The sequence below is a fragment of the Notolepis coatsorum genome, assembly GCF_963971535.1.
Source record: "Notolepis coatsorum genome assembly, chromosome: 12".
Classification (NCBI taxonomy): Eukaryota; Metazoa; Chordata; class Actinopteri; order Aulopiformes; family Paralepididae; genus Notolepis; species Notolepis coatsorum.
In genome coordinates this window covers 67,745,491-67,817,579 of record NC_140176.1, presented here as the reverse complement: position 1 = coordinate 67,817,579, position 72,089 = coordinate 67,745,491, and the positions used below count along the sequence as shown (strand labels likewise).

The 72,089-nt window shown below is 43.3% G+C and overlaps 3 protein-coding genes across 4 annotated transcripts; 1 reads left to right on the top strand and 2 right to left on the bottom strand.

Moving 5' to 3' along the window:
- Positions 1–2,183: 2,183 nt before the first annotated feature.
- On the bottom strand, positions 2,184–9,474 carry LOC311237885 (patched domain-containing protein 3-like; the record flags this gene model as incomplete). Its single annotated transcript, XM_084325859.1, has 5 exons — positions 2,184–2,983; positions 4,082–5,593; positions 6,548–6,693; positions 8,525–8,646; positions 8,755–9,474. The coding sequence occupies 5 exons, from the start codon at positions 9,472–9,474 to the stop codon at positions 2,184–2,186; spliced, it is 3,300 nt and encodes a 1,099-aa protein (XP_084181985.1).
- A 14,598-nt stretch (positions 9,475–24,072) lies between these two features.
- Positions 24,073–26,782, bottom strand: thnsl1 (threonine synthase like 1). Its single transcript, XM_084325696.1, has 2 exons — positions 25,520–26,782; positions 24,073–24,884 (listed from the first exon to the last, which is right to left on the bottom strand). The coding sequence occupies exons 1-2, from the start codon at positions 26,765–26,767 to the stop codon at positions 24,078–24,080; spliced, it is 2,055 nt and encodes a 684-aa protein (XP_084181822.1). The 5' UTR covers positions 26,768–26,782; the 3' UTR covers positions 24,073–24,077.
- A 1,186-nt stretch (positions 26,783–27,968) lies between these two features.
- On the top strand, positions 27,969–69,343 carry LOC311238311 (hypoxanthine-guanine phosphoribosyltransferase-like). Of its 2 annotated transcripts, XM_084326337.1 has the most exons (10): positions 31,884–32,461; positions 32,721–32,874; positions 33,297–33,403; positions 34,363–34,546; positions 46,999–47,064; positions 58,151–58,168; positions 63,188–63,270; positions 63,707–63,753; positions 64,341–64,417; positions 68,577–69,343. In XM_084326337.1, exons 1-10 carry the CDS (start codon positions 32,283–32,285, stop codon positions 68,622–68,624), a joined length of 963 nt encoding a protein of 320 aa, XP_084182463.1. In that variant the 5' UTR covers positions 31,884–32,282; the 3' UTR covers positions 68,625–69,343. The 2 variants fall into 2 exon arrangements, 1 of the variants encoding a protein (XP_084182463.1); XR_014620352.1 differs by lacking the exons at positions 33,297–33,403; positions 34,363–34,546; positions 46,999–47,064; ... (3 more) ...; positions 64,341–64,417; positions 68,577–69,343 and adding exons at positions 27,969–28,096; positions 28,307–28,452; positions 28,915–29,153; positions 30,048–30,194 and having other exon boundaries at positions 31,710–32,461; positions 32,721–32,854.
- Positions 69,344–72,089: the final 2,746 nt, after the last annotated feature.

Here is a 72,089-nt window from a genome sequence, read left to right as displayed (position 1 = left end):
ACCAGTCCTGTAGCTTGTTCCGGGATGAAGGAGCAGCATATTTAAAAGCCCTTTTTCCCAATTCAGTTCTCATATAGGGAACATCCTATTTCAGAGCATCTTGGGAACGAAGGGCATACTTGTTTTGCTTAGTGCACAGAAACACGCTTAGGTACGATGGAACCAGCCTAAGCAGAGCTTTGTGCACAAGAGAGAGCGATCGTGAAAATCTGCATGTTTGTAGAGATGGGAAACTTGCAATGGCATATAGGGTATAATGGTGCACTCGATTGCCACATCTCGTAACAAAGCATAAGGCAGAATGGTACACAGTATCCAGCTTTCTGAGGTACTGATCAGGTGCATGCATGTAGAGTAAATCACCATAATCTAGTAGTGGTAAGAAGGTGGTCGAGATCAGGTGACTTCTCACTTTAAGTGAAAAACAGGACCTGTTTCTGAAAAAGAAACCGAGTTTAAGCTTCAGCTTCGATACAAGTTTGTCTATGTGAGACTTAAACGTATATTAGCCTATGCAAGAGGGGAGCTTTCCTTTTTCACTACAGTTACGTTATAAGCAGTAAGGCAATAAGGTGACGGCAAAGCTTGCATTATTCATTCACGTGTAATTGTGGCTATTATCCAAACAAAGTGTCCACGAGCCAAGAAAAACAACAGAAAAAACAAAAGCCTTTCCCTCAGGCGCCTTCCATCCTTGGCCTATACCTTTGCATCTTCCTCCTCATCATCATCACCATCCCTGTCTGGTCTTTTAAGCACTTGGCAACACAATGTGATGTTGTGGAACATGACTAACACAAAAGGAGGCTAATTTGGCTCACAATCAGAAGTTTGAGACCTGCTTTCTCTGGGTGTTAATACCACATCAGTCAGTCAGTTGGTTAAAGTAACACTTTTCGGTTGAATAATTCACAGGGATGGAATTATTCAAATTATCTCCATTTTTGCCCGCCTTATACCATTGTGATGCCACCTGCCCCAAGCTGAATATTGTAAAAACACCCCACCCCCTCCATAAAGGCAACACTTCTCCCCCTGCAGCACATTGAACTTGATCACTGTTAGAGAACTGAAATATTGGGCTATAAGAAATGTAACCCCCCCCCCCCCCTCCCCTCCCCTCTCCGCAAGGGGTTGGGACAATGATCAGCTGCTCCTAAAAGATGGATTTTTAATCTGGGTGCCATCTCCCCCAAGATTTAAAGACAGAATCTGTAATGCCATCAAAAAGTAATGATAATAATAATGTACGTTATATATAGCACCTTTCAGAATTGCAGCCCAAAGTGCTTCACAGCAGTAAAATAGACATAAAATACACAAGCATAAAATAAACAGAATAAAAGCAATGCAGAGAGTAAGAGAGGCAAAGTAAAGTAATGCAGAACAATGATCTCTAGGAAAAAGAGTCCCGCTTTGTATTGAACTGTAGTTTGTTCGTTTTGGGTTGGAGTTGAGCAACTCCCGCCCACACATCAGACCAAAACTAAAAATGTAACCAAAGTACCCAAAGGGGCTATTTTGCCTAGAAGTCACTGTTTGACTGCATTGTGATTGTTGTGACATTTTGCAGGAATTTCCACATGTCAAAGGTTATCGATACAGAATAACAACATGAGTTTTTCCCAAGTCTTCTTCAAGGTCTGGAGGTGGTCTTTTTACATTTGTTTTCAAAATCTTGAGTGGTCAACAAAACTAAAAAAAAAGTGGTGAACCAAAGCTGTGCAACAGAAAACTTGGTGAAGCAACTTATTACACATAATTGAGTTTGGAAATGCCACCATATGAATATAATATAATGTCCCAAATCCTTATTACCTTATTGTGTGTGAGGGGGGGGTGCTCTGGATCCCCTTAATAATAAGAAGTAATCTAAACCTCACAATCTAGTGATGGCCCTGTGTACATACATTTGAAACTCAAACATAATTGTAGATCTCTCGCATCGCAGGAAATCTGTCAAAGAAATGTCGCCCTCTGCTTTTTAACCCTTTCACTACCACACTACAGAAGGTTAACCATAGTGAAAGGGTTAACCTTCTGTAGTGTGGTTGTGAAAGGGTTAACCCTTTGTCATGTGGCAGTGAAAGGGTTAAAAAGCAGAGGGCGACATTTCTTTGAAAGGGTTAACCTTTTGTTAGTGTGGTAGTGAAAGTGTTAACATAAATCTCTTGCGGATGCGGCTACTCCATCTCTCTCAGTGGCTTGCAGAACTGAGGGGCCCATGGTGCAGAACTGAGGGGCCCATGGTGCAGAACTGAGGGGCCCATGGTGTAGAACTGAGGGGCCCATGGTGCAGAACTGAGGGGCCCATGGTGCAGAACTGAGGGGCCCATGGTGTAGAACTGAGGGGCCCATGGTGTAGAACTGAGGGGCCCATGGTGTAGAACTGAGGGGCCCATGGTGTAGAACTGAGGGGCCCATGGTGCAGAACTGAGGGGCCCATGGTGTAGAACTGAGGGGCCCATGGTGTAGAACTGAGGGGCCCATGGTGCAGAACTGAGGGGCCCATGGTGTAGAACTGAGGGGCCCATGGTGTAGAACTGAGGGGCCCATTGTGCAGAACTGAGGGGCCCATGGTGTAGAACTGAGGGGCCCATGGTGTAGAACTGAGGGGCCCATGGTGTAGAACTGAGGGGCCCATGGTGCAGAACTGAGGGGCCCATGGTGTAGAACTGAGGGGCCCATGGTGCAGAACTGAGGGGCCCATGGTGCAGAACTGAGGGGCCCATGGTGCAGAACTGAGGGGCCCATGGTGCAGAACTGAGGGGCCCATGGTGCAGAACTGAGGGGCCCATGGTGTAGAACTGAGGGGCCCATGGTGCAGAACTGAGGGGCCCATGGTGCAGAACTGAGGGGCCCATGGTGTAGAACTGAGGGGCCCATGGTGTAGAACTGAGGGGCCCATGGTGTAGAACTGAGGGGCCCATGGTGTAGAACTGAGGGGCCCATGGTGCAGAACTGAGGGGCCCATGGTGCAGAACTGAGGGGCCCACAATGGATCACCTGCAGTTGTACTACACTGACATTAATTTCATTGCTCCATCCAAGGGCTCAATATAAAAAGGTACGATATTCAAGCTACTGTGTGATACATGCACTGTAATTTCCATGCAGCATTTGATCTCACATACGTATATGTATGGCGATTGTGGGGAAAACATTTTATTCAGTTTATTCATAACAATGCACATAACAATGTTTACACATCATGAGAGTCCAATTGCATATACAACAGCTGGCACTGTAATGAAGAACAAAATGACTGGATCAATTAAACAAGAGAAAAATACAAGAGCATAATGTATATACACTATATAGAAATATATATACATATAAAATATATACATTTCAAAATACATATTTAACACCATAAACTGTGCAAATTACAAACTTCACATTATACCTTTTTCATTGTAAGTATAACTTCACTTTCTTTTCTGACATTTTAAAATGTAACTATGAACCCTGGAGCAGAAAGTATGATATGAAAGACAAGAAAAGAAAAGAAAATGATAAAATATTCAAGAGTAAAAAGACGCTCGCCTGACATATCGTCATGTAACTCGAGAACCAAGGCACGGAATTGGTCGAGTCAGGTGGCGTTCGAAAGGTGAGAAATTCAAGTTTTGAACGGTATATTACATGATTGGCAAAAAATGCAGCCCCGAGCCAGTAGATGCTCGCAAAGTGCCTGACGTGCGTGCAAGTGCAAAACGGGACGTATACGACCCGGTGCACGTTATGAGGTTTTAATGAATGTATAACGTGAACTAATGAACATAACAGCTCACAGCTGACATAACAGCTTCAGTGAGGAAATAACCTATTACTCATTATGGACAGTCTGGATCACCAGACCAGTGTAGGGTTTTGATTTGATTATGCTGTGTATCATAAATACAGGTGGGCTGTGTACTGATGTTTTGTTGCCTCTTACAAAAAGCCACAAAACCTTGGTTATTATAAGATACAAACATATATCTGGGTTTAATCTTATCTTGTGTATAGTCATAAGGCATAACTCTGCCTTCGGTATCTTGTTTCTTATTAACCTTGAGTTTTTCTGAGGTAGGCCTACATGTAAACAAAGTCAGAAATACTGGGATAAACATGATACCATGGACCAGCCCAAAGATCATAACTAAAAACATGATCTTAAAAAATGTCCTGAAGATGTGATTTTTAGAGAAAGCCAACACCACAACGCCTAAGATGGTCGACACGGCCCCTTGCATTATGGGGTAGCCTAACATGGAGAGAGCATGGATGAGTTTTTCATTACCACTCGGTTGCTCTGCTGACACAAAGCTGTAGGATATATGAGCAGAGAAGTCCACAGTGAAGCCGATGCAAACGACCAGAATGATCATGGATATGGAATCCAGGTTGACGTCCCAGAGCGCCATGAAGCCAGTGACGCCCACGATGACGGAGACGATGGAGAAGGTCACCCACAGGGCACAGAGGGGGTTTGGAATCAGCAGGAAAGAGATGACCAGCATAACAGCGGCAGTGACTCCGATGTTCTGGACAGTGCTACTTACGATAATGGCATACTGGTCATAATAGATGAAGACTGGGTGGTAAACCATTAAAGGGACGCTACATTTCTCGACTGTGTCTTTGAGAAGGTTGACCATTTCTATTTGCATGCTGGCGTTGGCGATATGAATAGTCTGAATGAAGAAGCGAGAAGCATGGATGGCACCTCCTGTTAGGTTCACGTCTTGCTTGACATCAGGTGCCACATTAAAAAACGAGGAAAGGCTTGCCATGAAACTGGTTGCATCATTTAGATTGAGATTTGCGGTTTTTCCGTACGTTTCATAAGAGTCCAACCAGGACGTATATAAATCCCCATCTACGACTGGCAGCTTCTTAATGTCTTCCACGCAGGACTTTAGTACCGAGCGCTCGCTCTCATTCCAGTACGGGAATGCCTCGGTCACAACGACCATCACATTGGGACCATAATTAGAAAAGTACTGCCTATCATTGTTATAGTACGGCATGACATAGGAATCATCGGCTGCTAAATCTTTAAGGTCAGTGCCCTGCTGTACATGGAAACATCCGTAGATACCTCCAGCTAAATAACCTGCATAGATTAAAATGACAATAGCTTTGACCCACGGTTTTGTCATTAACGGACCATAATAGTTCTTAAAGAAACCATGGACCGGTTGTTCTTTCTCTGTTCCAGTGTCTCTCTCGTAGTCCCCTCCCACACAGCACATGCCGTAGCCTTTGGAGCTGATGGGGGGGTTTTCAGACGGAATCCTCACGCAGGTCAACCAGTGCTGGTTGCCGGCTTCTCTCCTTCCATTTAAAGCCATGAAGGCTCCGAAGAAGGTGATGTTGTACACGTAGCAGAACAGGACGGAGGTGCTGGTGTACAGACAGAAATACCTCACAGAAGGAAAGTCAGACATGAGACCGATGTAGAACCCGATGACATCGGTCAGGGTGGTGATGGTGATGGACATGGCGGCCTCTTTGTAGGTGCGAGACATCCGCACTGGCACTGGATCGTTGACGTTAGTTTGCTGCCAGTTGGAGACCATGATGAACATGTCGTCAACACCAATCCCTGGGGATAGGTACAGTAATGGTTGAGTAGCTTCATTATAAATGGTAAATGGTGCATTATCCAAAGTGCTTTACAATCTTTCACACACCAACAGCGGAGGCAACCATGCAAGGTGCCAACCTGCTCATTGGGAGCAATTAGGGGTAAAGTGTCTTGCTCAAGGACACTTCGACACCCTGCCCGGGAGGTGCTGGAATCGAACCGGGACCCTTCCAATTACCAGACGACTGCTCTACCTCCTGAGCCACTGTCGCCCACAGTCGAGGACAATCTGCCTTTTGGATATGCTAGTTGAGTAGTCAGTCAAAAAGAAAAAGCCTGGAGTAAACCAAGCCTTTTAGATTAGATTAAAATGTATTGTCATTATAGAGCACAAGTACAGTACAATAAAAATAAGTTTGGCATCCAACCAGAGTGCAAATGTAACAGTAAAGTGCAACAGCAATATACAATGTACAGGAGATTAAACTACAATATATAAATTAGTACTACTGAGTATTAGTGCTAATCAGATGTATATACAGAGTTATAGTATTAATATGTACAGTGATACTGGTATAAAGACACTATGGTAGTAATAATACTGGCCAGCAGTGTAACTAATAAGAGTAGGTAAGGGATATGTACAGATATAGAATCTACAGATATGTAAAAAGGATAGATCTATTTTATAATTTTTAGCCTATTTTAAACTGAATCAAACCGCACTTTTTTACTCTATCTAATCTATTCTATTTTATTATTTGTATTGCTGAAGAACTGTGATTTGCCTTACCTTGCTACCTCTCTATCTCTTTGTATTTAATTTTTTATGCGCGCTTATGCCTGTATTTTTACTGTTGTGAAGCACTTTGAACTGCAACTTCTGTATGAAATGTGCTATACAAATAAAGTTATTATTATTATTATTATAGATATATATACAGTATATACAGCATTATGAGGTCATCTTACCGAGTATCAGGAAGGGGGAGTTTACCACAGTGATTCCAAATGGAGTCCCGATGTAGAACATCAAGCCAAACGAGGACACTACTGCCAAGGCAGCAGAGAGGACACCTATGGCAGCCACCCACACCTTGTTCCTCACATTATCCAACCTAAAACAATAATATAGCAATAAGGACGAGGTCAGATCAGAGGGTGGTATTAAACCCTCCCAAATTCATTTTAGCACTATAGGATCATCTCTGTGCACTAGAATCAGTAAACTGCTAAATCCAGTCTTGATACGGTCAACGTTTGGACGTTCACTGCATACTAAAACAAAACAATCTTAATAAGTCACAGGTTTAAAAAGTAATAAAGTGTCTATAGAAACATTGAATCTAAAATATCCAAAACAAACAACAAAACCTTAGAGCCATATAAGCATGTCCCGATACCTCATGTAGGCCTACATACCTGTACATAGTACATACATATATAGATACTTATTACATACATACATACACATACATACATACATACATACATACATACATACATACATACATACATACATACATACATACATACATACATACATACATACATACAACATACATACATACATACATACATACATACATACATACATACATACATACATACATACATACATACATACATACATACATACATACATACATACAACATACATACATACATACATACATACATACATACATACATACATACATACATACATACATACATACATACATACATACATACATACATACATACATACATATACATATACATACATGATACATTACATTTTAAATTCATTTCAACCTTTATTTAAAATCGTAAGCCTGAGGTTTCCCTCATTTACAGAAACGACGATTGTACAAAATGTAAACAGTACATAATACAAACAATATTCACAGAAATTTAAACACCAGAGTAAACATTAAAAGAAATTCTAATTATTTTAAAAGATCAGCTAAAACAGTGCAGGTAGTCACACAATGGTCTGAAATCATAGGTTTAAACATACCAAGGGAAGGGAGAATCTCCAACTTCAGAGAGAGTTGGAGGACATTCCATGAGTTCGAGGCATCAAAGGAAAAAGCTGACTTCCCTAGATCAGAACAAACTTGAGGGACCCTAAGAACCATCCAGTCATTCGATCGAGTTGAATAGGTTCCAATATTCCAATATAACAGTGAAGAGATGTGATTTATCTAGAAATATCTACAGCAAGAATTTTGGGTCTCAATGAATCCAAATTGACAATGTGGTTAGAAGTGGTGGAGAGAATAAAATCTAGCATTTAATGGTAGTGTCTGGTTAGGAGCGAAGGATAATGGATGGATTATCCATGGGGGGGTCCAGGGCGGGGGGTGCGAGCAAGAGCATATGTGTGTAGGGGAATAGATAGCAGGTATTAGGGGTATATCTTGTATAAGACATTTATCCAAACGATGAGTTAACTGATGTACACTGTTTTACAATGCTTGTATATCTAATCGTGTGTTGTCATGTTTGTTTGTGTTTGTTTAAAAAATAATAAAAAAATAAAATACAAAAAAAAACAGTGAAGCGATATAAACAGGTTGTTGTTTACCAATAAGGGCTTTAAAAATAAATAAATACCAGTGTTTGTTGCGCCTTTCTGTAAGAGAAGGCCAACCCACCCTATCATGATACAGGACACAATGCCATTGTCAATGGTGTACACATACATACATACATACATACATACATACATACATACATACATACATACATACATACATACATACATACATACATACATACATACATACATACATACATACATACAGTACATACATACGCTACAGCGTTTCACAAAATCTAAGCATGCATGGTTTTATCTTTGCATAATGCACACCTAAGTGTGGAATATCTCAACCCTCTCTGGCACCTGGCCGTTATAAAAGCTCAACGTTGACCCGGGTCCGGGATGTGCTTCTCACTCACCTCCAGCAGGATAGGATGGAGAAGGAGATGACCAAAGCATACGTGATAGAAAACAATGGGATTCCATCAGTGGTGTGCTTCTCCATCTCCTCTTGCTTCGACCGTGAGGTATAGTGGGATACCTAATGGACGGTGCATACAACACGTCAGTAAGAATCATAAAAAAAAAAAAAAATTTGGACTCTGTTCAGAATCTTAGATCTTGAAACATTCTAATTTCTGAGACGTACCTTAATATTTCCGTTTCCCTCCTCGCCTAGAAATATTCTGTGGAATTCTCTGAGCCAAACATCTGCCTCGTCACAGTCTTGCAGGAAGTACATGAGCTTTACAGCCCTGGCAAAGTAGATCTGGCCTCTGACATCTTTCTCAACACCACCCACAGAAGCACCCAAAAATATTGTCTTGGATGCCGTCGTATGCAACGGAAATGTGATGTTGATGTGCTCAACGTTGCTCGCGTCGTTGTTGATAATATCCAATAAGTCATTTGACACGCAAACCCCATTGGCCTTTGCGCACAGATTGCTGAATGTAAACTGCTTCTGGTCCACAACAACCGAGATGCCATTTACTTTATCGTTCAGTTTAATGATGCCTTCAAAGGCTGCTTTTGTCAGTATATTTGCATCACCATTAGAGACCGCAATGATCGATGCATAGTTGGCCTCTGTGTGCAGCCTCTGGCTTGAAAACGCAGACTCGTCGTTTGGAAAGTTCTCTTTGACAAAGTCTCTCGCTTTCTTCGAGGGTCCGTTCGTCGGTGTGAATTGCCGTTCGATGTTGTTGTCCTCGCGGTCTTCAATGAAATAAAAGCCTCCTCCCAGAAACGCAGAAACGATCAGGGGGATGACAAAGAAATAAACAGGATAGGAGCCGACCACCCATCCAACTTTCGCAAATAGTTGAGAAAGAGGCTTCTCGATGCAGTCTGTGCGTCTGCAATCCATGTTATTATGGCTTGAAAGAGGTTCTTCTCCTCCTTTCCTCTAGTCTTAAAGCACTCTTGACTCTTGACTTGACATTCCAGACTGTCACTGGTCACACCTGGAAACATGCTTCTACATGTGTGGTTTTGTCACAAGACCTATTGTTCCAGTAAATTGCGTGACTAACAGGAATTTGCATTTGCATTTGCGTATTTAATTAATGATTAGCTAGATAACGTCAATTGGGACAAATGGATAACTATCACTATAAAAACGTTTATGAGTATGTATTCCCAATCCCAACACAAGTTGCAACATAAACTATAAACACACCCGGGGGTGTAGTCTGACGTCACTTTAGTTTCCCGCGCGATCCACCCATAGGGATTTATCATTGGGAAAATAGTCTATCGGCTATTGTAATAATTCTGCCTCTTTGACAAAAAATATTTGTCCTATGTTTACTTCCTGTCAGATACTGTATTATCAAGCATTGCAACAGGAAACAAATGGGGCCAGTTAGAATGTTTATATTGTTGTCAAGTTGAAAAGGTCTATAAGATTTGCATTATAATAATGACCTGTCTCTGTCTCTCTCTGTCTGTCTGTCTCACATTCTTCAACAGTCAGGTACTGCGCCTGATTGAAGAGCCTCAAGCACTACTAAACAAAAGGTTGGTGCAATTAGATATAGCAACATGGAGATACGTTGAGGAATCTATCTGTCTAATCTATCTGACAGTCTAGACAGAGACAGACAGAGACAGGCAGAGAGATTACAGTAATGTAACGAAAACCTTAAATGGAAGTGTATATTTACCTAAAATGTAGACAAGTATTGCAATTAATTACAATTATTAAGACAATAGAATGCCTGAATCATAATAAAAAGTATCCTATACTTACCCTGCTATTACCTGACCCTGACATCTTGTCATACTTACCTGAAACAAAATTGAAGAATGTGAGACAGACAGAGAGAGACAGAGATAGACAGACAAACAGAGAGAGAGAGAGACAGACAGGTAGAAAGGCTGACACAGACAGAGATGGGTAGAAAGACAGACAGAGACAAACAGATAAAGACAGACGGACAGAGACAAATTAAGAAATACACAGTCAGACAGACAGAGACAAACAGAGAGAGAGACACACAAGGCCTCCGCTCCTCCAACTCCAACCTCCTCACCATCCCCCGCACCAGGCGTTCCACACTGGGAGACCGAGCTTTCTCCATAGCTGCCCCCAGGCTGTGGAACTCCCTCTCCCCCTCCATCCGAGGCTCCGACACCATCAACCTCTTCAAAACCCACCTAAAAACCCACATGTTCATGCAACACGGCCTTGCTCCCATGTAGCCCAACCCCTTCCCCCCCTGACTCTTTTCTTTGAAACTACTGATCCCGTTTTTGTTTGTTTGTTTATTTTTTTTACTGTTTCGTCTAAATGGACTGCACTGTACCTTGCTTTCTTTTTCATTTTTATTCGTTTATTTTCCTGTTGTTACTATATATATATCTTTTATATAGCTTCTCTTTCTTTGTAAAGTGTCCTTGAGTCCGAGAAAGGCGCTTCTCTCTCTAAATCCAATTTATTATTATTATTATTATTATTATTAGACACAAAGAGACAGAGGCATAGACAGAGAAAGACAGATAGAAAAGCGGACAGAGATAGGTAGAAAGACAGAGAGAGACAGATAGAAAGGTGGACAGAGACAGACAGAGATATAAGACAGACATAGAGACAGAGACTTGTATGTAAATATGTTGAAAGTTGGCTGTGGATGTCCGAAGGTCATAGACATTGTTGGTAATTCCACCCTGTTAGGGTCATTTCCACCCTGTTGAGTTCCTGTCCACCTGTTTTCTTTTTAAATAACTTAACAACTATGTTAAATGTTTTACATGTTTTTATGTTAATTTGCACAGTTGAAAAGGATCAACAGCATACATGTTTTTTTATTAGGCAAGATTGTTTAATTATTTACCCTTTGGTAACAATTGGGTGCACTGCATACATGTGATTGTTCTGAATAATAAACACATGTTCTACTCCACAATTCTTGTTTCATTATTATTAAAAGAAAACCATATATATGATGGAATAAGGGACACATACGGTGTAAGAAAAGCTAAGTATTGTTGACTATTTACATTATTAACACTTTGCAATAGCTATGTACAGTATATGTCCCTAATAGGGTGGAACTCTCTCACGGTCGATGGCTGAACAATCCACCCAATTAAGTGCTTGAGCTCTACCAATAATAATAATAATAATAATAATAATAATAATAATAATAATAATAATAATAATAATAATAATAATAATAATAATAAATAATAATAATAATAATAATAATAATAATAATAATAAATAATAATAATAATAATAATAATGCAGGACCTCTGTAGAGGTCTTTATTCGGCATGCACCGAACTGGGACATGCAATGGGAGCGGCACACACACACTGGAATACACACACACACACACATGCATTGTCTTTTTTCTCAGTCGCCGATGCGATTGAGCTCTGCGCTTAACCCATCCTGTCGTCCTTCCCCCCAAGGGCAGCCGGGAGCAGACAGGGCGTCTGCAAGGTACCGCGCCCGGGGACCAATCCAAGTGCTCCTGCCCGTCTTCGTCAAGGACGCGACAGCGTCAGCGATCTGTTGTGTGCATGTTTTTCCATTGGGTTTCTCTTATCGGGGGGGAAACCCTTGCGAGCACGGGGAGAACATGCAAACTCCACACAGAAAGGCCTGGGAGATACCCCACCTGTGTACCTGGCAACGCGAAAACCCAAGTGGGAATCGAACCCTGGACCTTCTTGCTGTGAGGCGATAGTGTTAACCACTACACCACCGTGCCGCCAATTCAAGTACCTGAAGGTTAAACATGTTATTTACCTGATATAATTCTAAAAACGCAAACAAATTAAGATTTCCCCCACAACGGTTAGCACATTGAAAAGTCACCAATAGCCAGGAATGACCCACATATTCACTTGGCTCTGGAACAGCCTCCCCTCCCCCCCACATTAGATGAATGAATTAGATGGTGAAGCTATGTTCAAGATTCAAGAGTTTATTTGTCACATACATACCAGGGCATACAGTGAAATGTGGTTCGCCATGCCCGCTACGATTGTGCAAGAATACAATAGTAATAATAGTAAATAGTAATAAAAATAAGTAGAATAGACATGATAAAATAGACATGTTAATAAATCACTTCAAGGCACTGGGTCCTATGTACACTCCTATACAATATACAGTTTTACTTCTATGTCCCTATGCTATACTTGCTGTTACTAGCTATACTATGCAAGAATCACAACAAGTTATTTTCTTAAAGTGTCCCTTTCTCCTTCCTTTAAAGTGTCCTTTTCTTGTGTGTTTAAAGTGACCTATGGTGCGTTTGTGTGTGAGCGAGTGCAGAATGTTGTGTGTGTGTATGTGTGTGTTCATGTGTGCTTGTGTGTGGAGAGATCAGTGTTCAGTGTTCTGATGGCCTGAGGGAAGAAGCTGAACCTTAGTCTCTCTGTTCTTGCTGCATATATACGGAGGCGCTTGCCCGACCGCAGCAGCTTGAACAGGCTGTTGTTGGGGTGGTGAGGGTCCTTCATTATTCTGCAGGCTCTGGATTTGCACCTCCTAGGACCTATTGTATAAATCCTGCAGGGTTGGTAGTGCAATACCCGTAGTACGCTCTGCTGAGTGCACCACTCTCTGTAGGGCATTCCTGTCCTGGGCCGTGCTGTTTCCAAACCAGGCAGTGATGTTCCCAGTCAGAATGCTCTCTACAGCCCCGGAATCTTCCCTGATACTCTGAACTTCCTTAATTGTCTCAGGTGGTAGAGGCGCTGTTTCGCCTTTTTTAGCACAGTGTCTATGTGAGTTGTCCATGTCAGGTCCTCTGTGATGTGGACTCCCAGGTACTTAAAACTGCTCACCCTGTCTACGATAGCCCCATTTATCCACAGTGGCTTGTGTGTCCCCTGCTGTATTCTCCTAAATGCTATGTATCCCCCACCCTGTACCCCCCGGGGATGCTGCTTTGACACCCGAATTCCCCCAAGGGGATTAATAAAGGATAATTTTATCTTATTTTAGATCTGCCCAGAGCCTAGAGGCTTTTAAACCGCTGCTTAAACTCACCTTTTTTCCCTGGCCTTTGGCCAGAGTTAGCCTGCCACCTGTACATTATGTTTGCTGTTACTCTGGACTTTTTATCAATTTCTCGTGTCTCTTTTATATTGCACCTTGCTCTTGTTTTCTTAGTGTATTATACCTTTTTTCTGTAATTTTAGTGTATTTTATTGTCACTGCATTGTATGTGTTTTTTATTGTGTCCTACCTAAAGCACTGGTTGGATTTTAGTCATTGTAAATGCTATATAAATGAAGCTGACTTGGCTTGACTTGACATAAGGTTCAGGACCATTTCATACTAGTGTCACAAGACTACATTGTTTATTGTCAAACACCTGACAAGACTTTATTGGAGGTCGAGATTAAAGACTTCACTTTTTGGATACTGTCAACTTTCTTTCAATCTACATCCATCAAGTTTTTTCTGAAGAAGAAGTCTTTATTTGTAGCACATTGCTACATCGCCATGCAGCATGCAGCAAGATAAGATATTCCTTTATTGATCCCCTTGGGGAAATTCGGGAAACAATAATGGCACAGTCAATACAGAGCAATTTACCACACTATAAATTCAAGGTTCAAATTCATTGTTGTATGCTTAAAAAAAACAATGAATAGGTTATTCACAGGCATCTCTCTCTGTGACACCGCAACACACCACTCAGCAATATACATCTAACAAAAGCAGCCATGCCAAGAATACAATAATAGGTCTATCACACTAGAGAATGTAGATTATATTCAGGTTTAAAGTGCATAAGACTTAAGTGTGTATACACGTGTATGAAATATAAAATGCATACGGGTCTAGGTTTGTTCACAACATTATCTACATCATGCATCTAGCATTCGGATAACGTGTCTTTGGACAAGTTGCGTGGTTTTGGTCCAGAGGCTGTGGTACCGCATACCTTGACGATAGGGGAGATAACAGCCTGTGTTCTGGGTGGGAGGAACCTATAGTCATTTAAAGCATATCCTTTTGTCTTATTTGTCTAAACCACAATAATAAGTTAAGCCAAATGTAATAAATACTCAATTGAATCATGATTATTTACCTACTGTTACAAAAAAAAGACAACATAACTATATAACGATTACAAGTGGCAACTACCTAAAATGTGTTAACTTAACACACTTGTTAAAAGGTGACAGTGGGTTATGTTACCCATTGTAGCCTATGTTATACTGTAGTTTGAACCATTGGTTGTATGTCCAGCCAACTACTAAACATAGACACCTTACCTTTCGTTGCGTCTCAAGCAAGTCACTGTGACGGAAGTTGTAAAAAGTGTCAGAGAGATAAGACAGAAGGAAATTGAACAGATAGCTCAGTCTGATAAATAATAAATAAATTCCAGCGTCAGAGCTACAGTATGTGTTAAATTTCCTTCTTCCTTATAACTGTTCTTATCTCTCTGTTCTTAAGTTTAACAATAGCTCTGGTTCTGGGAAGTAGAATTGCAGACTGCCACAGGGTAAACAATTGACTGTACAACTTGCAGAGGATGGACTGTAAACAAGTCACATACATTATCTATGTAGTAAGTAAGTAAGTAATGTAATGTAAGTAATGTTTATTTATATAGCACAAAAGCACAAAGTGCTTCACATAGTAAAAACATCAGCAAAGTGCAAAGATAGCAGCATGGTAAAAGAAAATAACCAAAAACGTGAAAGGGAAAAACAAAACAGATAAAAAGACATAAAATATTTACACAGAGCATAATTAGCCAAACGCCTGTTTGAACAGTCTTTAGCTGCTTTTTAAAGGTGTTTCCCGAGACCACAGATCTAAGGTCCAAGAGCAGAGCATTCCATAGCCTGGGGGCCACGGTTTTGAAGGCTTGGTCACCTTTTGTCTTTAATCTAGACCTGGGGACAGCCAGCAAGCCCTGGTCAGACGATCTAAACATGTGGTAAACAGCTAAATGTAGTACAGTATTCAAGAACAGTATTCAACATATATTCAAATATACTGTACACACATACACTATGCACTGTATATTCTTTTTAAATGCATGGTGACCAAATTTGTGAGTGCATGGACCAAAGTACAACGAGAAATTTCGGAAAACCTTTTAAAACATTCTACATTTATTATTGTATAGAAATGTCATCTTTTTGACACAGGATCACAACTTTTTTGCCAAGATTTCATGAATCAAGTCCTTAAAGGAACATGCCAACTTTTGGGGAAATTAGCTTATTTACCATCTACCCTGGAGTTAGATAAGCAGATACATACCCTTTTCTTCGCTGTGCATGCATTAGGCTTAGGGAACAGCCGCACCATTAGCCTAGCTTAGCGTCATTTACTGGAAATAGGTGTGCCAGTGTAGCGTAAGCAAAAATAAAATCTGCTTAGAAAACGAAAATGTCAATTTCTTTTCTTTTTTCTCTCTCCACGTGGTAAATAAACAGGTCACAAGATGTTTACAGGAACGTTTTGGAGTTGTATTTGGAGTGTATTTCGTGACTGTTGGGAACTAGGCTACACTGGCACACCTACTTCCAGTGAATGACGCTAAGCTAGGCTAACGGTGCTGCTATTCCCTAAGCCTAATGCATGCACAGAGAAGAAGAGGGTATGTATCTGCTTGTCTAACTCCAGGGTAGATGGCAAATAAGCGAATTTCCCAAAAGGTTGGCGTGTTCCTTTAAGGTCAGGGTCAAATAACCACATTTAAGTAGTATACTGTTGTAGAATTATAATGACAGCTAGTGGTCCGTATCGGCTTCCATTAATTTGTGCTAAACTATAGCTTGCAGCTTGATAGCTTTCTACTGAATGCACAGAGGAAATTGATATCCATCTTCTTGTCTGACTCTGGAGAAGATGGTAAGCGCATTTCCCATAATGTTTGTGTGTTCCTATAAACATTTAAATGATATGGTCAACCTGACCACTTTTTTCAGACATTCTGGGATGCAAAAAAAGGAATTACAGACATAATTCAAATCGGTGGCAGGAATATGCTAACTTCTACATTAAGATAAACTAATGCTAAAGAAATCTAGGCTGATTGATTAACAAAATCTCCTCCATGATCATTCTGTTGTGTGAATATAATGATGGAAACAAATAGATTAGAATGAAACCATCTGTCAAGTGCTATATGGTTGTGGCACTTAATAAGTGCAATAATACCCTGGGAACTCAGCTGTGCCCGTGGCCTCTTGCGTGTCGACCCCAACCGAGGCGCACGCCTATTTCAATCTACCGGTCCTCCCCTGTACACGGTGCAGAGTGAGTCTGAGAGGGTGAGTTTTACACATCTAAACCACTCAGCCCTGCTCCGTGGCAGTTAGCGCCCCTGTCAGTCAGCCGTCAATCCGAGCTCTGCGCGCGTCCTCTCGGAGACAGAGCTCATATCGCATTTCACACAGACCCATCTCAGGGTCATTGATTTCTCAGACACCGAGTGAGAAATGGATTCTCTTTTCCCTCATCAGAGAGGAGAGGAGAGGCGAGGACTTTCCTCCCCCTGGCTGGCAGAGTGCCCTAGAGCCCTGGCTGGCAGACTGCCCTAGAGCCCTGGCTGGCAGACTGCCCTAGAGCCCTGGGGGAGGCCACAGGGAAGACTGTATGCATCTCATGGGAATTAAACACATCGTAGTGTGTGCCAACATGTTATTAGTGTGTGTCTATCCAAGAATGTCTATCCAACAGGTGTGTGTGTGCGCGTGCACCTTGCTTGTTCACCGGACCGTTCTCTTACTAACAGTCTTGTAGTGAACTGTACTGATGTTCTCCAGTCAGAGATCGATGGGTTCTTTCCGGAAGCGAAAAGCTTAAACAATCACACAGCCCATCTAGACCTCGCGTTCACTGGAGGCCTCCTGCTAATTAGCTAGGACATTGATTTTCACCTGAATAGGTGAGAAGAGGGGGGACATGGAGAACTAATGGACGGCCCGACAGGGGCCCTCCGTGAGAAGATGGTTTTAATAATCAAGGGAAGGATCACGAGTACAGGCTGATGTTGACTCGCATTCTCATTCAAAGTTCATCGTTCTTCGACTTCAGCTTATTGTTGGAGCGGAGTGAGAAGCAGCTGGGACACGGTTCGCTGAGCGGTGTTAGTGGGAAGATTACTTTCAAATCACAAACCATTACAGATGGTAGATTACCCGTTTAAGATTGTAATCAATGACATAATCCACTGGAATACTCACACTCCCCGAATCCACAGGGAGGCACGCGGCGGTGGCCTAAAGGTTAAAGGAGCTGGTTTATGACCAGAAGGAGCTCTAGCAGAGCAAACACATGAGCTTCCAATAATGGTGACTGTACTGTTCTGATTTGTGATTTTAATTCTGTATTATACTGTTAATTGTATTCTATCTTTTAGAAAAGCCTCAATGGACTGGTGTTGAAAACTAGCACTCGTGCTATAAACACAAACAAACAACACATCTGGTCTGTCCACTGTGACTGGTCCAATGTAGCTGTGGTGTCCATTTTAAATAAAAGTTTTCATTCATTCATTCAAGGCCGCCCGTTTCAATCCCTGGATCGGCAGAGGGATGTGAATGAATAATACAATTTCACCCTCCCTCGATACCCTCCGTGGAAATGTTGCTTGAGTGGAGCTTGAGTGGAGTGGCCAACAGTCAGGGGTGTGACTAGTGGAACTAGGGCCCTCAGGGGGTCTGGACTAAAAGGTTTTTACTAAATGAGGGGAGGGCCCAGAGACATGTCACGGGAACAGGGTCCAGAATGTCTTGCTTCGCCCCTGCCAACAGTAATAATAATAATAATAAACTTTATTTGTATAGCACTTTTCATACAGAAAGTCAGAAACTGCAGCTCAAACAGAAAAAATACAGGCATAAAATGAGCACATAAAGTGCAGACATATAAAATCACAGTTTTTCACATTAGGATCTAACATCCCAACAGGCCACATTGTTTATGGTTTGATTCAGTTTTAAATAGACAATAATAAAAAGAGTAAGATAAAATAGACAGAGTAAAATAGTGCAATAGTGCATGCAAAAAAATAGTAGAATAGAATGGATTAAATATTTTTATTTAAAGTGCAATAAAATAGTTCAACAGTTCAAAGTCGTCTTTACCTTCTCTGTTTGGTATCCACAGTTTAAAACTTGACAGTCCTCTCTCCTGTTTGATACCCACTTTGACCCTTCGAACCTCCCCCCAGGGCAAACCTCCCTCTCAGGGCGCAGTTCCCTCTCTCAGTAGAAGTAGAAGTAGATCCCGGGTGTGGCATACCTGCTCAGCGAATCTACCCAGGGTAAGAAAAGGAAAAAAAAGAAGAAAAGATCAAAAGGATCAAATGAGATCACATCCCTATCAGCATCAAAAGCCTGGGGAAGTAGTTGGATAGGTTGGTTCCATGTGCACACCTGGCTTATAATGTTGGCCATTAAGCAGCTCCACTGGAGGAATTAGGGGTTCGAGTGCCTTGCTCAAGGGCACTTGAACAGTAGTTGTTGAAAGAAGTGAGGGGGCAATCGGGATGTGTCAAAGTTCAATATGAAAACAATGCATTTCAACACAAATAAACGGACGCTCGGCCGAAACAACCTCGAAAGTAGATCTTCAGAATCAGTCGGGTTTTTACCAGCCCTCCTTGTCTCCTCTCTCTCCAAACTTCACCCCTTTATTTTCTACCTCGCTCTCCCCCCGCCTCCCGCCACGGTGAACGCACAGTTTCCATTAGGCCACAGGTCCACATTAAGGAGATGGAAACAGGCTGGCAACCGCAATTATCCTTGCTCACCCAGCCGTGGGCCACTAGGCACTGAGAAACAGCTGGCTCACTCTCGCCGTCTCCCTCTCTCGCTCTCTCTCTCTCTCCCTCTCCCTCAGCCGCATGCACCTGAACACCAGCCGCCTCCCCCTTCAGCTCCCCCATCCCTCACATTCACCTGCCAAGAATCCTGATTAATAAGACTGCAACTCATACTGAGGGAGAGAACACACAGAGAGAGAGAGATGGAGAGGAGGGGGAGAAAGAAAGAGAGTATGAGGTAGATGGTACATTACAACAAGTAATGTTGAGTTTTAAATTGTTTCGTTTTTTTGCATGACGTCTCTTTGTTTAAATGGTAAATGGCTGCTTTTTTATATAGCGCTTTTATCCAAAGCGCTTTACAATTTGTTCCTCACATTTTACCCGTTCACTCACCGACGGCGGAGGCAACCATGCAAGGTGCCAACCTGCTCATCGGGAGCAATTAGGGGTTAAGTGTCTTGCTCAAGGACACATCGACACCCTGCCCGGGAGGAGCGGGAATCGAACCGGGAACCTCCGGATTGCCAGACGACTGCTTTACCTCCCGAGCCACTGTCGCAACTGGTTAAGAAAGTTCCAAGTCCATGATTTTATCTATCATCTATAGATGACACTCTTTAAGAAATGCACTAAATGTGAATATATCCCACATTGATAGAGGGGAAAAAAAATTATAATAATAATATAAATCACGGATTAGGGTTTTAATATACTACAGTACGACATGAGGTGCAATCGTAAAATATTGCACACGTTCACAATAAGTCCAGGTCATAATTTATCATGATGTTCTTCAGCCGCGTTCTATATCTGCTTACCCCAGACCCAATAACAGGCACAGAGGCCTTTCATTCTGTCAAGAGCAATGGATCACATTAAACCATGCAGGACCAGCCACCTCCATTCTCTTGCTTTCTCTTTCTCCCTTGCACGCGCACACACACATGCATGCACACACAGTGTGTACATGCATGGTACACAATCTAACACACATTTGACATTTTAATGTATTGTCCACAAACTAGATGGAAAACAACCTTTGTGGGCCTGGCTGTCGTCCCCTGGTAACAAAATGCTAACTGCTGCATTCTCCCGTTGGGTGTCGTTAGCCTAAATAAAAGAAAAACACCAACACGTTCTCCTCCCAACTCTGCCACCAACAGAGAGGCAGAGAGAGAGAGACAGAGACAGAGACAGAGAGAGAGAGAGAGAGAGAGAGAGAGAGAGAGAGAGAGAGAGAGAGAGAGAGAGAGAGACACACACACAGTGATCCAGATCAGAGGGCGAGAGTGTTTGGTCAAACCCGGTGTGAGCCTCCATCTATCCTAACAACTGTAGTCATAAGCAATCCTCTGTTCTCCCTTCACCCTCCGGCTGCTGAGGCAGCGCCTGGGTTCAAATAACCGCAGAGGTGGGATTCATTTCTGGACATCTTGTAAATGTGGAATTGTCGAGAGGGTGAGAGAGAGAAGATTTGGATATATGGCCCCATGCTTTTAATCGTGTGGACAGAGGTACCCTGCTTACCCGGTTCAAAAACAACTTGCACGTTAGAAAATCTTTGTTGCTTAGAAGCTTTTTCGCTCATATCAAATGGTGAGAATCGGAGCAACTGGAGGATCAGCTAGGGAAGCATTAATTACAGATGACAAAATGCTATTCCTTTTTTCCCCACTAAAATAAAGGATGAAGGCTTCAAGCTTTTTGGTTTGCGGCCCCTAAAAACAGTTGGTATCTGTTTGCACACATTCATTTAGTTATTGAGAGTAAATGAGTTTGAATTTGGCCACCAGTGATGTCATTATAGGGACTGCTACCTTGCAATTCCATTGAGCTGTAATTAAAACAACACAAGGATTCAATGTCCCCTGATGACATCACCGGTGGCCATATTCAAACTAATTTACTCTCAATAACTGTCAAACTAAATTAATGTGTGCAAGACAGTTTCGTTTTTGCATGTGTGTGAGATTATGTTGACAACGTACAGTACCATAAAGTTCGAATGATTAACTCAAGCCTCAAGTTCATTTCCCTGTTGCTGCACTGCTGATAATGGGATCATCACAGTAGGTATTGTACTTTTATCTCTAATCACAGAGTTGTAGGTGTTTCAGGGAAGCCTGATGCCCTTCCTCATTCTGGGAGTCAGGGTGAAACGTGGGCTGAAAGTGTAAGTTAAGCCACTTCCTTTTCAAAAGGGCAATGATCCTGCATTTGACTTTATCAGACCTCTAGTAATTTGCTTCGGCGGTGACCATGCTGCAGAGCACAGAGTGGCAGTTTTAGTCAACATCTATACCCCATATCAGATATCGCTCAATCAACAAAAAGGCAAAATGCTAATGTCACATATTTTAGTAGCCTAAATGAGGGAAATGCTCATCTTTGACTTCTTTGTTGAGGGGAAACGGGACTTGGATTGACATTGTTCCTTTTTTTAATTGTGTGAAATTAAAGGGGCACGTCACAGAAAAACAATACTGATTAATTTTGCACATAATCTCATGCATATCGCAAAGCTCTAAACAGTTTTGCACACATCCATTTAGTTTGACAATTATTGTCCTCCAGTGATGTCATTAGAAGACACTGAATCCTTGTGTTGATTACATCTCTATTAAATGATAATAAAAAGCAATTCTTCCAGAAAGCAATTTTTCTTTTTCTATTTTAAAATCGTCATCGTTATATTGAGGTGCAATTAACACAACACACGGATTCAGTGTCCTCTGATGACATCACTGGGGGACATATTCAACTCATTAACTCTCAATAATTGTCAAACTAAATCAATATGTGCAAAACTGTTTTGGCATATGTGAGATCATGTCCAAAATAAATGGAGTATTGTTTTTCGGTTAAGTGCCCCTTTAAAACCAATGCCTGGTTAGCAACTCGACAGGTAGCACATTAAGCAGGAAAGGCCAGGAACGATGTGATTAAAAAGGATGTTATGATGGACAAAAAAAAGGAGAGCTGCGTCAGTGAAGCCTGGCTAATGAGTCAGCGGACATTGATAAGAGGGCTCACATCGCGTCCGTCTCAGTGCCTCTCCAACTTCGCCAGGCAATTACTGGACCGTGAACCTCACGGAGATCAATTCATTAGCTGGGTTTTAATGTCACCCTCTTTGGCTATTCGCCTCACTTCGGTAGAAACAGATGAAGATTAGAAGGAGCTACAAAGGCAATCACAAAACAGTTTGTTTCATTTTGGAAAAATATGTTATTTCAATACACAAACAAAACCAGTAATTGTAATTATAATAACAACATTAACAACGCAAAACAAAGATACCTTTTGCCTAATCAAATTGATTGATTGGTTTGCCTAATGTCTTGATTAGACATTATCATTAGAACAGTCCATCATTGGGCGGCTGGGTGGCGCAGCGGACATTGCGCTCGTCATCAACGCAAGAGACACTGGGTTCGACTCTGGCTGTCGGCGTTGCCTCCGGCTTGGGCCGGCCGTCATACTAACGGGGGGAAGTCTATGGGTGGTAATCTGGACGTTGTGGACAGCGACTCCTACAGGTCGGTTGGGGGACGCCTGCACAGCAGGAAGTAGCGGGGGTAGTGTGAGCCTCCCACACGTTACACCTCGCCAAATGAGAGTCCGCGCTGGCAGGTGAAAAGATGCAACAGGCTGCCTCCACATGTATCGGAGGGGACATGTGATGCAAGGCTTCTATCCTCCCTACAACCGGCCAGTGGGGGGAATATGCGAGCAACGTTCAAGACAGGGGAGGGGAGAATTGGCACGGCTAAATTGGGATGGGAGAAAAAACTGAAAAATAAAATAAAAAGAGGAGAAAAAGTGGATCAAAAAAAATAACAGTCTATCATTATCAACAAATCAATTATCTCCCAAACTTAAATGTTGTGATACAAATGTTGATCAACTGAAAGACACATCCATCTCAGGGACAGGGGACTTCCTCCACAGGTCAGTGGCTTTGGACTTTGTAAGGAATCAACTGAATGTCCCCGTCTAGCTGCCTCACAGCTCGTGGCACCAGTAGTCACCAAGGATCTACTTGAGTAGCAACACACTGAGGTGGCCAGGAGGCAGACATCCCCATCTAGTGGACAAATAGATATACAGTAATGTTATACCACGAGTAAGAACTGAGGGACAGGTGGGATATGACTTTTGGCAACTAAATGTTTTAGAACTCTGCATTATCAAACACAATAACATCAATATTTTGTTAAAGGTGCTGCAAGTGGTATTTCTTGGTTAAGATAAATGGTAAATAGCTTTAAATTCCAACAGATATACTCCAATCCAATCAGGAGAGAACCCTAGATATTATATATCTTCTACTAATTTCTAGAAATCTTGCCATGCCACATTTGCTTACTGCACTGGTAGATAATTTTACTTGTTTCAAGGACACATTTAGCTTAAAACTTGTTTTTATTTCTTATTTTTGTCAGACCATTTTTGCAGTAAGTTTATGCAGTGTTCCCTCTCCTGATTGGATGAAGTGGAAACGGGATACCAGAAAATGTAGTTTGTGTTTACTGCAAAGCGGAGGGACTGGGTGACCCAAGTTACTGACCACACACTCTATATCAGTGATGGCTGCCGAAGTGTAGGGCTATTATTTTAACATGTAGACCACTTATTTTAACAAAGAGAAGAAACACCACTTACTGCACCTGTAAATAAAAGTGCTGCCTTTAAATAAAGCCTACAACACTTTCAAGAAAGAGTCGTGTATCATAGTCTCCACCTCTTCAACCAAGACATTATAATCCGCTTGACAGACAGTGTGTGTCTGACTGCTGCCACGTTCCTTCAGACACTTGAACATCTGTCCGTGCATTTCTGGCCTGGACCCCGCTGACCCCAACTCCCTGAGCTGCTCCATAGGAGACGTGGAGCTACTCTGGAACCGTAGCGCTCGGAGGACAGCGGGCGCAAACTTCCCGTAGTGAGCCGTGGAACAGACCACCACTGGGCACGAGCCGTCTTGTCGCCTGTCAGCCACGACCTTAGCCACAGCTGTGTGCGTGTCCATGATGTAACCCGTCTGCGCGTGAACGTCCCGGATGGCGGCCAAGCAGTCTTCTTCGGAGCACCAGCCGGCCAGCACGTCCTCCTGGATCTTTCCCAGGAGAGGCTCCGGAACCTTAAAGTGCCCGTCTTTCTCCAAGCGGGTGAACAGGTCCCCTACGAGACGGCCGTCCCCGTCGGACACGTGGTGGATAAGCCTCTCCACGTTGGAGGACTTCAGGATGTCTATAGCCGGGGAGTGGGAGACGACGAGAGGCCGCCCGCGGAGGTCGTACTCCCCCGTGGCGATGAAGTCCGTGACGATGCGGTTGTGGTTGGAGGCGCAGATGACTTTTCTTATCGGCACGCCCATCTGCTTGGCATACAGCGCCGCCATGGCGTTGCCAAAGTTCCCGGTGGGAATGCAAACGTCGACGGGCTCTCCGAACTTGACCACGCCGTCTTTGAACAGATCCAAATATGCTGAGCTGTGGTAGACTACCTGCCAGAGCAGATATACAGTAGTTAGAGTGATGATGTTATACAGTATGTTGCCACATGATGAATTACTGTCCTACTACTGAACATTCTTTTTACAGATATCGTAGGTACTGCAGTAAAAGTACAAGCTGTGATTGGATTTTACAGTAAAACAATATTCTCATTATTCTGTAACCCATTTAGAATAGGCTCAATTGATAATGTATGAATATAACATGTCAAATATTTAAATAATAAAGGGACACTTCTTGGTGTATCGTGGTCATATGTGTTGATACATTTAAAATGGCTGCCATAGAATTGTGTTGCGTTGTAAATATAAAAAAATTGGGTTGCTCTCATGTTATGTAATGATGAAATGAAATGAACATTGATTTATCTGTCTACACAGTGTTGACCCTTGGGATGTCCAACAATATAACTGCCACTGGAAATGTATCCAAATGAACATCATTTGCCACGGATAGTCAGCTGCCTGTCTGACTCTAATGCACCAACACTGATTTCCATAATATTATCAAACATTCTATAAAACCCATTTTTTTTTTTATGGCACACCAGCAGCCAAATGGCTGTTCGCGGGGATGCAGATTTGAACGCGAGTGCCCGTTCTATCAATTCAAATAACTGACCCACCTGCGGTAACAGTCGTGCCCAGTTGATGGAGTTGGCGGTGCTAAGTACAGTCCCGTATTCCACGGCGAGGTGCCCCGTCATGTCAGCCTCCCCAAACATCCTCTTAATGGCCCTCTGGCAGAAGTCAAAGTCTGACGTGACACTGACAGCCCTGACGTTGCCCTCTTTGTAGCCCGTCATCTGCAGCTTCTGGATCTCACTCACGCCTTCCTCCGGGAAAAACACCAGAACACCGGTCCTGTGTCTGTCGCCGTCACCGAGGGCACTGAAGCCGCTGAGGACCGCGCTGCCGGTGTCTCCGGACGTGGCCACCAGGATCAGGTAGTTGCACATCTGTGGGAGGCAATAGGCAAAGAGCTGGGGCATCAGCTGCAAGGCGAGGTCTTTAAACGAGGCAGTGGGGCCGTGGAAGAGCTCCTGAACATACTGGTTGTGGATGAGGTGTTTTACCGGTGCGACTGCCTCACTGGCAAAGTTCCTCCCATAGGCCTTGAGTACCATTGTTCTGAGATCTGTAGGAGGGACATCCAAGGGGTGTATGCACTTCTCGAGTATAGCTAATGCTCGTTCCGCATACGACATGTCCGCTAGTCTCAGCCATTCGCGGTTATCGATCTTTGGGAAGCCATTTTGGGGTACATAGAGCCCGCCGTCTGGGGCTAGACCCTCGAGCACAACATCACTGAAATATGTGGCATTAGTGGTGGATGCTTCACTATCACTCCTGGTTGAAACATAAATCTCTGCATCAGGGTTTTGATATCTCTCTACAGCCATCAGCACCTTCTCTGCCACCTCCTCCACCGTGTCCCCCACCCCACACAGTACTCTGACGTCAAGCCATTTCTCATAAAACCGTTTCCTGTAAAGTAGAATCTTCTGCATGGCTACCCCAGCCTCCTGGCCCACGATCCTGTTGACCTTCATCCTCGATAGTCTCTGCATGATGGCCTCGGTGTCCACGTCTAGGTAGACCACCACTCCAGTCTGTTTGAGGTGCCGCATAGAGCCGGCATGGAGGGGGTTGGAGCCCGTCAGAGAGACAACACTCCCGGAGGCAGAGAAGTTACACACGGCCTGGCCCTCTTCCTCCAGGAAACGCTCACCTCCGACTGCCGCCAGCTTGGCAGCCACAGGCGTCTTCCATGTCTCCTCCAGCACGTCGTTGTCGATGTCGATGACGGGTAGTCCCAGTTTGTGGGCCACAACTTTCCCCACTGACGTCTTCCCCGCTCCAGGTGGCCCCATGAGGAGGATGTTTCTGTCTCCCAGTGAGAAGCTCTTTGTCGACAGCCATGATTTAGATATAGAGAAGAGACTCCGGTAGCATCTGACAGTTTTTAGTGCAAGCTGGCTTGTAGCGTTCAATAGACCCATGATGGACCAATTCAACAATGTGAGAGTGGAGGACGGTCGCTTAAATATCCATGGGAGGTCAAATACGGTTATGGTATAGACTAGTACTAGTCTATTTGCTTGATTGATTAAAAACGTTTTTAAACAGATTGCAGAATGGGTATAGTACAGTTCAATAGCCTTAGACTGTAAAAATGCACCTTCTGTATAATTATGATATCCTTCTGGTTTCCATTATCTTATCAGTTTTAAAACAATTCAAATTAATTGTAAACCTTGTATTATAGTGCACTGTTCAGTGTTCAGTGACAATCCTATCCTACTTTTGCAGAGTAATTTAGCCTGCACGTGTTACTTAGGAGTGGACAGTAGAAATTCCAACAGGCGTACCTGCCAAATGCTGAGTAACGTAATTGTTGGACAAATTGTATTTGTCTCTTCCACCCACAAGAAATATCAGCGTTTCGAATACGCGTGCAGCAATGTTTTGTTTAGCTAAATGTGCAGAAGCGCAGATATTTACATGCTGGTAATGTGTCTGTGGCAAACTACGGGTCCGCTAAAAGGACAAACTTAGTCCTACTCGCATTGTGCAATAAACGCCACTTCTTCTTCTTCTTCTTCTTCTTCTTCTTCTTCTTCTTCTTCTTCTTCTTCTTCTTCTTCTTCTTCTTCTTCTTCTTCAATGGGTTTAATGGCGGGTCGCGACCACAAAAGGTGCATACCGCCATCTACTGTACATCCCAGCAACTGGGCAGATAAGCAAGACGCGACCCGGCAAATAAAAGAAAACAATAAAGAAAAACCATAAACGCCACTTATCTTCGTGTAAGCCTTTGTAACTTTACTAATCCCAAACCAAATATATATTACAAAAAAAATTAAAAACGGTGACCACGGAATATAAAAACAATTCTGTAACTTGATACAACCTGAACATTTCGGACATTCTATCATGTGACGTAAATGTCCTACTCCTTACGCCCTGTTGCTTAGCAACTGTTTCACATAGGGATTGTTGTCAAACAAAGCATCGGATGCAATACCGACAAGCTAGACTTGCTAGCTATCATTGGTTTTGTGTCGTCGTCGTCGTCCCGTCCCCCCCGCATATGTTATATTATATTTTACCGCAGTCAGGATGTCGACTACTATGTATCCACCAGAGAGCATCTACAACCTCATTCCAAAGGAGGAGGTTAAAATACAGAAACCACCAAGGTAACTTTAGTCAGAGCACAACTAACGTTAAGTAACGTTAGCCTATCATAATTATGTTATAACTTGGTTAACCCCTCCCGCCATAGCATCAATATCTTGTTTATACTACTGCTATGTTTAGCTGTGTGCAAATAGCCATCTGGACTTGATATTCAGTTGCATTGTGTTACTGTTAGATCCATTCATTTACTCCAATCTTTGTTTTTCAAGGCATACATCCAGGTTTAGACCAACAGTTGTGCATGAGAGTAAGGTAAATAAGGATGCAATGCGGACAATGGGACCAGCGAAGGTAGACGTGCCATCCCCAGAGAAATACCTGGTCAAGCATTCCAAGGATCCAGATCTTCCTGAGAGTGAGCAACGTTTTCTTGTCTAGAATTGTTTGGGGGCCATATAATTTGAAGTGATAGAACGGGCACTTGCATTCAAATCTACATCATTGAATGGTAATTTGGCTGCTGGTGCAACTTAAAAATGAATGCCATAGAATGTTTGATAATATTGTGGAAATCAGTGTTGGTGCATTAGACTCAGACCATGGCAAAGGAATAATTTTGATGAACAGTCCAGTGGCAGTTGTATTGGACATCCCAAGGGTCAACACTACACAGATAAAGCAAATGTGCATTCCATCATAACACAACATCAGAACAACCAGTTTAAACAAAAAATTCTGCGATATAACAACACTACACAATTCTATGGAAGCCATCTTATATTACTGTGATACACCAAGAAGTGTCCCTTAACATTCAGATAAAATGTTGTGCTTGAGACATTCTCTCAACAAATGTTCTTATATATTCTTCCCTCAGAGAAACCATGTTCAAAACGGAATAATAACAGCGGCACCATGAGGAAACCTGATGTTCCTTTGAGAACAGACCACCCACTTATGGGCATTCGCACAAAAAAGGATTTCATAAAGACAAACGTCATTGAAAATGTAATGGCGGTGGCAAGGAGGCCGCAGCCGGCCTACGCCGACACCAAAATGGGACACAAGCAGCCACTTGAAAATTCAGGCCTCGTCCCGAAGTACATAAAGAGAAAGGTGAGGCTCTATTAGGACCCTGATTAAGAGTGGTAGGGCTGTCTGTCTGCCTATAAACCTTGGATCACACAAGATCACAAAGACATTGTCTCATGTCAGTCTAGATAGCATTTTCTTCTCCTTAGTGGTGAAAATAAACTATGTCAAATCGTTCCATGGATCTGAGTCTGTATAAGCTATGCCTGTTACAATAGAGTCCATGTTATTGAACTTATTCCCAAGATGGTGACCAGAAACATTTCCAATTTAGGGACACTAGGTGGGGATGTGAACTAGATATTTCGAATGAGCGTCCTCTGTCTCCTTAGTGTTCTCCTAGATATTCATGATGGGAGCAGACATACAGCATTCTTTGGATGATGCCACAGAGTTGTATAATATGTGTGACGTGCTGGTTTCTTCTGTCCAGACCACAGCATGACGATCATAAATATGCATCAGGGTGGTTGTGGGTTAAGGGGATTGTCCACATTTGCACCAGGGTTTTAGCTTTTGAGATAAGCCTTCTTTTTTTTTTGCAATGTTAGTGAAAGACAATGGGGGGGGGGGGGTCGGGTACTTTCTAATTAAAGGACTTCCTGTTTGTTTCAAATTATAATTCTTAAAAAAGAAAGAAAAGTGGAGTATGGCTTTAAACTTTTTAAGTATTAAAGGCGTTTATATTATCCTCGACTTTGGGACATGTGCACTGTGCAGTCACACACTTCTGGACTACAAAATGAACTGTCTCTCTTTGGTTATTCTCTATTGATGTGTCAATTGACCATATTCACCTGGCGGCCATTTTTCTCTTATGTCATGCTGAGTGGGAACAGGATGGAAAGGAATCCCAATCTGAGCATGACATAAGAGCAAAATGGCCGCTGTGTGAATATGGTAAATTCCGGTCCACAGGACTATGGAGAGACACCTGAGTACCTCCTGCAGCGCAAAGAGGAGACGATGAGGGCTCAGGAGGAGTATGATGACTACGTCAAAGAGTGCAAGAAGCAGGGGGCCATGAAACGGTTTTCTCAGGAGGAGCGGCAGACGACTATTGAGGTACTCAAAGCAGCATGCAGGTCCACAATAGACACTCTTGTATCCTGTTTGTTGATCAAGTATTTTTTTTTATGTTGTTTCATTGTCCTTAGTGGAACAGAGCTTATTTTTTTTTATCCGTCACAAACCTGGGAGCCCCTTCAGTCCACTCCAAAAGCACTAGCAAACTGTTTTTTTATGCATCCGATAGACCCATCAGATGTATCAAATGTTAGCCCTGGTTAGCTTCATGCTAAACATGCCTGTGGAAGTCAATAAGGGGCACATTCTAAATGTTACTGCTGAGCAATATTCACGTTTCATGCCCCCCACTGACTTCCACCATCATGCGATACAATCTTCTTTATTATACCATCAACCAAAACACTGGTGCAAATGCTTTTGGGATGAACAACAAAAGGTCCCAGTTTGTGACAAATCAGATAGTCCAGCTGTTTAAAAGTGTGGACTCTCCCTTTAAGATAATTCTCTTGGTGGGGAAAAACTGGCCAACCTTTTGGGCATTGTGGATGTCTCAAGGTGTTTATACTGATTGCGTGGCAAACTATTGCCCAGATTAATTCTATTGTATATTTTTCTGTCTCACTTTGCCAATTTCCTGTTGGCAAGCACATTGCTCTATTATGTTGCCCAAAATGTTGCCCAGTTACAAGGCATTTTTTGGGCAATGTACGGGTAATGCTCTCAGTGAGAGGCAACAAAGAGAGCCTGGTAACAAGATGTTCCTGTGTGATTAAAGCAACAATGCGTGAGGCAACCCCTCGCGTCCAGTAGATTTGTCCAAAAAGTTGCCCTGTGTATCACTGCAGGCAGGAACGTTGCACAGACGAAACCAGAGGATGTTTCTATACCACATACTGTAAGACAAGGGTTTTAATTCTTTAGATAAGATAAGATTTGTGTCAGAACTCGGAACACACAATACTGCATTACAAAAAAGAAAAACCCAAGACAACCCTACATACAGCATAGACAGACATACAGACAAGACATCAGAGAAACAATGTAATTAACCCCTTCTTTCCCTCCCAACCAATGTTATTCATTTGATGTGGCACAGTCCCAAGGTTATTTTGTATTGCACAGCCTTTTTATATTGCACTATACTTTTCAGTTTCCACTTGGGGGATCTGAAGCTCCTATGTGAGGGTATGCAGCTGGTATTCTGTGTGTAATACATGTGAACTGAAGCTCCTATGTGAGGGTATCAGCTGGTATTCTGTGTGTAATACATGTGATCTGAAGCTCCTATATGTGAGGGTAGCAGCTGGTATTCTGTGTGTAATATGTGAGGGATCTTCTATGATTTTATGGGCCATATTTGTAGTGTAACCTTCCAGAAATGTTTGGTTGATGGATTTGCCAATTATCCTTGAGGCAAATGTATGGAGGCTTGCCACCTTTTTGGCTGTACTGTGATGCTGACATACCAGACGATGATACATTACCGACGTACTATACAGTTAATCTCATTGTAATATTGATGGTTTTCCCCTGGTTGATTCCACTCCTCAGGGCCTGAAGACCTCATGGCAAGAGCTGCATCACCAGTTCCAGGGCCTCTCTGTTGTCACAGACACCATACCCAAACAACACCACAAGGAGTACCTGGAACAAGCAATGAAGCAGCTGGAGAACGACATTGGTCTCTTTGAGAGACACAAGACCATCTACATTCGCAACAACTAAGACATTTCAAACAAACAAAACGTTGTAAAATAGTAACGAGAGAAGAAACTGCCTCTTGGGTTGACTTGATTGTTTAAGATCAAGATTAAGATGTCATGTATTATATATGTGGTGTGCATGTCATAAATGTCACTATGAATTGAAAATGGGGGACCCTGATGTAAACAAGACAAAGGTCTTTCTCTGGTCTGCATCCCCTTAACAATTGTGTGTATTGAGCCGTACTGTATATTGTACCCATTCTGTAATCTGTTAAATAAAGTTTTCATTCATTCATTCAGGTTATTGTGAGATTTCTGTTTCATTTGGTCATTCTGAGCTTCCATTTCCAAGCTGCCTGTGGATTACACTCTTGGTTAGGCCTCTATGGTACGCCGCCCATAAGCCAACAAAAATCACATGCATCTGATTATCCCTAATTCAAACGCAGTAATTGTGCCAGGCCAGCCGTTATCCACTCACAAGGCCAATAACGGTGTATTTTCCTATAATGACTTCAGCGTGATCTGGGGAGCTGTGTGTCCAAAAGGCTCCTCTGTTGGGTGTTTTTTTGTTTTGCATCTTCACTCGATGACGTGGTAAGGAATGTAGACTATTATTAATGATAATAATTAATAACAACGGTGAAAGGTAAACATAAATTAATGTTATTGTAATAATAGTGTAGTAAATGTTTGGCATTGTCTGAATTCTCTTTTCTTTCTTTCTTTTCAAAGAGTCAACTTTTTCTCGTAGATTGTCGATCTATAACATGTAGCCTATACTGTATGCCTACTTCAGCCGTCTCGTCCCGTTGTTTTCTCCGAAGGTTTCACAGTCAATATTTTTGTTGCGAAGTCAACAGCGGGTTTACAGCACGTCTCGTGTATCTTTCCCGTTGCCGCCTGCGTTCTGTCGTCTGGAGAGCAGTGAGGAAGACTGTCACCGTCACCGCAGCAGAAGGAACACCGGCATGATGGAATACGAAGCAGGGAAGAATGGAGGAATTGTGGTAGGCTATATGCTGAATAGCTTTGCTCAAAATGATGACGATGGATTTCCCAATTCACTTGGCTATCATAACAATATCTTGTCACTGGAAGTCATTACTCAATATTGGCCAAATACAGGTGATGGATATATATATAAAAAAAAAAAAAACTTTTTTTCTTAGCCATTGAGTTCAGTTCCGCATTATTTTCATGCCAGAGCAGTGTGGGGAGAGTATATTCCACTTTTAATCAGATAGGGGATATCTAATTTTGGAACCGTTCAAACGTGTTGTTTCATGCTGTTGTTAAGCTGTTGTGTTTATTATGTCCTTCTTTTGACATGCTGTATATATAGTGCATTGCATGTCACATGCTGGCCAGTTGTTTGGATGTCTCTGGTACTTTCCAGTCCTCATGGTGTGTAATATCCACCCTCTCCCAGATCAGGGATGACTGGCCGGGGTACAGTCTGGATCTCTTCACGTACCCAGAGCACTACCACGAAGACATCGAGAGCGTCTACATCCCACACGGCGTAATCATGGACAGGTACACAAGTCACAGCAATGACAATACAATGTAGACCTATGATGTGTATAGCCTACCTGCAGGAGCTGATGATAATAAAGTTGAGTGACTCAAATGATAATGAAAAGCTTATTTCCCAAGGAAACTAATTTATTAGAATAGTTTGACAAAAGCAAAAACAAATGTCCCAAACAGTTTATCTGAAGTGATCAGTATTGGATGTAAAAGTAATACTTTCTGTGACCCTTGACCCACTTTACCTCTCTCTGTTGACCTCATATTTGGGGTCACAGCTCTCTGCCTCCTGTGGAAAGGAATGCTAGAGCGTGCCACTGTCTGCGTGTTCAATTAGCCCCATTCACAGTCTTTACCCGAGCCGGAAGAATTTCATACAAGGGCTCTGTGATATGAGCGTAAAATAAGCGTTAAATAGCTCTACATTTTGACAGCCATATAACTGATATAGAGTGTTTGGTCAGTAACATGGGTCTCCCAGTCCCTCCACTCTACAGTAAACATAAAATACATTTCTGGTATCCCTTACCCACTTTATCCAATCAGGATATATATATTTCTATTATGTCTTCTACTATTACCATGCCCATACCTGTACCCCCCATGCTTCTATGATGCCTGCATTTCCCCAAGGGGATCAATAAAGGAATATATGACTGTGTATGAACGAATAATGGACTCTGTGAAGCGCTCTGGGTGTCATGAAGAGCGCTATATAAATCCAAGTCATTATTATTATTATATTATCTTATCTTAACATAACGATAACACATCACACATTTATATACATGATAAAATATTGCCCAGCCCTGTTTCATACACATTAAGAACTGGGACACATTGCATCTCCCCTCTCGACAACATTGACTGATTTCTCATGAACACAGTCGGGACGCCTCTCTCTGTGAGACACTCACAATAGTCCCAGTCTCCTTTTTAACGCTCGATGCGATGTGGACCCGTAGGACGGAGCGCCTGGCCGGCCACATCATGGACGACATCGGGGACCATGACATCGTGGTCCTGTGTGTCCTGAAGGGAGGGTACAAGTTCTGCTCGGACCTGGTGGAGTTCATTAAGGTTCTGAGCCGTAACTCCAACAAGCACCTGGAGACCAGGGTGGAGTTCATACGCCTGAAGAGCTACCTGGTACGTGAACGGCACCTACAGTTACAAGTTATGCCTCACATTGAACGAAGAGTTTGACATCAAACCCTTCCTGTAAATACACACATTCTGTCCTGATTCTGTGTTTTTTTAATTAATTTTTCTGTTTTTTAAGTTTTCTTATTATATAATTTTTCTCAATTTTGGCATGTGAAGGTGTGTCACATTTAACTACTAAACTACCGTACTACTGTTATTGTTACTATGTACCGTATGTTCTAGGCACTTGAGCTGCAATATGGTCTGTAAATGTGTAGCCTATAGGCTAATTGATTTGAACTTTGACCTAGCTCAACCTTGACCTTTAATTTGTATATGTATATATACCCCACCCCTTTTCACATGTCGTTGACACTTGAAAAAGGCCACAGGCCGAAACGTTGTGTTCAAGTACATTAAAACTTGGGAACACTATAGTAAGTAAGTAAGTAAGTAAGTAAGTATTTATAAAGCACCTTTCATACATGTCATGTAGCTCAAAGTGCTGTACACAATTATAGGCATATATAACGATAAAAGCAATAAAGTCATAGTGATCAGTTAAGATAAAAAAAAAAAAAAAAAAAATAATAGTAACGTAAAAATGAAAATAACGTAAAAACAGTCATTTGCTTACCAGTTTGGGAGAACAGGTCCGCACAAACATTTCCGCTCAGTGGCAACCGGAAGTGCACTAAACCAATGCACTTGTATGGTAGCAATGTTTAGCTCTTATAACGCTAGTGTAGTTACGTTTTTATCAGTGGTCATAGTTGGGTCCATAGTGCTTTACCAAGTCCCATGGATCCATCAGTGGCCGTGTATTGTGGTAGAAAGAAAGAAAAAGAAAAACGTATAAAGAAAACAGTCTAAAGTTTGAAAGTTTGGGAGGTCCGCAAAAACACGCCTTCAGCTCAGAAGCTGAGGCGTGTCAAAAACTTTTGAAAAAACTGGAGGCGTGTCTCCTATTGTACCCATTCCTTCATCTAAAAAGTTTGAAAGTTTGGGAGGTCCGCAAAAACACGCCTTCAGCTCAGAAGCTGAGGCGTGTCAAAAACTTTTGAAAAACTGGAGGCGTGTCTCCTATGTACCCGTTCCTTCATCTAAAAAGTTGGGTCCACAAGGCTTATCCTAGCCTCATGGATCCATCAGGTTTTTCCAAGCCATAACTATTTGTAAGCTAGACTGTATAGGTACGTTTTTAATTTTCCTTTAAAAATGTGTATAGAGCTGGCGTTTCTGATGTGTGTTGGTAGTGTGTTCCATAGTTTTGGGGCATAGTTGGCAAATGCCATACTTCCTATCCTTTTTTGGTTTCTGGGCGTGTCTAGTAAACCTGTAGTGGATGACCGTAGCGTTCTTGAGGGCAGATAACTAACTAGGGAATTTGCTATGTATTTTGGGCCTTGCTCATTAAGAGCTTTATATGTTAGGAAAAGGACCTTAAAATCAATTCTATGAGTTATTGGAAGCCAGTGCAGAGTGGCCAGGACTGGAGTGATATGTTCTCTTCTCCTTGTATGAGTTAGTAATCGAGCTGCAGAGTTTTGGATAAGCTGAAGCTTCCCAATGGTTGCTTTGGGAAGACCAGTGAACAGTGCATTACAATAGTCAAGCCGACTTGATACAAAAGCATGAATAAGTTTCTCTGCATCCTTTTTATTTACGAAAGGTCTTACTTTCGCTATGTTTCTTAGGTGGAAGAATGACGTTTTCATGGCCTTATTTATATGAGATTTAAAGGTCAGGTCTGAGTCCAAGATGACACCTAGGCTTGTAACCTCAGTCTTTACATAGGATGACAGACTCCCCAGGTTTTTACAAAGCACTTCCCTTTTCGCTTTTGGGCCGATCAATAGGATTTCGGTCAATTTTCGGTCTATAGACGGTGTGCAGACTTTTTTTCCACAAACATTACATGCCTCACATTCACCCATTCAACCTGCTCATCAGGAGCAGTTAGCTCCTGTGTGTCTTGCTCAAGGACACTTTGACATGCTGCCGGGAGGAGCAGGAATCGAACCGGGAAATGTTTTTATTCTCTTAATTGATTGACTGAGCTCTCACTGCAAGGGCTAACACTAGACAACAGGTACATATAAATTATTTTGTGGCTGTAAAAGTTTTGTTTTACGTTTGTAATGTTTGTATACATTGGAGTGCAACATACCTATATTGATCTATATGGGTTCTATGGATCAAACTCTTAAATAATGTATGTGAATATACCCCAAATAGCTCACAGTTTGGGGCTTTAAAGTTAATAGCTTAGGCTGGGAAGCAGTACAGCTGTGTTTATTGTCTGAAGCCGGAAACGAGTGATTAGACCGATTAATTAGGCTGATCTGGTATTTCTAAATAATCGCCATCGGTCGATAACCGTGCACACATGGCCAAGTAACAAAGATGTTGTTGCATCAGTCCTGCAAATGTCATTTGATTCCCAAAAAATATATATATATATACTTTTCAATCTCTTTATTTAGTTTGTTGTGTGTTTGCTGATTTAAAATAATAAGTAGAGTGCAGATCTACTAAAGAAAAGTACAGATAGACTAAACAGACAATGTTGTGTCTAATTTGTTATTATTAAATAGTTGTATTTTATCAGATGCAACAAAAATGATATCTGCTGCCCTGCTCTCTAAATATTGGTCACTGAACAACTTGTTGAGTTGTTGTCATATAATCATACAGTGTATATTACCATAGAGTCTCTACTGCCTAACAGCTTCGATCATACAGAGTTTATTACCATGGAGTCTCTACCTCCTCTGGTCATACAGTGTTCATTACCATAGATAGAGTATCTAGATCTCTAGTCATACAGTGTTTATTACCATAGAGTCTCTCAGGCTGCAAACAGGCTGGATAAGCTGGTCAGGAAGGCCAGTAACGTGGTAGGGGTAGGACTCTCTATCGGTGGTGGCGGAGAGGAGGAGCCTTGCTAAGCTACATGCCATCAGGGACAAACCCTCCCACCCACTATACACAGACTTAATTGGCTGACAGGAGGAGCATGTTCATTGGTAGACTAACACTCCCAAAATGTAGCACTGAACGGCACAGGAAGTCCTTCATTCCGACAGCCATCAGACTTTACAATGCATCACTGTGCCTCACTGCATCACTGAGCACAGGGTGACAGTTACCATCTTCCTGGACTTTTACTTTTAAAACAACATTGTTCAATATTACACTTACTGTAGACTTCTGTATATTTTTACTGTATATTTTATACTAGAATGTATATACATAACATACGAAATGTGAATCCCAGACCGTACTTTATACATTTTTTTACATCTTATTCTTAGGCTTATTTGACTCTTTATGTTATGGTTTGTAACCGACCCCAATCGCACAACACAAGACAGGTATGATGGTTTGCCAAGAAACAGATATTTATTTAGAACAGGGAAAAAGGGCACTGTCCCTTTAAGGGAGAAAACACAAGACACTGGAAATAACACAAGAGGGGAAGGTAAAGTGCCTTTAAGAGGCGGGCAGGAAAAGGGTACACTATGGGAAGGTAAAGGGAACGCCTAAGGGAAGGTTAAGGGAACGCCTTGGGAAGGTTAAGGGAACGCCTTGGGAAGGTTAAGGGAACGCCTTGGGACGGTTAAGGGAACGCCTTGGGACAGAGGACTAGGGACTAGGAGAGCTAGGGATAGAGGACTAGGGACTAGGAGAACTAGGGATAGAGGACTAGGGACTAGGAGAACTAGGGAACAGGTTCTGGGGAACAGAGGGCCAGGTTCTGGAGACAGAGGGAACAGAGGCCCGCGGAGGCGGGCTGGGGACAGGGAGGAACTGGGGACTGGTGGGAAAACATCTGGGCCGCTCTGCAGAACAGAGGAGAGGGTTAATATCCAAAGGGAAAAAACAGAGCAGATGCAGAACAGTCCAAACAACAAAGTAACAAAGTAAATACTATCTTCGTGTGAACAAACACACAGTGGGAGATGGAATGTCCAAAATAATATCCACGAGAGAACTAAACAGAGTGGGGAACTAGGTGGAACTAGAAGGGGAGAACTTGGGACCAGGAACTAGGTGGAACTAGAAGGGGGAGAACTAAAGGAGGCAATACGCTGGGGAACAGCAGCGGGACGAGGGCAAGGGGCATTACGCTGAGTGAGTGACATCACAATCAAAACTCACCCAGGCGTATGCGTAAAGCTACAGGGACAGCAGCGGGAAACGGGGGCAAGGGCACTACGCTGAGTGAGTGACATCACAATCAAAACTCACCCAGGCGTATGCGTAAAGGTACAGGGGCAGCAGCGGGAACGGGGGCAAGGGCACTACGCTGAGTGAGTGACATCACAATCAAAACTCACCCAGGCGTATGCGTAAAGGTACAGGGGCAGCAGCGGGAACGGGGGCAAGGGCACTACGCTGAGTGAGTGACATCACAATCAAAACTCACCCAGGCGTATGCGTAAAGGTACAGGGGCAGCAGCGGGAACGGGGGCAAGAGCACTACGCTGAGTGAGTGACATCACAATCAAAACTCACCCAGGCGTATGCGTAAAGGTACAGGGACAGCAACGGGAACGGGGGCAAGAGCACTACGCTGAGTGAGTGACATCACAATCAAAACTCACCCAGGCGTATGCGTAAAGGTACAGGGACAGCAACGGGGCGAGGGCATCGCCACCGGGTGGCTGGCTGTCCGAGCCGAGGAACAGAGCGCTGGAACAGCGGCGGTGGCGAGGGCATCGTCCACCGGGTAGCCGCTGTCGGAGCCGAGGAACTGAGTGCTGGAACAGTGGCGGTGACGAGGGCATCGTCCACCGGGTAGCCGCTGTCGGAGCCGAGGAACAGAGTGCGCGCCACACCTTGGTGTGCGCGTCGGAACAGGGAGCTGGAACAGTGGCGGTGGCGAGGATGTCGTCCACCGGGTAGCCACTGTCGGAGCCGAGGAACAGAGTGCGCGCCACACCTTGGTGTGCGCGTCGGAACAGTGGCGGTGGCGAGAGCGTCGTCCACCGGGTAGCCGCTGTCGGAGCCGAGGAACAGAGTGCGCGCCACACCTTGGTGTGCGCGTCGGAACAGTGGCGGTGGCGAGAGCGTCGTCCACCGGGTAGCCGCTGTCGGAGCCGAGGAACAGAGTGCGCGCCACACCTTGGTGTGCGCGTCGGAACAGTGGCGGTGGCGAGGGCGTCGTCCACCGGGTAGCCGCTGTCGGAGCCGAGGAACAGAGTGCGCGCCACACCTTGGTGTGCGCGTCGGAACCGAGAGACGCCTCGGGGTGCGTCTGCGAGGAGGAGTGTGCCAAGCACGAAGGTCTGGAAGATGCGCGTCGGCGCGCTGAGGTCTGGAGAGCGTGCCAAGCTCGAAGGTCTGGAAGATGCGCGTCAGTGCGCTGGTACGGAGGAGCGTGCCAAGCTCGAAGGTCTGGAAGATGCGCGTCAGTGCGCTGGTACGGAGGAGCGTGCCAAGCTCGAAGGTCTGGAAGATGCGCGTCTGTGCGCTGGGACGGAGGAGCGTGCCAAGCTCGAAGGTCTGGAAGATGCGCGTCTGTGCGCTGGGACGGAGGAGCGTGCCAAGCTCGAAGGTCCGGGAGATGCGCGTTGGTCTAGATGTGCGTCAGGACGAACAGCTGCGCTGGGGTCTGCAGTGGAGCGCTGGGGTGCCTCCCGTGGAAGTTACAGGGAGCGCAGAACAGTCTCCTCCACAGGCTACGGCGACAGCAGACGAAGGCTGGAGCAAACATCTCAAGGCTGGAGAGATCCATCTTACAGCATTGGTAGACCAGAGGATCTCCCGAAAGAGTCTAGATGTTAGAGAATATGACTCAGCATGAATACAACACGACCCCACGCCGAAACGAGGGGAAGAGCCCTGGTATTTAAAGCCCACAGGGGAACTAATTAGCCTGCCACCACAGGTGCGAGAGATAATAGAATATCAAACAGGTGTGGCCACTAAGGGTAAGGAACGAGAGGGTGGGGGCTAGAGAGAGTGAGTAGGGAATTCCTAACAGTAGGCTTAAAGAAGACAGAGAAAAGGTAGTGAGCAGCGGGCAAAACCTCACACTTTATTCTCTTTATTCTCTTAATGTGAATCCCTACCAACCTTCAAAACCGCCCTCAAAGAGCACCTACGGGAGGCTGCAATTCGAAACTGGCCCCCGTAAATGTCCAATGTATTCACAGTGTCAGAAATATTGTGTCTATTACTAGGCTTGCTTAAATTGTGATGAAACAAAGGAGAATATGAATTATGATTTTTCTTTGCATCTTTGACAGTGAATAACACCATGCTAAAAATGACCAGACATGAAAAACTGCCACTGAGCTCATTCAGTACCTTCTTGAGATCACATGTACAAAAAGTCTAAGGAAATTAATAAAGGGAAGATGATTAAACAGAAGGTTTTGTAGATACAGTACTGAATTCTGCCATCCGGACCCATGCAATTTGAAATATTATTATAGAATATAGAATATGAGGCCTATAAATGACCTTATTATAGCCAACTCGCACATCTATGGATCGGGCCAAATCTCTTCTTTCAAATGGCAGAGTTCAATTTGGATTTAGTATCACCAGGCGTGCATCGAGAATGAAGAATGAAACCTACTGTATGTACGGTTTGATTCTTAGAATGGATATGCCTCTGCCATTTTGGATTGGATTTCAACACAGATGGTTGCTAAATGGTAGACACACTAACTGCACTCCAATCTATGCCAATAACGTTCAGTTTTGTGATATAGTATCCCGAGTAATAAGAGAAATAAAAACAATTCATACACAAGTAATTTGCTTGAAGTAGGCTAGAATTCCCTGGGTACTGTAGTTTTTCGAAATTTCAACGCTCATTGAGAGCTCTGGATGCCCTGTGCTCATATGACTACAAATCATCATCATTCGGCAACGGCCATTAATTCAAAATGGCGGATCTCCGCAGAAATATGATCACATTTCAAAAGCTAAAATCTTACTAATAACACTTTAACCTATTGGTAAACAAACGTATTGCTGAAAATATACACTATGACTGCTGTTGTGACATGGTTAGGATGTTTACTCTTGGATACATTTGAAAGAAAAAAAAACGCAACATTATGTCATACAGTCTAGAGAGATTGATTTTTTGATTGACATTTGGGACCGGTACCGGACCCGTCGGGAGGTTAGGCAAAGTTCTGTCTACCTAAATGTTTACTGTGAGCGATTTGTAGTGCCAAATTTCCCTCGGGATGATTAAAGTATTTTTATTCCATCTATTATATTCTATATCTCTAGTCATACAGTGTTTATTACCATAGAGTCTCTATATCTCTAGTCATACAGTGTTAATTACCATAGAGTCTATATCTCTAGTCATACAGTGTTCATTACCATAGAGTCTATATCTCTAGTCATACAGTGTTTATTACCATAGAGTCTATATCTCTAGTTGTTGTGAAGGGCCAGATTAAACCGAATATATATATTTATTTATATATATATATTTAATTGTATTTGTATATTCTCTAATATTCCCTGATATCCCTTGTATATTCCTTGTACAATATGCATTGAATATCCATTCTAGCCTACTGAACATCCCATAATAGTCTCCATTCTACTATTGGTCGAGACCTTGGTGCCAGGCTGCCATACCCCTCAGACCCAGTTCAAACGTACCGCTCCACATGTACGAACAAGTCCTAGTTCCGCGTAGGAATCTGGCTACCGCACCACTAATGGGACTATTTGTTCATAGTGCGTATATATACTGCGCTACTAAAGTAGGACTTTCTTTTCAGTCCAGTTTCTTACCCTCCAATAGAGTCACAGACGTAAAGCCTCCCCGCGACGCCACGTGTGGGAGTAAGGCCAAGTTCGCCTACCATCGGTATTGAGACATCGTGTATATTAATATTTGAATAGTCATATTTGGCACTATATCGTCGAGTTGGACGTAGTCTATTAAGCTAATAATAGTCTGTTAATATATAGTGCTTCGCGCGGTGAGAATACTACCGTAGTCAGTACCCCATCGTTTCGGGCAGAGAACTGGCTGCTTATCCAGGGTGGTTGACCCCACGTGAAGCTGCACCCGAGGAGCCCCAGAGCCGACGAGCGAGTGGACCTGTATACCGGATTATTCTACCGACGACAGCCCGCCTTCCCAGGCACGGATTATGCTTTGTATACATTTATTATTCCATGGATAAAGACCCCCGACACTGCCGTGTGTTGGAACCCCCCCCCCCTGGAGAGGACGCAAGGTGAGGAGACGCTCTGCAAGACGAGGTCGCTTCACGTCTCTCCCCCGTGGACCGGAGAGAGCCGGCCCACAAAGAGTCCATCTGCTTTCATCTGTGGTCCAAGGATCGCCGGCGCATTGAACGGCACTACAGTGGGTTCACCTGGGATACCCTTGGCCGGATGAGGCAGCCGGATTCTACCCCCCCCCCCTTCCTACTCCTGTCGGCTTACAAGCGACCGGATTAACCCCCCCTAGTGTGTCCAGTATATAATCATTAAAGTATCATTGCTGTTATTCCTTAAACTATTCCAGGTCGTATATGTACCACCTGCGCCTTCAGAGATTGGACATTCTCTATTGATATACCGACGAGTACTCTTGCCATAAAAGTGCATACTAATTCCATTCATAAATGTGATTGATTTGATTAAGTGCTTGCTCTACACACCATCGCTGTGTAGAAATAAAGACCTATTTCTAATTCGTACATTTGTGTTGGATCCGTTTCATCTACGTGACAGTGTTCATCATAATATATTTATGCCGTGTACTGGGTGGCCGAATATTAAGTACAAAGGTAGTGGTAGTAAGTATCATATCTAGTAATACAGTCAGGGAATTGTACCCCTCAGTTACACTAGTCATACAGTGTTCATTACCATAGAGTCTATATCTCTAGTCATACAGTGTTTATTACCATAGAGTCTATATCTCTAGTCATACAGTGTTCATTACCATAGAGTCTATATCTCTAGTCATACAGTGTTCATTACCATAGAGTCTATATCTCTAGTCATACAGTGTTCATTACCATAGAGTCTATATCTCTAGTCATACAGTGTTCATTACCATAGAGTCTATATCTCTAGTCATACAGTGTTCATTACCATAGAGTCTCTATATCTCTAGTCATACAGTGTTCATTACCATAGAGTCTATATCTCTAGTCATACAGTGTTCATTACCATAGAGTCTCTATATCTCTAGTCATACAGTGTTTATTACCATAGAGTCTATATCTCTAGTCATACAGTGTTCATTATAGTCTATATCTCTAGTCATACAGTGTTTATTACCATAGAGTCTATATCTCTAGTCATACAGTGTTCATTACCATAGAGTCTATATCTCTAGTCATACAGTGTTCATTACCATAGAGTCTATATCTCTAGTCATACAGTGTTTATTACCATAGAGTCTATATCTCTAGTCATACAGTGTTCATTACCATAGAGTCTATATCTCTAGTCATACAGTGTTCATTACCATAGAGTCTATATCTCTAGTCATACAGTGTTCATTACCATAGAGTCTATATCTCTAGTCATACAGTGTTTATTACCATAGAGTCTATATCTCTAGTCATACAGTGTTTATTACCATAGAGTCTATATCTCAAGTCATACAGTGTTTATTACCATAGAGTCTATATATCTAGTCATACAGTGTTCATTACCATAGAGTCTATATCTCTAGTCATACAGTGTTCATTACCATAGAGTCTATATCTCTAGTCATACAGTGTTCATTACCATAGAGTCTCTATATCTCTAGTCATACAGTGTTCATTACCATAGAGTCTCTATATCTCTAGTCATACAGTGTTCATTACCATAGAGTCTCAGACTATATCTCTAGTCATACAGTGTTCATTACCATAGTGTTTATTACCAGACCTCGACACTGTGGTGACCAGTGAACTGTCGTGGCTCAGAGCGATGAGTGACCGGGCTTTGTGTAGAAGACCTGGGATCGAATCCCACTGAACATGATCTTCATCTTGTCTCTTTTTGTTGACTCATGCACGTTCTGAGATACAGTCCAGGGTGGAGTTGACGCACCTGAAAAGCCACCTGGTTACTGCACTGAACAGTATGGTAATTTACAAAGTAGGCCAAATCAATAGGGCTGTGCTGTTTGCGGGTCTCTCTAGCCTACTGTAACTGTAGCAGGAAATAACCTGTTGGCTCCTCCCAGCGGAGTCACATACTGTATGACGTTATCTCTACTACTGTGTTTATGGCAGTAGCGGTGGCACGATGAGATAACTTAAAAAAAGAAATTTGTCATCAGGTTTTTAGAGTTTTGTTGCTTAATTCATAATATATATATTTGTATCACGTTGTCCAGTTTGTGTGTTAAGATGTCAGATGTAACATTATTCATACATTTATAGGTTTAACATTTTCTTTTTCATTGAAGCATCTTGATTGCATGAGAATTTCTTTTTATTAAATCTTTTCTCATTTATTTTACTGGGAATGTGTACTGGTTTACACGGTTCTCTATCCTGTGAGCCAGTTTCATGACGCTATAGGACCCAGTAAACATATTGAAAACCCAACATATGACTTTAGAAATACATGATGATTTTTCTGAATTCCCGAAAAAGTTAACCTTTTGGAGATAAGTGGTTTTCATCCGACGATATGAAGACACATCTGACACATACTTCAGTTTTTGTGTTGTGGTTTTTGACTAAATACATGCATTGAAGAGTGGTGAGAGGATGCAGCTAAATCTCTCAGTACTAAAGTGATCTGTGAGATTATGGTCTGTACAACATCATGCCAAGAATATTTCCCTTGACAAACACATTGGCTAAGCTCCACCTCGCTATTCAGTTTTGGTTTTGTTATGATGCGGTTATTGACTTTTTCACCACAACGTAAACACCTGTCAGTTTCCAACACTGCAACAGGAAATAAACTGCAGTCCCAGTAACACAATTCCACTGAACCCGCCTATAATGGCCACCAGATGTCAACGTTGTTCACGTTTGGCGGTGGACTGGTTCACTTGGTCAGGGCATCTCAAGGGCAATTGATTAAGTCTATCACACAGCAGTGCTTATGAAAGCTGTTCACTAGCTACTAAACAGGACCTGCCTGTGCCACTGACCGCTGCTGTAGCGTGGCCATAACTGTGAAGAGGGAAGATATCTGTGCCACTGACCGCTGCTGTAGCGTGGCCATAACTGTGAAGAGGGAAGATATCTGTGCCACTGACCGCTGCTGTAGCGTGGCCATAACTGTGAAGAGGGAAGATATCTGTGCCACTGACCGCTGCTGTAGCGTGGCCATAACTGTGAAGAGGGAAGATATCTGTGCCACTGACAGCTGCTGTAGCGTGGCCATAACTGTGAAGAGGGAAGATATCTGTGCTACTGACCGCTGCTGTAGCGTGGCCATAACTGTGAAGAGGGAAGAAATCTAGCGTCTAGGACGGATGCTCTCAGATTCAGATTCAGATTCCTTTATTGAGCCATTTGTGTAAAACACATTGGTAATTGTTGCAGCAATACAGTGTATGCATTTTCTTTTCTTTTTTCACAGTAAACGACAACACCAACACAGACACAGGACAAGAAACAGTGCAGTGGAGGATTAATCAATAAAATACATATATATATATATAAAGTGAAGAGTGCAGAGTTCCAGTAGGGACTAGTGCAGTACAGTCAGTGTCATTGTGCCAGTGTCACTTGGGGGCAGAGGGGGGGGGGGGGGACCTGAGGCATTGATCAGCCTGGCGGCTGAGGGGAAGAAGCTCAGTCTGTGACACTCTGGAGTCTCTGAAGTCCATGTTGCATATCTGCACACCATAATGTTACACACTTGATTTGTCTTTGTTACATTCTTTTCAGGCACTTGTTCACCTTTGTAAAAAAAAATGGTTTACCAGTGGAAGATCACTCGGCAGTGCATGACTGACGGTAGTTATTGTGGACGCTCTCGCATTGTATGAAACGCCGGCTGTCGCACCACATCACTCCACCTCTTTCTGAGTGGTCTTCTTCGGGACACAGCTGCAGGGTGGTCTCAGGCTGCCCACTGGCCAAGACTTCAAGGAGAGACTCTCACACACGCACGTGCGCGCGCCGAGGACAGTGTCTGAGTGATGATGTAGTACTTCAATCTCACTGGTCATAATGGGGTCATGTGACCTGCTACCGCCCAGGGCCATTGTTTGGTCCATGTCGCCGCTTCTCTTATCCCAGTAATGCATCTTCAGCGGCCAACACATTCTGACCTCGGAGCCACCGCTCTGTATGGATGGGGGGGTACTTTGATTACCAGTGACATGAGTGGACACAATAGCGTCTCATCATTCACCTCTATCCACTTTGTGTTTATTTCTCTCTCTCTCTCTCTCTCTCTCTCTCTCTCTCTCTCTCTCTCTCTCTCTCTCTCTCTCTCTCTCTCTCTTCTCTCTCTCTCTGTCTCTCTCTTTTTCTCTGCAGAACGACCAGTCGACAGAGGATCTGCACATAATTGGAAGCCAAGATCTATCCGTTCTACGTGGAAAGGTGTGTGTGTGTGATTTTAGTCCCTCATTTCACACCCTGAGTTTAGGAGATTTGCTGAAAGAGGGATGAAAGACTTTGTTATACCTATGCAGATGTGTTTTCCTGTGTTTAATTGGAACCCTGTAGTGTCTACCTGATGGGAGCAGCTCATAATCTGAATGTAGGACATGGGAGGCGATCATTTCCGTAGCCTCTAGTCTTCTCAAAGAGCATTTGGAGACAGGGATGCTCCCTCGCCCCCATCACTTTCATTGCTGTGTGGGCAAGTCTGTTTATTTTTATTACAGAAAGGGTTTTGCAGAGACAAGTCTGAAATACACTCTTCACAACATTGACAAGAGAAAAATATACATTACAAATAAAATCTAAGACACACACACACACACATATAGTATAATAAAAAAAGAAATAACATTTAATTCTTTATCTTTATAAAGTGTGACTGCAGTGTGCAGGACGGACTGCTGGAGGCGCTGTGTCCTGGCAGGGGGTACGGAGAGAGAGATAGGCTGTTTCTCATTTGATCCGCCAGTACAGTGTGGTCTGGTTGGAGGGAGAAGGTCATGTAGTGGGTGGGATGGGCTCATGGTCTCTTTTAGCGAGGCGATTGCAGCTCCCTCCCTGCGGTCCTTTAGAGATAGAAGGTGGGGGCCCGGGTGCCCCGCCTGAAGATGATCTTAAGCGCCCTGCGCTGCACTTGCTCTAACTCCTCCTCCTGCCCTTTGCTGCATCCGACCAGAAGGACATCCTCCAGCACTGATCTGATGAGTGCAACGTAAATCAGCAGGTCATCGACTGACATACTTGTTCAGCCCAGAACCATCAACAGATAGAGATGCTTTGATGCCTTTAAGCACCATGTCCTGGACTTTGTAGTGATAGAGAGAGAGGAGTCTACGTGCCACAGCCCAAGTAGCACGCAGTTGGAACCACAACTACCTCTCCACCCACATGTAATGGTGTCATCTCTACCTCTCCACCCGCATGTAATGGTGTCCTCTCTACCTCTCCACCCAGATGTAATGGTGTCATCTCTACCTCTCCACCCGCATGTAATGGTGTCCTCTCTACCTCTCCACCCAGATGTAATGGTGTCATCACTACCTCTCTCCATCCAGATGTAATGATGTCATCTCTACCTCTCTCCATCCAGATGTAATGGTGTCATCACTACCTCTCCACCCAGATGTAATGGTGTCATCTCTACCTCTCCACCCAGATGTAATGGTGTCATCTCTACCTCTCCACCCAGATGTAATGGTGTCATCTCTACCTCTCTCTCCACCCAGATGTAATGGTGTCATCTCTACCTCTCTCTCCACCCAGATGTAATGGTGTCATCTCTACCTCTCTCTCCACCCAGATGTAATGGTGTCATCACTACCTCTCTCTCCACCCAGATGTAATGGTGTCATCTCTACCTCTCCACCCAGATGTAATGGTGTCATCTCTACCTCTCTCCACCCAGATGTAATGGTGTCTCTCCACCCAGATGTAATGGTGTCATCACTACCTCTCTCTCCACCCAGATGTAATGGTGTCATCACTACCTCTCCACCCAGATGTAATGGTGTCATCACTACCTCTCCACCCAGATGTAATGGTGTCTCTCCACCCAGATGTAATGGTGTCATCACTACCTCTCTCTCCACCCAGATGTAATGGTGTCATCTCTACCTCTCTCTCCACCCAGATGTAATGGTGTCATCTCTACCTCTCTCTCCACCCAGATGTAATGGTGTCATCTCTACCTCTCTCTCCACCCAGATGTAATGGTGTCATCTCTACCTCTCTCTCCACCCAGATGTAATGGTGTCATCACTACCTCTCTCCACCCAGATGTAATGGTGTCATCTCTACCTCTCTCTCCACCCAGATGTAATGGTGTCATCTCTACCTCTCTCTCCACCCAGATGTAATGGTGTCATCTCTACCTCTCTCCACCCAGATGTAATGGTGTCATCTCTACCTCTCCACCCAGATGTAATGATGTCATCACTACCTCTCTCTCCACCCAGATGTAATGGTGTCATCTCTACCTCTCCACCCAGATGTAATGGTGTCATCACTACCTCTCCACCCAGATGTAATGGTGTCATCTCTACCTCTCCACCCAGATGTAATGGTGTCTCTCCACCCAGATGTAATGGTGTCATCTCTACCTCTCCACCCAGATGTAATGGTGTCTCTCCACCCAGATGTAATGGTGTCATCTCTACCTCTCTCTCCACCCAGATGTAATGGTGTCATCTCTACCTCTCTCTCCACCCAGATGTAATGGTGTCATCTCTACCTCTCTCCACCCAGATGAAATGGTGTCATCTCTACCTCTCTCTCCACCCAGATGTAATGGTGTCATCTCTACCTCTCTCTCCACCCAGATGAAATGGTGTCATCTCTACCTCTCTCTCCACCCAGATGTAATGGTGTCATCTCTACCTCTCTCCACCCAGATGAAATGGTGTCATCTCTACCTCTCTCTTCACCCAGATGTAATGGTGTCATCTCTACCTCTCTCCACCCAGATGAAATGGTGTCATCTCTACCTCTCTCTCCACCCAGATGTAATGGTGTCATCTCTACCTCTCTCCACCCAGATGTAATGGTGTCATCTCTACCTCTCTCTCCACCCAGATGTAATGATGTCATCTCTACCTCTCTCTCCACCCAGATGTAATGGTGTCATCTCTACCTCTCCACCCAGATGTAATGGTGTCATCTCTACCTCTCCACCCAGATGTAATGGTGTCATCAGAGTGTGTTTCTAGAGCTCATATAGAGCAGCAATAATAATGGAGACAACACACCTCCTTGATGGACTCCAGATGTTATGTGAGTCCAGAGGCTACATTTATTGTTAACAAGTGGAGGTAGTCGAGGGTCCAACGCTATGTCCCGGGGATCTGAGATGACGTCACAAAGACTTTGCATCAGTGTTGCATGGTTGACTCTATCAAAGGCCTTGGCTCATATCAGCCAATAAAACCCGAATCACTGTGCTGTCACACGAGTCCAACACAGTAAGCCAGGACTGACCAGGGCAATTGTAGTTGAAGACTTCTTTTGGTATGTCTTGATATGTTACCAATCCAAGCTGAGGTTTTGTAACGTAATATACTGTCTATAACAGCATGATAAAATAAATAACATCATTATCTTCCATCCAACCCCAAGCACCATGAGCCTGTGCAGAAAGTAGAGTTGCCGTTGTATCCTAGTGCATGCAGAATTCACGTGAACATTCCAAGACATTACTTGGGTTACTTGGGTACAAAATGTACAATACTGTATGTACACCACAAATATCTTTGAGAATGAACCTGGGTAATGCAAGGGTTATGGACCAGTAGTGGAGAATGATACCCCAGATATCCTGGATAAAAAAAATCACTGTAGCTGCTCCAAAAAACTGTACTTTTTAAATATATAGTTTTAAGAGGAAGATCTTAATCTTTGAAATGTAAAAAATGGACATTAGCACATAATTTATAAGGGCTTCTCAGAGGAAAACTGGAACACTGTTTGAAGCTGGAAAGTACAGTGTTTGTTTGTTTGTTTGTATCAGTTATACCCTCCACACACATTTACAACCCCAAAAACATCTTTAGGTTTACAATTGGTTCACTTTGTCTAAACATGTTTTTTCTTTGTTTATTTGATAGGGTCTAAGTATTTTCAAATGACAATTGAGTCGTGACAAATATATCTTTGTTTTATTTTTTTTACTTAAAAGAACATGCCAACATTTTGGGAAATTAGCTTATCGTCTTCTCCAGAGAGAGACAATAAGATAGATACCAGTTTTCTCTCTGTGCGTTCAGTAGAAAGCTATCTGGCTGCACGTTAGCCTAGCTTAGCACAATGAATGGAAGACGGTAAGCTAATTTCTCAAAATGTTGGCGTGTTCCTTTAAACCCGGTGCAGCCTTTAGCCTTGGGAAACCAGCCCGTCTATGAGAGGGAGCCGTTAGTTAGTTAAGAGAGCTTTTCAAATCGTCCACGTCTCATTTAGATAACACACTCTCTCACACACACACACACACACACACACACACACACACACACACACACACACACAGACCGAGAACAGTCTCTCTGGGATGATGTAGATCAGGGGTGCCCAACCGTTTTTGAACCAAGATCTACGTTTTAATTTACCACCTAGCCGAGAGCTACCAGCCAAAATTGTATATTGTAAGCCATCATTTGAGGCTTTAAAAAAGCAGCATAATGAACACAAATCTGTCAGTGCCGAGTCCGACCTCATCTTAAATAACAAACAGCATTGCATGTTGTAGTTAACAAGGAGAGGCAGAGTTGATTTTCAAAAAAAATAAAAAATTGTTAATAATTAAAAATTAATAATACAATTTTATTAATCGAGATCTACTTGAAATCAGCCCGCAATCTACCTGTCGATCGCGATCGACTGGTTGGGCACCACTGATGTAGATCATCCCACAGGTCATAATGGACACACACGCACAAGCCACATGGTGTGACTCTGAGAGGTGAGTAGCATCTTGGGACCACGCTCCTTATACTTGTCATACATGTGAGCCGCCTTCTCACAGCCGTCCTCTTTGTGTTCACCTTATGAGTGTGACTTTGTTAGCATGCTCCAGCCCTTCACCAGCACACGGCTGTGAATCACATTTTTCAGGGCAGAGGAATGTTCCCACAAGGGAGATTTTCAGAGCGTTTTCATCTCGTGTTATGTTCCCTGTAGGGAGGAATGAGGAGCCGGGTAGAGGAGCCGGATAATGTCACGAGAAATCATTTCTCGCAGTGAAATGATTCTCTGAGACAGCTGTAACACACACACACACACACACACACACACACGTGCATAAATCATGATTCTGGATTTCTGCACTGTCAAGTTTCCCCATATAGAAACATAACTGAAGAGACACCTTGTAATTCCTGCACATGGTAAAGATGTCAGTCTGTGCCTTCAATCAATATCTGAAATGAAGAAGAAGAAAAACTACTATTGTGCACTAAGCTACTATCTACCTTGCCTATATTACTACCTACTATGCTAAGATGTCTATACTACTATGCAGTCAAGTCTGTAGCACTCAAGTTCGACATTGTTTGACGAACAACGTCACTTACCCTAACTTCCAGAGTTGTACCCTTCTTGCTGACTTGTTGTACAGAACTTGTAAGTCGCTTTGGATAAAAGTGTCAGCTAAATGTAAAATGTAAATGTAATGTCTGTCTGGGTTTTTAATTAATTTATATATTATCTATTTATTTTTACTGCAATTGTCGACAAGATCAGTAGTTCAGCAGTGTTGTGAAACATGTCCTGCAAGTTTTGTAATGTTTGGACAAAAACCTTTGATTTATAGTCCGTTTTGTGTTATGCCATGTACATTTTGTACATTTGTAGTGCCACCTAGTGGTCAATTTGAATTCGATTTTCATGTTCCCGGTAGTTATGTGGACATATCCTGCACATTTCGTGATGATTGGCCTAACGGTTGTTGACTTACATCTATTTATGTACTTAGCCACGCCTTTTTGAAGTTAATTGGTTAATATTGTAACAAACCCTTTTTGTCATTCGCTATTGACGACTCTCGAGGCAGATGTTAGTTCTCACTTTACTTCTTTATTCCAACACTGGTACATAGGTTGCAGTATACAAGGGACTCATTGCTACCACTTCCCATGCCTCAAAAGGCCTTATAGCCGTCCCAGGTCAGCCCCTGCCCCCTCCCCTCTACCAACCCCAGGCCCGCGCGACCAACAGCGTCGCCTGCCAGCCCCAGGTTGGTAGAGTGCAGAGTGACAGCTCGGCTGACCAATCACCCAAATCCCAGGGTTGCTTCAATATCTTCAAAACTAAAGAATATATCAACAATCCTTATACTAACTTTAATAAGCTTCATCCAATAAGGATCCACAGCAAATGTGGTAGTAATCGGACCTACGGTTTAGGAGGAGATGTCAAAAATGTGTTTTACATAAAATCCAAGATGGCGGAGAATCCAATATGGCGGACTTTATGGGTCTTTGAGGCAAATTTGTAGAAGGCATAGAGATGGATGTCTGTATCAAGTTTCGCGTAAATCGGACTTACAGTCTTTAAAAGTTGACCTTTAACTCATTGGCCGCCAAACCCTTTTCTCGGGTTTCATCGCCAACCGTTGAGCGCCATACCCGAGTTTTCGGGTTTTGATCCTTTGATCTTTTTCCTTTGATGCCCGTTCTAAACACTCACTCGGAGCTGCCTGTGTCTCCCTGGCACAGCTGCCTACGTTGGAATTGCAATGATGATCGAATCCCGCCAGGTGCCAGTATCGCCTACCTTTTGAACTGGGGATATCAGTTGTCTTCCAGTACTGAGTTACCTCCGGCTGCTTCTGCCTCGGAGTGGATCAGGACATAGCAATCGGTCGGAGATTTGGTGCCTCAGACCTTTTCTTACCCATATGATCGCCATGCCCAATATACACGAGTAATTGCGATCGCCATGGGACGACTGGGATTTATAAATTTTGGAGTACCTTCTGACTGAGGTAAGGTCTATTTTAGGTAACCTGCTGGTATTTTTTTAACCTAAAACATGCTTTTGTACCGATCACAGTGTTGCATTTTACCGGACCTAAAACATGATTTTGGTCGATCGCAGTTTCGGGGCATGATGATTTTGTGAAGACACATATCTATATGGTATATCCATTGGAAGTATTTGGGGTTTCAGGCGAGCAACCCGAACGATTTGGGCATAATGCATATAATGCATCATATCTCGCAATCTATGAAAAAAGACTGGATTATTTTGGAAAGGGGTAATGTTTAGCATGGAATAGCGCACAAACTAATGTATGTAGAGATGAACTGGTTAGTCAGTGTTGGACTATGAACAATGCCTGTCAAATGAGCCATACTATTGTCTCCATAGCTATAATACAGAACACACGATGGGTCCGCAAACATCGCTAAAATGATCAATACCGCTGGCGCCATTGAGTAGAGATGGGAAAACAGCGTGGCGGTCAATGGCTTAATTATAGCGCCCCCTTTTGACCAATTGGGGTCATATTTGTTGTAGACCATTTGCACACAACTTCCAATCAATGGGTTAAATTTCATGTTGCTACCATTTACCATCTCACAGGAATTTGCAAAACCAATGCTGAAAAAAATTTATGATAAGAAATTCACACAAGCACTTCGTGCTTGAAAACCTAATAACGGCAAGCAACAACACAGTGCACATGAATCGTTTTGACTTTAGATTGTTCTGTATTCGTAAAAGCTCTTTCTTATTACAGTCCATCAGCTCGATGGAAATGTAATGATCCATTAATGTCAAGCCACCCACACATATCAATCAAAACTATTTCTAACTTATTCTTCATACGCTCATGGTTTTTCAGCTTCAATTGAAATGCCATGATGATCCTGTAGCGTTTTCCATGTTATGCATAGAGCTATTTACAGTAGATTTAGCACTTTCTTAGCTGTAGCTGTCGTTTAAAAGCAGTGGTGGAATGTAAATATTTTTACTTAGTTAACTTTACTTACTAAGTACTGTACTTAAGTACAATTTCAAGCTACCTGTGCTTTACGTTAGTATTTTCATTTTAGGGAACTTTGTACCTTTACTCCACTACATTTCAATGGAAATATTGTACTTTTTACTACATTACATTTATCTGAACCCATCAGTTACTAGTTACTTTGAAGAAAAGGATTTAGCAAAGAAAACATGGCAAAATGTATGAAGATTATATACTTTCACATTTGAAGCCTGTAAACTTCAAGAGGACATAATCAGAGCAGCATAACTGGACCACACACCACTTTAACATCATCTTTCATCAGCAGCATATCTGGACCACACACCACTTTAACATCACCTTTAATCAGAGCAGCATAACTGGACCACATACCACTTTAACATCACCTTTAATCAGAGCAGCATAACTGGACCACACACCACTTTAACATCACCTTTAATCAGAGCAGCATAACTGGACCACACACCACTTTAACATCACCTTTAATCAGAGCAGCATAACTGGACCACACACCACTTTAACATCACCTTTAATCAGAGCAGCATAACTGGACCACACACCACTTTAACATCACCTTTAATCAGAGCAGCATAACTGGACCACACACCACTTCGGCTTGAATGCTCCCAAGCACTGGAATACACAAACATCATGTAGAATGTGTACTTTTACTTTAGATACTTAAGTACATTCAATAGCAAATACTTCTCTACTTTTACTTAAGTAGAATTTGAATGGAGGACTTTTTCTTTTACCCAGTACTCATTTATCTGGGTATTTCTACTTTTACTTAAGTGAAGGAACTGTGTACTTCCAACATTGTTATTCATAGGCTCATGGCTTTTCAGCTTCAGTGCGTAAAGCTATTTACAGTAGATTTAGCACTTTCTTAGCTGTAGGCTACTAACTAAACAGTTGTATAAAGTCAACATAGTAGATGTTTTTGTATTGGGTACAAGGGGCCATTGAGGAACCTCTCGAGGCCAGGATCATTCGCCAACATTATTGGGATTTCATATTTTTATTGTGCAGCCTTTTCACAGAGTCTCTCACTGGATGCACAGTGCTCAGCTTCCCTGATCCCACATGACGCTGTGGAAATCCAAGGAGTTAGAGGTGAATTTAGCACTGCCATAAATATGAAGCCAGAGTACCGGTGCTGAGAGGCTGAATTCTGTCGAGACCAGAGTCTGACAGATCATTTGATGGGGTAGAAATCTCTGAATGGGGTCAGGTCAAAGGTAACATGACCATAGTAGAATGATTCACAAACCATGGGGGGGGGGGGGGGGGGGGGGGGGGGGGTCCCTCGCGGAATAGTTTTATGATGCTGGGATCATTACAAATGCATGTTTTATGATGGGGTTTGGTAAAATAGACGTTACCTTTGTCAGCAGGTCCACCAAAACCCTGTGCTCCGAAGTGTCCGAGTCGGAACAGGAACAATAAATAACGTTAGTTGGACCTGGCAGCGCCCAACAGATAACGTTAAATCCAAACAGCCTGTTTGAAAATACTAGAATCCAACATAGTCTGGTGAAAATGCACCCTATGTTATGGATGGATCGTCACTGTTTGTCCTCTTCATAATGATCTCCAATAGTTCGCTCTCTAGGGCGATCGCCATTGCCGAACGTTATAGTTGGCTCTAGTCTGGAGTGCTCTCAACTCTGGTGTCCCGCGACTACCGCGGAGCGGTGAACAGATAATGTTACCTCCTCGGCCGGTTTGACTATAGTATTTTTATGATTTACCAGAAGTGCTGAGTCCAATGTAGTCTGGTGAAAACGCACCTTATCATCCATAAGTGTGATAGTTTTGTCCTCTTCATAATAATCTCCAATCGTTCGTGATCGCCATTCCCGGTACCAGTTGCCTCTGTCTGGAGTGCTCTCACCTCTGGCGGCGACTAATCTGGCCAGCAGTGAGTGAGCAAACCCTCCCCACAGTAAACTAGCCCCGTTCAAAAGGTAGGCGATACTGCCACCTATCGGGATTCGATTGTCATTTCAATTCAAATTCACTCAGAGCCACCAGGATCACACAAGAAGGTCCGGCTGACTGTTTAGTATAATAATAAAAAATAAAAATAATTTTTTTTTACGTTTTTGCCGGCGAAGGCATGGGAGGCAAAAACAAGTATACTCGTTTTTTGGCGTCCAATGAGTTAATATGGGATGTTTAAAACAAGTCACAGAGCTGTATTTGCTCGGTCAGCATTACTTAAATGTTACGATGATGATCAGGAAGCGACGGGGGCGGCGTGCCCTCCAAACGCAGACCCCTGACGCTGAGAGATCGCGCTGTGCAGGTGAAAAAAGATGCGACGGCTGCTTCCTCGAGTACCGGAGGGGACACGTGATGTAAGGCTTAGTCCACATTGCAGCCGGCTTGTGGGAGGCATGTCCTAACAACGTTCGAGACAGGGGAGGGTAGAATTGGACGTTACGAAATTGGGATGGGAGAAAAATAGAAAATGGGAGAAAAAGTAGATAAAAAAAAGAGAAGCATTGTAGGTTTTGGTCTTTTCTTGGGTATGTTGACAATAAGAAAATAAAATGTATTACGCTGGCCTTATCCTAACCAGGCGGCTCCGCTGGTAGCATACAAATAAAACGCCTTTGTTGGCTAGTTCACTAGTAGAACATTTAAAAAAAAAATATATATATATGCTTCCACACGTGACATTCATGTTGTCTTACCTCAAGTGTTCTTGAGTTCCTACTTCTTGTTTACTCACAGTGACTGTATGCTGATGTACAGTGGTTGTCTTTGGCCTGCTGTACATTCGTAAGGCATGCAGCTAAGCAGGTTAGTTGATGCCAGGTTTTTTCTTCTTCTTCCTCTGTCGTTTTCCGTTTTCAGCCTCCTCTCTGATCTCGGAGCGTTACACAACAGTGTTTCAGGTGTAGGCCGAGGACACTGGCCGAGTGCCCGCATTCTCTCCGATCGCTCTCCTCCAACCATAGATACTCTCCGTGCCCGGTCTCACAAAGAGCCCATACACCCCGGCCAAGGGAACAAGCAAGTCATTTGAGCCACGGAATCGGGGAAAGTGTGCAACCTTTAGACACTTGGGAAGTGACTTTTGCCCACTGTAGACACAATCGGTCCTTATGAGGATATAATGAAAAGGTCTGTGTTTCCGTCGAGAGACTGAAGATGAGAGCGAGATAGTTGCTATAGTCACAGGCTGTAACAAATGTAAATTCAAGCTAGTTGCAGTGTCTCTTTTACTGGCCTTGTTACAGTATTCTGTAAAGATGGTGAAACTGAATTACTTGAAAGTGTACCTGTCCCACCAAAGATATTGTTAGTACAAAAGCACATTGAATATTTGTAGTGTATAATGCACCAACTGCTTTAAAGAAAAAACAAAACAAAAAAATTATACTAACAATAGCCAACCTTTTACAAGGAGATCAACTTTTTCTTTGCATACTTGTGCAGTTATTGTCACCTTTTATGCTGTGAAGGCTGAAAACTTAACAAGTGTGTTTCTCTCTCTCTCTTTCTCTCTCTCTCTCTCTCTTTCATGTTACGTAGAACGTGCTGATTGTTGAGGTAAGTGTTTAATCCTGTCCAGCAATATGCTCCCTGCTATCAGTCTTGAATCTACATTCATTATGTTAAAACTGGTCAATTTGAATCATTTCCTTCATTAGCGTGATTGTCACCTTGACATTGTTTACCTTAACCCTCGATGAGCCTGGTCAACGTGAAACCCTTGCTCTGCTTACGAGGACCACCACATCCCTCTTGTTCTTGCTATCAATAACAAAGGCAGCAGAAGAAGAAGAAAGAGCCTCTTTCCCTTTGAGATCATGTTTCACATTTGAATGTTTCCACACTGAAGTCATGCATACATCACAAGGGCCACCCGCCGCACCCTGGATGAAAAACTGTGTTTGAGATCAAATAGACATTGCAGACAAGCATGGTGCCCTGGGGCCTCCTTTCTTAAAGATCCTTGTATACAAGTGTTGTCTATTTATGAAGGAACCCAAGCCACAGTAGTGATTCATTAAATATGTATCACAATGGAGCGTCTGGGTAGTGTATAGGTTTAAGCAATGGTGCAGCTGGGTAGTGTGTAGAGGTCTAATCACTGGTGATGCTGGGTAGTGTAGAGGTCTAAGCACTGGTGATGCTGGGTAGTGTAGAGGTCTAAGCACTGGTGATGCTGGGTAGTGTGTAGAGGTCTAATCACTGGTGATGCTGGGTAGTGTAGAGGTCTAATCACTGGTGATGCTGGGTAGTGTAGAGGTCTAAGCACTGGTGATGCTGGGTAGTGTAGAGGTCTAAGCACTGGTGATGCTGGGTAGTGTAGAGGTCTAAGCACTAAGGCAGCTGGGTAGTGTAGAGGTCTAAGCATTAAGGTGGATGGGTGGTGTAGAGGTCTAAGCATTAAGGTGGATGGGTGGTGTAGAGGTCTAAGCACGAAGGCAGCTGGGTAGTGTAGAGGTCTAAGCACTAATATAAGGTGGATGGGTGGTGTAGAGGTCTAAGCACTAAGGCAGCTGGGTAGTGTAGAGGTCTAAGCACTAAGACAGCTGGGTAGTGTAGAGGTCTAAGCACTAAGGCAGCTGGGTGGTGTAGAGGTCTAAGCACTAAGGTGGATGGGTGGTGTAGAGGTCTAAGCACTAAGGTGGATGGGTGGTGTAGAGGTCTAAGCTAAGCACTAAGGTGGATGGGTGGTGTAGAGGTCTAAGCACTAAGGCAGCTGGGTAGTGTAGAAGTCTAAGCACTAAGGTGGATGGGTGGTGTAGAGGTCTAAGCACTAAGGTGGATGGGTGGTGTAGAGGTCTAAGCACTAAGGCAGCTGGGTGGTGTAGAGGTCTAAGCACTAAGGCAGCTGGGTAGTGTAGAGGTCTAAGCACTAAGGCAGCTGGGTGGTGTAGAGGTCTAAGCACTAAGGTGGATGGGTGGTGTAGAGGTCTAAGCACTAAGGTGGATGGGTGGTGTAGAGGTCTAAGCTAAGCACTAAGGTGGATGGGTGGTGTAGAGGTCTAAGCACTAAGGCAGCTGGGTAGTGTAGAAGTCTAAGCACTAAGGTGGATGGGTGGTGTAGAGGTCTAAGCACTAAGGTGGATGGGTGGTGTAGAGGTCTAAGCTAAGCACTAAGGTGGATGGGTGGTGTAGAGGTCTAAGCACTAAGGCAGCTGGGTAGTGTAGAGGTCTAAGCACTAAGGCAGCTGGGTGGTGTAGAGGTCTAAGCACTAAGGCAGCTGGGTGGTGTAGAGGTCTAAGCACTAAGGTGGATGGGTGGTGTAGAGGTCTAAGCACTAAGGTGGATGGGTGGTGTAGAGGTCTAAGCTAAGCACTAAGGTGGATGGGTGGTGTAGAGGTCTAAGCACTAAGGCAGCTGGGTAGTGTAGAGGTCTAAGCACTAAGGCAGCTGGGTGGTGTAGAGGTCTAAGCACTAAGGTGGATGGGTGGTGTAGAGGTCTAAGCACTAAGGTGGATGGGTGGTGTAGAGGTCTAAGCTAAGCACTAAGGTGGATGGGTGGTGTAGAGGTCTAAGCACTAAGGCAGCTGGGTAGTGTAGAAGTCTAAGCAATGGTGTGACTGGATGGCTTAGAGTAGATGACAGAGTACAGCAACTTGCAATGGGCCTGGTCTACAAGATACACTACACCACTAAGGTACCCATGTACATGTCAAAATACTTCCCAAAGGTCAGTGAATACCACGACCACAACACCAGAGGGAGCTCCACAAATCATGTTAAACCCAGATTCGGCTCAAACAAGGGACTAAACACGTTTCTCAATTATGCCACATCAATGTGCAACGCCCTACAGCTGTAAAGGAATGTGAATCACTACCCACTTTCAAAACCACTCTCAAAGAGCACCTACAGGAGACTGCAATTTGAAACTGCCCCGTGTAAATGTCCTAACCCAACCCCCTCCAATGTACAGTAAATGTCCTAACCCAATAATACACAAGACCCTCTTCTTGGGACCAAGTAAGGTTTTGTCGATAATCCAATGTACAGTTACACACCCCCCCACCCCACCCACCCAACCACCTCCAATGTACAGTTTCCCCCCCCCCCCCACCCCACCTACCCAACCTCCTCCAATGTACAGTTTATTCGTCAAATGTATATACTCTTTTTTAGACTATTTTTGTATCACAAACAGTAATGTATTTGTAAATCTGGTATGTCATAAATGTATAGATATAGCAGTACTGTCTATCTGTATGTCATGTATGTCATATATGTTATGATGAATTGAAAATGGGGGACCCTTATGTAAACAAGACAAAAGTCTTTATCTGGTCTGCATCACCTTAACAATTGTGTGTATTGAGCTGTACTGTATTGTACCCATTCTGCAATCTGTTAATAACATTTTCAATCAATCAATCAATCAAACTGGGTAGTGTAGAGGTCTAAGCACTAAGGCAGCTGGGTAGTGTAGAGGTCTAAGCACTCACCTACCACTGGAGAGACCTGGGTTCAATTCCCGGCTGTGGTACCTTCGGTTTGGTCAGATGTTCCTACAAACACAATTTGGCAATGTTCACAAACCGGTGGGGTATGAGTCCTGCTTGTTGCAATAGCGACTCCTACTGGTCGGAGTTGCTACTGCTGGCCTGTTCACATGTATGTACTGCTAGCGACGGCGACTCCACATGTATTGGCAGAGGCATGTGGTCGTCTACACCCTTGACAAAATTGGAGGATGGGAGAAACATTTGAAAAACGTTTTTACTTGATGTCCAAATCAGAGGTTTACATAGTTTTTGTATTTAATTTGATTTAATTATTGATTGATTGAACGAATTACCCAAAGCATGAATGCTATATTTATCATTTCTATCTGTATTTCTATGATCATATTCTTGATAAATGATCTTATGATAAAAAATCTAATTACTTTATAACAAATTCCATTGTGAATAATGCACTCACTCAGATGTACTGCACTGCACACACACAACATACAGTTTGATATATTGCACATAGTAATGATCACAAACCAACCATACACCTTTCCAACCTTACCATAGCATTGCTAGACAACCCATTATTCATAATTATAACTTGGGCTGCACGTTAGGCTATATTTCTTCGCTCAGCTCAAGTTTATAATTGATTTTCTTTTTATTGCATTCCTTAGTATCTGCACACTGTGTTCACATGCCTCCCATCCCCTCCCTATTCTCCCCTCTCTCTCCATTCTGTTCCCCCCCTCTTCTCTCCTCTCTATTCTGCCCCCCTTCTCTCCTCTCTCTCTCTATTCTACTCCCCCTCTTCTCTCCTTTCTCTCTATTATACTCCCCCCTCTTCTCTCCTCTCTCTATTCTGCCCCCCTTCTCTCCTCTCTCTCTATTCTACTCCCCCTCTTCTCTCCGTTCTCTCTATTTTGCTCCCCCCTCTTCTCTATCCTCTATTATACTCCCCCCTCTTCTCTCTCCTCTCTCTATTCTACTCCCCCCTCTTCTCTCCTCTCTCTATTCTACTCCCCCCTCTTCTCTCTCCTCTCTATTCTACTCCCCCCTATTCTCTCCTCTCTCTCTATTCTACTCCCCCCTCTTCTCTCCTCTCTCTATTCTACTCCCCCCTCTTCTCTCTCCTCTCTATTCTACTCCCCCCTCTTCTCTCCTCTCTCTCTATTCTACTCCCCCCTCTTCTCTCCTCTCTCTCTATTCTACTCCCCCCTTCTCATCTCTCTCTATTCTACTCCCCCTCTTCTCTCCTCTCTCTATTCTACTCCCCCCTTCTCATCTCTCTATATTCTACTCCCCCTCTTCTCTCCTCTCTCTCTATTCCACTCCCCCCTTCTCATCTCTCTATTCTACTCCCCCTCTTCTCTCCTCTCTCTCTATTCCACTCCCCCCTTCTCATCTCTCTCTATTCTACTCCCCCTTCTCATCTCTATATTCTACTCCCCCCTCTTCTCTCCTCTCTCTCTATTCTACTCCCCCCCTTCTCATCTCTCTCTATTCTACTCCCCCCCCTTCTCTCCTCTCTCTCTATTCTACTCCCCCACTTCTCATCTCTCTCTATTCTACTCCACCCCTTCTCTCCTCTCTCTATTCTACTCCCCCCTTCTCATCTCTCTCTATTCTACTCCCCCCCTTCTCTCCTCTCTCTCTATTCTACTCCCCCCCTTCTCATCTCTCTCTATTCTACTCCCCCCCTTCTCTCCTCTCTCTCTATTCTACTCCCCCCCTTCTCATCTCTCTCTATTCTACTCCCCCCTTCTCTCCTCTCTCTATTCTACTCCCCCACTTCTCATCTCTCTCTATTCTACTCCCCCCCTTCTCATCGCTCTCTATTCTACTCCCCCCTCTTCTCTCCTCTCTCTCTATTCAACTCCCCCCTCTTCTCTCCTCTCTCTCTATTCTACTTTCCCCTCATCTCTCTCCTCTCGCTCTCCATTATACTCCCCCCTCTTCTCATCTCTCTATTCTACTCTCCCCTCTTCTCTCCTCTCTCTCTATTCTACTTCCCCCTCGTCTCTCTCCTCTCGCTCTCTATTCTACTCCCCCTCTTCTCATCTCTCTCTATTCTACTTCCCCTCTCTTCTCTCCTCTCTCTCTGCTCCATTCCTCCCCTCCCCTAAGGCCATAGTCGACACAGGAAAGACCATGAAGGCCCTTCTGAAGCATGTGGAGACCTTTCAGCCCAAGATGGTCAAGGTCGCGGGGTGAGTCAGTCTGTCCATCAGTCAGTCAGTCAGTCATCTCTCTAGCCACATCAGGGGGGAAATGCCAGGCATCTGACAGTCTTGCAGGAAGCAGATAGCCCTCTTCCACGGCCCCTATCTAGTGTCCACGAGCTGTTCCTGGATCAGATAAGCGCCCGTCCTTGTGCTCGGTTCATGTCAAAATGTGTTTCCTTCCTTCAGTGTACCACATTTCAAGGGTTAGTTGGTATACTGTAGACGTTTTGCAGAGGGCAATTCATTCCCAATCGATACAAGTCACAGTACGTTGTTTGTTTGCCAGTGTTCCCATGCAGTAATAATACATGTTGGATGATGTTGTGAGTCATTATCAGACTTCGTCTGCTGTAATGTCTCGGTTGAGAGAGCGAGGCTCGTCTCACCGCTTGGAACACTGTGTGGTGTGTGTATGTTTCAGCTTGCTGGTGAAGAGGGTTCCTAATGTGGTGGAAAGCCTTACTGACTGTAAGTGCCTCTTGTTATAATGTCATCCATTCCACTGTTTCTAGGGATGCACCAATATTGATACTGGTATTGGATATTGGTACGATACCAGCCGGAAATAGGTATCAGAAAATGTCCCCAATACTAAAATCCGACACCAAGAAAGGTTTTTTACATGTAAAAGTATCATGGATCTTTCTAGTATACATTTTAAGTCTGTACTGGTCAGTAAAAGTGATGGATCAGATCGGTACTTGGTATCAGCCAATAGTGAACGTTTAGTACTCCGAATTGGTATCGGTAGTGAAAAAATGGTATCGGCGCATCCCTAACTGTTTCACTTATATTTATTGATAATTTTTCACATCGACTTTGTCACTGTAAACGTCACATGTTTCATTTCTCAAAGCCACAGCAGTTTTTGAAACGTTCAGAAGGTGGCACGTGTTTTTTCCACATTCTACATTGGAGGCCAAGATATATTTAGCATGTTTATCGGCCAAACATAACCTCTTCCTACGGGCTTGAATTAAAATGGAGCTGGTATCAAACAATATCAAACTCTGTGTCTATTGTACTCTTGACGTGTCCTATGTTTGCCTCCGCAGATGTCGGATTTGAGATCCCCAACCGCTACGTTGTCGGTTACGCCTTGGACTACAACGAACATTTCCGTGACCTGAATGTAAGTCCTGAGCTCTACTTTCATCGCCGCTCTGCACATGACCCTTGGAGAGAGCTGTCTGAGAGGGATGAGAGGGATGAGAGTAGGCGGGAGTAGAACGTAAACACAGTAAATCAAAAGAGACGCTTCTCTCCCTGAAACCTAAACTCACCCAACAGGTATCCTCCCCGCTGAGAAGATTTCACATGCAAGCAAATCAACCTCAAATCACTACCGTGATATGTGTGAGTGTGTGTGCGTGTGTGTGTCGATCTGTGTGTGTGTGTGTGTACACAAATGTGCGTTTCTAGGCCCATCACACTGTGCCTCACGCCAGCACTCTATAGCATGTTATGTTTAATTGAGTTAATGCATACATACCTATGTGAACTTAGCTGCCCTTATGTCTGTAACACACTCTCTGTCACGAGTCATGTGAAGCACTTACAAAAAAAGTGGTGTAGAAAGTACAGATTGTTGTGTTCACATAAATGTAGTGGCGAAAGGTGTTTACGTTGAAATACCGTAAAGTATAAAATGGAAATATTCAAGTAAAATAGCACGGCGCACATACATATTCCCACAGTTCCTCTCTCTCTTGTTATCTCTCTCCCATCTCTTTGTCTCTCTCTCTTTCTATCTCTCTGTCTCTCCTCTCTTTCTTATCTCCCTCTCTCTTTCTTTCTCTCCTCTCTCTTTGTCTCTCTCCTCTCTCTCTCTCTCTCTTTCTACCTATCTCTCTCTTTCTCTCTCTCTGTCTCTCTCCTCTCTCTGTCTCTCTCTGTCTTTCCTCTTTCTCTCTTTCTCTCTCTGTCTCTCCCCTCGCTCTGTCTTTCTCTCTCCTCTCTCCCTTTCTCACACTCTGCCTGCCTCTCTCCTCTCTCTTTCTCTCTCTGTATCTCTCTGAAGTTAAGCATACCGTATGCATGTGTGTGTGTGTGTGTGTGTGTGTGTGTGTGTGTGACGTGTGTGTGTGCAGCCTCTAACGGTCTGTCTGAACACTGTGTATCTATGTGGTATTCATTACAGGAGATGGGAGGAAGATTGACAGTGGAATGTTGGGTTAGAATCTGTCAAAGCTTCCTCTCTTATCTGGGAGATCTTGATCCTATGTAGATCAGTTGTGTAGCTCCTCTCAGGGATGGTTCCTGTAGCTCCTCTCAGGGATGGTTCCTGTAGCTCCTCTCAGAGATGGTTCCTGTAGCTCCTCTCAGAGATGGTTCCTGTAGCTCCTCTCAGAGATGGTTCCTGTAGCTCCTCAGGGATGGTTCCTGTAGCTCCTCTCAGTGATAGTTCCTGTAGCTCCTCTCAGAGATGGTTCCTGTAGCTCCTCTCAGGGATAGTTCCTGTAGCTCCTCTCAGGGATGGTTCCTGTAGCTACTCTCAGTGATAGTTCCTGTAGCTCCTCTCAGAGATGGTTCCTGTAGCTCCTCTCAGAGATGGTTCCTGTAGCTCCTCTCAGAGATGGTTCCTGTAGCTCCTCTCAGAGATGGTTCCTGTAGCTCCTCTCAGAGATGGTTCCTGTAGCTCCTCTCAGAGATGTTTCCTGTAGCTCCTCTCAGAGATGGTTCCTGTAGCTCCTCTCAGAGATGGTTCCTGTAGCTCCTCTCAGAGATGGTTCCTGTAGCTCCTCTCAGAGATGGTTCCTGTAGCTCCTCTCAGAGATGGTTCCTGTAGCTCCTCTCAGAGATGGTTCCTGTAGCTCCTCTCAGGGATGGTTCCTGTAGCTCCTCTCAGGGATGGTTCCTGTAGCTCCTCTCAGAGATGGTTCCTGTAGCTCCTCTCAGAGATGGTTCCTGTAGCTCCTCTCAGAGATGGTTCCTGTAGCTCCTCTCAGAGATGGTTCCTGTAGCTCCTCTCAGAGATGGTTCCTGTAGCTTCTCTCAGAGATGGTTCCTGTAGCTCCTCTCAGGGATAGTTCCTGTAGCTCCTCTCAGAGATAGTTCCTGTAGCTCCTCTCAGGGATGGTTCCTGTAGCTCCTCTCAGAGATGGTTCCTGTAGCTCCTCTCAGGGATAGTTCCTGTAGCTCCTCCCTCGTCGGCCGACCTTTTTCTTCTTGATAGTTTCCTCACATTCCCCTCTAATTTGTGTTTTTCTTTTCTACAGCTGTATCAGAATGTGAATACATCACATCGACAGACAAAGGCCCTCTGCCCCTGAGCTACATTGCTCAAAACGTGAAAGACAGCCCATATATCACCTCTTGTTACTGTATAACGTGGGGAAATAGCATCACATTCAATGTTGCATAGAAAAGGTGATGTTCATTTAGCAATATTTAATCTGAAATATTTTATTGTATTTATAGAGATCTTTGTGTTGCGATTCTGCGATGCATCTTAGCGTTTGTATCTATTTATTATTTTGAAACGTCCTCCCTGCAGTGCTCCCACGTACCACTAGTAGGGATGCCCCGATCGATCGGCCAGCGATCGGTATCGGCCGATATTCAGTATAAATATGAGATCGGTGAATTCCGATAATGCTTTATTTTCGCCGATCGTGAAAACCGATCGAAAAACATGATCCAATTCTTAGCGGAGTTCTCACTCGCTGACTTCTCTCTCAGGCACACAGAGCTGCAGCAGCGCACTGCCCCTCCCCCTCCTCCTCCCCCTGCCCCTCCCAGACCCATGTCAACAGAGGCTCCGGCAATAGTCTGCTCTAGTCTAGTGCATGCAACCTCTGTGAGCTAACGTTAGCTACCTAGCTAACGTTACTGTTTAAACAAAATGACCCAGTCAACTATTCACTTTTAGTTTAATACATGAGGCATTGTCTAATGTTATCTAGCTGGCTAGCTACTGATAGCTCCTGATATCAACAAATGCTCCAGCAATAGTCGAGTGCATGATACCTCCGTTAGCTCGGTAGCCAACATTAGCTCACGTTAGCTCACTGTTTATATGAAATATCCCAGTAAACTAAATAGTTCACTGAGGCGTTGTCTTAACGTTATCTAGCCGGCTAGCAGTAGCTACAGATAGCTCCTGATATCAATGTCTTATAACATTGATTCGATGCGTATTCAAGCCCCTGGCTTGCATCGCAGTCATGAAAGGGGCTAGCTGAGGGCATGCTGAATGTGATTTGACCAAAGCAGAGTATACCAATAAGGTCCAGCTGCAGCGCCGGAGAATCCTGGCTGCAGCTGGAGGCTACTCGAGTATACACACAGACAGTGGAGCTGTTTGCAGATAGCGAGCATTTTGACTTGTTGCGTGGTGGCGATGTCTCGCAGATAATATAACTACAAGTATGATTATATAATATATATATTTTATAAAAAAATATATATATATTATATTTATTTTTTATTTTTTATAAAACCAAAAACGATCGGTATCGGTATCGGCCGATATGGCTCATAGACGATTGGTGATCGGTATCGGTGGCAAAAAACGTGATCGGGGCATCCCTAACTCCTAGGGGTAGACGGACCCCCATTTGAGTCCAACATTTACCTGCATATCTATTCTGTTCCATCAAATGGAAAGACAGCGGTATTAGTGCAATAATATACTGCTGTACTCTGACCATATGACTGGTGTAATATGATATATGACTATACTCAATTTATACAAAATCTATACCTACCAACTGCGTTCACTGTCTACCCATATACTCTGTATGATAGGATGTACAACTGTGCTGTATATACTGCATATTTACATTTATATACATGTATTTAGATTACCTCATTACACCCATATTTGTCTGCATATAACCCCTCATATACTTGCTTGTACACCTGCACATAACCCTTAGCTCTGTATGATAGCATGTACTATAATGCTGTATATACCATATATATATAATATATTTATTCACACCGCATATATACCTATCCTCACCTGTTCGACTTACCTGCACATAGTCCCTGACAAATAAACAAATAAAGGCATATTCTATTCAATTCTATTCAATACAAATGTCCAGTCATCCCCAGATGTACTGTATCATGTAGGCTGGTACTGTATCTACATGATCTGACTTTTTGACCCCCTTTGGTAGCAAAGATTAGAACATATTTCAGTGACTTTCTATACACTATTGAAGGGGGTACCTGAGTGATTTAACATCTGACAGACCAAATACTCTCTCTCTCTCTCTCTCTCTCTCTCTCTCTCTCTCTCTCTCTCTCTCTCTCTCCTTCCCTCCCTTCTTCTCTCCATCCAGCATATCTGTGTCATCAGTGAGATTGGAAAGGTGAAATACAAGGTCTAAGGAGAACTGAACATTGAATCATGTGCATCCTTTTTTACGTCGACTGTGGAGAGTGCCTTCTCACGTCTTTGACCTCCCTGGGTTACGTTTGTTTGTTTGTTTGTTTGTTTATTAACACAGTTAAACAGAAGTAAAAACAATACATAATAAGTTATAACGATTGTGAAGGAGAAGTTAGAAGCCTAGAGGCTTATCAAGAACGTCCCCTGTTTTATAAAATCAAACATACAAAAATACAAAAATATGCATATTATAAAATACCAGAATACATTAAAAGATTTGTGTTAATACAAACATACATACACACAGTACATACATGCATATACTGTGTACATAATAATATATAACAACCCACCCACCTGCCTACAAACCTACCCACCCACATAACCAAATGCATACCTACATGTATGACCTGTTATCTATCTACTACTCCCTGGGTTACGTTTGTTTTCCAGTGAAATGCATACAATATGCCCCGAAGTGGATTCACCCAATCACTATGTGAAGTATTTCTGTTTATGTGTAACCAAAATCAAGCTCATGTTCTGCAGAAAGAAATATAAATAACTTTTTGTATATGGAGTCAATCATTTTGTCTCAGCGTTGTTGAGTTTCGTTTTTTTTTTTTTCCCGGATGTCTCACAATGGGGAAAGGGCTGTTTTAACTGGAAAGGCTTACCAAATGTCTATTCGTCCCATAAAGTAACCTAATAATGTGCTGAGCGGAGTAATTGAATGTTTCTAAAGGTATTTGAAATTAAATTTATATTTAAATGATAATAATAAAAGATTATCACACATTTCTGATCCTTCTTGTTGCATAGTACAGTATACACACACACGGACAAAGGAATGATGAGGAACAAAATAGATAAATGGCGCCAACCACCAGCAGTAGTGGTGACAGATGGAGAGGCTGCTGGCGGCTGGCATCCCTGTGGCCAGGGATCACGTCCCCACTCGGACTCATGGAGAACAGAGGTGTGGGAGTGGGGGTGTAGCAGTCAGGCTCCCCAGCCTCTTCCACACTGCATCCGTCTGTCCTCAGCCTCCAACCAAGCACTGGTGTTTAGTGAGTGCTGAGGACAAATGTACATGACGCCACATGCAGAACTGTAAACAATACCCGCTTACTTGATTCATTGAAAATGGAGGACCCTTATGTAAACAAGACGAAAGTATTTTTCTGATCTGCTGCATCCTCTTAGCAGTTGTTTGTATTGAGCCGTACTGTATTGTACCCATTCTGCAATCTGTTAATAAGGTTTTCAATCAATCAATCATAGGCACGGGGTGAAAGAGTTCAAAGGGGGGGGGGAATTGGGCTTTAAAAAAATACAAATTATTTATGGCTAACATGAGTCGCATTTTTTCAATGACTATGGGGGAGATTTCTTCTTCCGAGTATAGATAATTTTATTTGAATATAGATGTGTAGGCCTACTGAGCGCTGACCCGGGATTTCTCTAAATAGGAAGGGCCTATGATGACTGGAGATTTGAGGGGGGATTTGGAGGACATCAAGATCTAAATAGTAATATAGTGAAACACAAGATACTGTACATGTACCCTAATGATAAGGATAAGCGTTCAATGAAGAAACCCACTCCCATTGCCAAAAGAAAGTCTTAACATGCCTATAAATACTATGGAACTTCACACTATGAATGTATTATGGCCCATAATGGCCCCCAAACAGCATTGCCAACTTCAACAAACCCGTTCCTCATTGATGGAGAGGTGAGGTATTGACATATGCTACCACATGGCTCCTAATGGCCACCACAACCCAACGTGTAGATAGATAGGCAGCGAGAGCCAGCATATAACCAGGGTTATCAAGTGGACACCTCCGTCCACTGGTGTTTCCTCAAGTTAGGCCCACGACACCTTGGGAAGGTTTGACGGTTAGTTCCAGCATCCCAGAACCACCCCCTCCATGCTAGCTCTCATTGTCCGTGATACCCACATGCAGGGCACCCTTGTGTTATCCTATCCTTATGTCGAAAACAGAACAATTCCTGATAACAATATCACACTTGAAACAGAAATAAGAGATGAAAAGGAATCCTCTTACCCATTGTTTACTTTGGCCCCCACCTGACATTATTTCTCCTCAACCAAATCCACTGACTCCCTTTCAATGCTTCTTCTTCTGACATCTAATTTACTGCCTTTCACAAACTCCCCACAAATCCCCAACTCTCCCAATAATGAAGTCGAACATGCTGTAAACCCTCTGCATCCTACTTCTACTGGACAAACCCTAGCTTTCCATCCTTGCTGTTCAGTTTCTGCTGCCAAATCTGCATATATAAACATTTTCCTTTTATAAGCCTCCACTGAATCCTCCCAGGGCACCGTCAACTCTATAAAACAAACTATCCGTTGACTCGCACACCATAACACTATGTCAGGCCTCAAGTTACTGCTAACTCTCATGGAACAACGAGTTTTCCTCCCGAATCTATCTGGATCCCCCAATCATGAGCTACCTTTAGGTGTCCTGACACACGCCTGCCTAAAAACCTACCTCTAGTCTAGACATTTCTCCTACTCACAGACAAATTTAATGGCTGCTCCCTCTACCTCTCTTACATCCTCAATTGACTTAATTCAAGTAATTTCAGTTAGTACTCAGAAATGAGACTTTATTAGTGTTTTGTTTGGTTTTTATCGATGCAACAACATAAATATCAGTGGCTATAACAAAACAAAATACATGTATTGCACACAAACACACACACACTATCTTATGGGACTTGCTGTCATGCGGTGACTGAGAGTCAATTTAGCATGTCACTGGACGACATCATGCTTCACCAAGTCCTCACGCGGCTATGCACTTTTGCTTCTCAGTCACCTGAAAACCCAAACGGCTATCATTGCGACATGCGCATGCACAATGCATGCAGGCTTCTACAATTATGGACATTCCACGTTTTCAAGAGTGCCTCTGTCATCATTACCATGGTAAAATGACTTCACTGACAGATAGTGAAATAATTAGGGCCTCTGGTGTTGATTTGTGACTACTCAACATCTCTCAGGTAACATCGCCTTATAACCTTTGTAATGAACCACAGGCAGGTCACTAGAGTGTGTATGAGCACACCAACATTATGGGAAATGCACTTACCGGACGCTAGCCTAGTTTAGCACAAATTAATGGAAGTGGATACGGATCAGCTATTGGCCAAAAACATCTCTCCCGGAGTTTTAAGCCAGGCTAGTTTATCCATATCTGCTTCCATTAATTTGTGCTAAACTAGGCTAGCTTGCAGATAGATAGCTTTCTACTGAACGCACAGAGAGGAAATTGGTATCTATCTTCTTGTCTGGCTCTGGAGAAGATGGTAAGCACATTACACATTTCCGATAATGTTGCTGTGTTCCTTTAATATATGGGAGAAGGGGGAAAAAACGTTGTATATGATACACATTCAATGTTCCTCATACCTGCCT

Coding starts and splice junctions, on each gene's coding strand:
- thnsl1 (XM_084325696.1), bottom strand. CDS start 26,767: ATGGGGCCACCTGGAGCGGGGAAGACGTCAGTGGGGAAAGTTGTGGCC. Junction 24,885..25,519: donor GGGCACGACTGTTACCGCAG/GTGGGTCAGTTA, acceptor CTGCTCTGGCAG/GTAGTCTACCACAGCTCAGC.
- LOC311238311 (XM_084326337.1), top strand. CDS start 32,283: ATGCATCTGATTATCCCTAATTCAAACGCAGTAATTGTGCCAGGCCAG. Junction 34,547..46,998: donor TACGCCTGAAGAGCTACCTG/GTACGTGAACGG, acceptor TTTTCTCTGCAG/AACGACCAGTCGACAGAGGA. Junction 63,754..64,340: donor GGTGGAAAGCCTTACTGACT/GTAAGTGCCTCT, acceptor TTGCCTCCGCAG/ATGTCGGATTTGAGATCCCC.